The sequence below is a fragment of the Lactuca serriola genome, chromosome 7 (assembly GCF_051521515.1).
Source record: "Lactuca serriola cultivar US96UC23 chromosome 7, Lser_US96UC23_V15, whole genome shotgun sequence".
Taxonomy (NCBI): domain Eukaryota; kingdom Viridiplantae; phylum Streptophyta; class Magnoliopsida; order Asterales; family Asteraceae; genus Lactuca; species Lactuca serriola.
In genome coordinates, this window is record NC_136414.1 from 5,906,880 (window position 1) to 5,977,641 (window position 70,762).

General features: G+C 33.8%; 5 protein-coding genes and 1 non-coding gene across 10 annotated transcripts in view; 2 read left to right on the forward strand and 4 right to left on the reverse strand.

Annotated features, from left to right (window-relative positions):
- LOC145063693 (uncharacterized) overlaps positions 1 to 3,026 on the reverse strand; it is a 3,699-nt gene extending 673 nt beyond the window's left edge. Inside the window, exon 1 of the mRNA XM_079011287.1 lies at positions 2,490 to 3,026. Coding sequence (XP_078867413.1) covers positions 2,490 to 3,026 — 537 coding nt within the window. The remainder of the gene's footprint in view (positions 1 to 2,489) is intronic.
- Positions 3,027 to 15,398: 12,372 nt separating this feature from the next.
- BAM7 (beta-amylase 7) lies at positions 15,399 to 19,478 on the forward strand. 2 transcript variants are annotated; one of them, XM_079008430.1, is made up of 10 exons: positions 15,400 to 15,702; positions 16,234 to 17,045; positions 17,123 to 17,200; positions 17,285 to 17,488; positions 17,586 to 17,780; positions 17,855 to 18,019; positions 18,171 to 18,431; positions 18,551 to 18,772; positions 18,869 to 19,088; positions 19,186 to 19,478. In XM_079008430.1, the coding sequence occupies exons 2-10, from the start codon at positions 16,338 to 16,340 to the stop codon at positions 19,212 to 19,214; spliced, it is 2,082 nt and encodes a 693-aa protein (XP_078864556.1). In that variant the 5' UTR covers positions 15,400 to 15,702; positions 16,234 to 16,337; the 3' UTR covers positions 19,215 to 19,478. The 2 variants fall into 2 exon arrangements, with proteins under 2 accessions (XP_078864557.1, XP_078864556.1); XM_079008431.1 differs by lacking the exon at positions 19,186 to 19,478 and having other exon boundaries at positions 15,399 to 15,702; positions 18,900 to 19,027.
- A 687-nt stretch (positions 19,479 to 20,165) lies between these two features.
- Positions 20,166 to 23,448, reverse strand: LOC145062676 (uncharacterized). Of its 2 annotated transcripts, XM_079010263.1 has the most exons (6): positions 23,177 to 23,448; positions 22,298 to 23,046; positions 21,760 to 21,818; positions 21,486 to 21,614; positions 20,868 to 21,003; positions 20,166 to 20,779 (listed from the first exon to the last, which is right to left on the reverse strand). In XM_079010263.1, the coding sequence occupies exons 2-6, from the start codon at positions 23,000 to 23,002 to the stop codon at positions 20,495 to 20,497; spliced, it is 1,314 nt and encodes a 437-aa protein (XP_078866389.1). In that variant the 5' UTR covers positions 23,003 to 23,046; positions 23,177 to 23,448; the 3' UTR covers positions 20,166 to 20,494. The 2 variants fall into 2 exon arrangements, with proteins under 2 accessions (XP_078866389.1, XP_078866388.1); XM_079010262.1 differs by having other exon boundaries at positions 22,298 to 23,448.
- A 1,578-nt stretch (positions 23,449 to 25,026) lies between these two features.
- On the reverse strand, positions 25,027 to 26,991 carry LOC145064859 (uncharacterized). Of its 2 annotated transcripts, none has more exons than XM_079012229.1 (2): positions 26,572 to 26,991; positions 25,027 to 25,451 (listed from the first exon to the last, which is right to left on the reverse strand). In XM_079012229.1, the coding sequence occupies exons 1-2, from the start codon at positions 26,804 to 26,806 to the stop codon at positions 25,234 to 25,236; spliced, it is 453 nt and encodes a 150-aa protein (XP_078868355.1). In that variant the 5' UTR covers positions 26,807 to 26,991; the 3' UTR covers positions 25,027 to 25,233. The 2 variants fall into 2 exon arrangements, with proteins under 2 accessions (XP_078868355.1, XP_078868354.1); XM_079012228.1 differs by having other exon boundaries at positions 25,027 to 25,454; positions 26,572 to 26,989.
- A 111-nt stretch (positions 26,992 to 27,102) lies between these two features.
- On the forward strand, positions 27,103 to 27,174 carry TRNAC-GCA (transfer RNA cysteine (anticodon GCA)). Its single transcript has one exon. It is a non-coding gene; the product is annotated as a tRNA-Cys (tRNA).
- A 24,549-nt stretch (positions 27,175 to 51,723) lies between these two features.
- On the reverse strand, positions 51,724 to 55,901 carry LOC145063154 (acyl-CoA hydrolase 2-like). 2 transcript variants are annotated; one of them, XM_079010742.1, is made up of 18 exons: positions 55,780 to 55,901; positions 55,585 to 55,677; positions 55,044 to 55,114; positions 54,888 to 54,969; positions 54,755 to 54,792; positions 54,508 to 54,633; positions 54,313 to 54,390; positions 54,081 to 54,168; positions 53,818 to 53,856; positions 53,604 to 53,716; positions 53,449 to 53,511; positions 53,316 to 53,371; positions 53,117 to 53,212; positions 52,947 to 53,003; positions 52,537 to 52,638; positions 52,319 to 52,367; positions 52,114 to 52,182; positions 51,724 to 52,024 (listed from the first exon to the last, which is right to left on the reverse strand). In XM_079010742.1, exons 1-18 carry the CDS (start codon positions 55,799 to 55,801, stop codon positions 51,935 to 51,937), a joined length of 1,332 nt encoding a protein of 443 aa, XP_078866868.1. In that variant the 5' UTR covers positions 55,802 to 55,901; the 3' UTR covers positions 51,724 to 51,934. The 2 variants fall into 2 exon arrangements, with proteins under 2 accessions (XP_078866868.1, XP_078866869.1); XM_079010743.1 differs by lacking the exon at positions 53,818 to 53,856.
- Positions 55,902 to 70,762: the final 14,861 nt, after the last annotated feature.

Consider the following 70,762-nt stretch of genomic DNA (forward strand, 5'->3'; position numbering starts at 1 on the left):
AACACAATGTCAAAGAGAAGTGGTCCCAAGGGGTCTCCTTGTTGAACCCCAATAGAAGACCTGATATGTGTGTTGCCTAGTGTAACGCCCGTAGATCAGGGCTAGTTAATTTAGAGACGATAAGCATAAAAAAATGACTTTTTGATGGAAGATTATTTAGAAGGATTAATCTTAACTAAGTTATAGTATATGTTACAAGGATTCCGTACATATAAAGAACGCCGAAATCCGAGTTATAACGAGGAAGTCATGACTTGTCGAAGTTTCGCGACAGAACCGGCACGACACAGCGCGACGTAAATAGTGAATTTACATTGGAGCGATATTTATCCAAAACAATCTAAATGAGAATTGAAGATCTCATCAATAGTAGTGCAACGACGGAAATACGGACGAAAACGGACGTCAAACGAAGAAGTTATGAGTTTATAACGGAGTTTTCCTGTCCCGGCCTACTAAAAATAATATATAAGTAATATAATTATAATATATTGAAAATAAAGTCAAAATTAGCCAATGTAATCTAAACGAGAGTTGTAGAGAATAATCTCACCTTCGCTTCGATATAAAGAACGTCGAAAAAGGAGTTCGTATGCGAAAGTTATGAGTTTCTGAAGTTCGAGGCGCGAAACCCCAAAACTATCAGATACCACGACGTGGAAAGCAGTGTCACGACGTGGCCAGTCTTCTGACACCTCCGCGAGTCCCCCAGATGCAACTTGTGATGATGCATGCAGTGACGACCAAGCCCACGACGTGGAAAAAGGTACCACGACATGGCAAGGGCAGATTTTGCCCTATAAATAGTTTTGAAGGGCCAACAGTTTAGGGTTGCTATTTTCTCTTCTCTCTCCCGTTTTACCTCGATTTACGTGCAAGAAATACCCCCGAAGCCCCGGTATCAACCCCGAGACCCGAAGCAAGTCCTGAAGCCTCGAAGATCCCGAGAAGAAAAGAGTTTACGAGCCGAAGCTCTACCCGCGAGAAACCCGGTGTGTAAAGATATCCCGGTTTCACCGAAGAATACTACTCTTAGAGCTGTAGTGTTGTCCGATCATCTTCTGATCAAGTGAGTGTATAGTCCCTTTCATAACACGATTTTAATACCAGTATTGTGTCAATGTATTAAGTATATGTTTTGGGTGAGTATGTGATCACTTTCTTCTAACACTTAATATATATATATATATATATATATATATATATATATATATATATATATATATATTAAGTATTTGCTATGAAATACGTGCTATGTGTTTATATATTGTTGTTTATTTGAGATGAGTGTGGAATGAATGTTTTATATAGGTGTTAAAGGAGTTAATCTGTATATGTATTTTATATCTATAAATATGTTATGTTGGGTAGAACATGGGTAGATGAATTAGATGATGTGTGATGATAATTAGGTGACGAGAAATAAGTGATGATAATTAGGTGATGATAATTAGGTGATAAGAGATAGGTGACGATAGAAAGGTGATGATAGATAGGTGGTGATAAATAGGTGATGTGAGATGAGAGGAGATACCATAACCTTGACCGGCGATGTGGCAATTTGGTGATGTAGTCATCTACCAGAGTATAGATGGCGACCACGGACTATTCTAGATGACCCCGTGGAAACACCAGCAGGCTCATAACCTGTAGGTGATGAATTACGAGTTTAGACGATGTTGTAACTACGTATTCATGCGATGATACTCTAACTCTTACTATGAATTATGAGTCCAAGCGATGTTGTGGCTGCGTATTCATGCGATGATAGCCTAACCCTAACTATGAATTACTAGTCCAGGCGATGTTGTGACTACGTATTCATGTGATGATCCTTAGGAAAAAGTCCTTAGGAACAAACATATAAGGAAATGTGATGTAAAGAGATGAGAGGTAAATACGATGTAGGAGATGACCCTTAGGATAAATTCCTTAGGGAAGGTACTTAAGAAATAAATGGAGATAACGGGGATGGGTAATTGGGTTGATTGTTTGATGATTGAATATATATATATATATATATATATATATATATATATATATATATATATATATATTGTGGGTTGAAAACCCTATATGCTCACCAGGCTCCCAAGCCTGACCCACTCAGTTTAATTGTATCACAGGTATCGATACGAAGCTGCTTTGCACTGAGAGATTAAAGGAGATGTAAATCACTAGAGTAAATGAATGTATGTTCTGTTTATGCTTATGTGTCTCCATCGGATAATGACATCCCAAGGTTTTATTATTTAATGAAAATACATTCTCTTTGAGAAATGTTTTGATAAATTTTTATCATATCTTGTTTTGGGAACAAATTCCGCAACCGTTTTCTTTAAACGATTACTCTGATTTTAAAATAAAGCATAAACAAACCGGTCTTTTATGGCCGTGAAATTTGGGGATGTCACACCTAGATATAACCTTGCTGCTTGACCATATAGGAATTCTACCCACAAGGAAATAGAGGGACGCCTCAGTCTGACCTCATGAAGTAATGTGGATCTGTCAACAAGGTTAAAGGAATTAGAGAAGTCCACGGTAAGCATGGAGAGAGATTTGTCATTGTGGCGCTCACTCAACAACCTATTGGCGCTATGCAAAATGGCCTCAGCGCTACCCGACACCCCGACTCCGAACTGAAAATCATTGAGATATTTGGCCATTTCTTTACCAACCCCTTTCATGGCCAACTTGGAAACCAAACGTCTCCATATAGTACCTAATGCAATAAGTCGTATTCCCTTGTCAGGTTTTAAGAGCGGCGTGAGAGGAGCAGAGGCAACAAATTCTGCCAAGCTCGAAGGGCATCTTCCCCCTAGCCATAGATTAACCACAAAAGTAATAGCACACAGGAGGTCTTTGGCTATAGTCGAACCTTCTCTACAAAGGGCATCTAAAATGTGTTGAGCTCTCAACCCGTCCCTCCCACACGAGGTACCTTTAGGGAAGGATTTAATTCCCCCAAGGACATTGTCAACATCCACAACCAGGGGAGGTTCTGAAAATATGGTGTTGGGCATGGAAGGCGGTGGCTTGTATCGATGCTTATCCTCCAATGCCTTTGTGGTATCACCCCCCAAATGGAGCAACCCCCGAAGAACATAAAACTTTCACCGCTGCTGTAAAATGTCCATCGGCGGCGTTACGAAGACATTGTCTGACATTGGTGCTGCCCGGTGTTCTTTTCTCCTGAATGTACTCTTCGTTTTTATCTTGTTGCTCCAGTCTTGCATTGTCAACTAAGTTTTTAAATAGCTTGGCGATACCGTCTTCAGTCCCCCAAGTAGCTAAAGCGCTCAAGATATTACGATGTTGCAAAGACTTCCTGTTGCCAGACCTACTTTCTTGCCTATTCTTGGGCATGAACACCTGAAGAGTACACCTAGGAAGAATTAACAGAGCAACCCACGCTTCAACGGATCCGGGATGAGCAACCACTTAGGAAAGGGCTGCTTTCAAAGCCTGAGAAAAAGTCATACGACAATTATGAGGGATGCTTTTGACAGTGATGATAGGTAGCTTAATTAAATAAGTTTTAAGCTGATGTAGGATGATGCATGGTATTCTGAAAAAGTAAACCCATTTGGAATTTGACCAACTACCATCAAATGCAGTGTAAATATGTACATTATGTTGGTAATTAAAAAAGTTTTAAGCTGCTTTCAAACGGTAATTATTATTAATATTATTTTTTATAAACACATGATCACTTGGTACAAAATTCGTGTCTTTAGATTTAATATAAAATCATATATATGTATTCATAGTTTTCTTTCCTTAATATAAAATATAACTAGTTTATAACTATCACACTTATTCATCATATCCTAATTATAATTTAAGTCAACTAACATTTATATAGTTGTTGAATATTTTATGTAATGTGTTCAACATGTTTTGGATAAATCATAACATAATGTAAAATTGTATTAAAAATTAAGCAAGTAGACATTTTTAAATTGGATAAATGATGTATAAATAACAAGCTAGTTAACCCCAAGGTGTAAGGGTGTAGGTATTAATCCAAAAAGGGAAAAAAATGATGAAAGTTGTGATTTGTATGTTGTTGGTGACTTGTTTGGTGGTAGCTCATGGAGTAAGAGGACAATCATGTTTTGATTCCTTTGATACTATGACATGTGCCAATGGAGCTAATTCCAAGTGTTGTGATGTCCTCACGAAGTTTGTATATAGTGGTCCTCGTTTTGAAATGTTAAAGTGTGCGTGTAGTACTCTAAAATCTTTCAACATCCCTATCATCTATCTTGGCGATTGTGGTTTCTTTGACGCTTCAGATCCCTCTTTCTTTCCTTTTTTGTTTGTGAGATGTGTTTTATATGTTTCGTGAATAATTAAGCATGCATGATTTCAATTCCTATAAGGCTTGATGTTTGTTTGTTGTGACATGTCAATTTCGTTCCTATTTCAAATGGGATTAGCACGTCAGCACGTCATATGTTACACATAAATGTTTGTAATAGAAAAAAAATTGTAACAAAATAAAATATTGACGATGTGTGTGTAAACTCCTTATATTGTTACTTCCATAGGATTGTGATATGGGAAAATCCAACGCTTTTACCAAAATGACCATCATGTCGAAATGAAATATTTCAGGCTTATTGCAGACAAATTGCAAAAAGTAGATTTTGGATTTTTGACAAAGAAGAAGAAGAAGAAGAAGAAGAAGAGTATTTCGAAAATTCAAGAACACGTATGAACAAACCTGAATGTCGAGAAAATACTTTTCTTCTTACTAATACCTAGAAGAAAAGGTTAAAGAAACATAACAAAAGCTACGTAGATGACGATACAACACATAATGAGTACAACATGGAAGCGCATTTATAAGTTGGCGTTAATTCTAAAATACCCTCTTAACAAACTATAACAAACTGAGATGTGTTTTAATTAAAACTTGTATAGTATGTTTGCTACAAGTAGGATGTTATTTTATGTAGTTCATAACTCTATGCGAGTGTATCTATTTATGGAATTATAGAAGTAGGATGCCAATTTAAAAAATTAAGATGTTATATGTAACATCTCGATCCCCAGGTATGAGATTTCTTCTTTTAACATATTTTTCCTTGGAAACTCGACGAGTTGAGATGACTATTGGTCGCGGATATTAATGAACCAACACGGCGAGTTAAGGTGCCTCAACTCGGCGTGTTGGCAACTAAGAAGGAAACCTTAATTTTTAGGGTGTCGCACCCTATTTAAAGGCCTAAAGTCCGTTGGTAGGCCTCCTTACCAGCCTCCTCTATCCATAAACCCTAATTTCGTGTATCATCTTCCAAGGTTGAGTGTGTAAGCTTGTGGTGAGCTTTGAGAGTTGATTTTTGGTACTCTTTTGAAGGAGCCTTGAAGTTGGAGGTGTCTAGTTTGGAAGGAAGGCTATAGATCCAGAACGTCCCCACTTTTTGCAGTCCTTTTGAGGTATAAAGTCAATACCTTGCTTCATTATTTCTTAGATCTCTTCCTTGAAGTTTTATTGTGATTATTAGCTCATTGGCGAATTGTTCAAGGAGTTGAGCATTTCATGGGTTGTCACATTAGATTTGTCCATTTTGTGGCTTCATTTGGCTTAATGTTGCAAACTTTATTAGGTTCTAGGTCTCCTTCATGCATTAAGTCCTTTATTAAGCCTTTCTTGAGTTCTAGAGCTTCTTTTGGCATGCATGAACGTAAAGTTGGCAACTTTACATGGTTTTTCAGCTCCATGGTATCAGATCTACATTTTGAATCCTTAGATTCGATAAAAAGGGCTCAATGTATTAAGCTGCTAGAATTTGAACCAACACGACGAGTTGTTGGTCAAAATCGGCGTGTTGATTTAATTTGTCGCGATTCTGAATTTATGGAGAAACATGACGAGTTTATTGGTACACTCGACGAGTTGGGTCAACATGGATTGTTGGCCTTAACCGATGACTTGAATTTGACCTTGGTTGACCAAGTTTGACTTTTGAGGGCATTTTGGGTATTTCAGGGTTTTGATGGAATTGATCACATGGTGGTTGTAGGCATTTGATTCGGGAGCTGAGATTCAAAGTTAGACCTTATCAGTTCTGCACTACTTAAGAGGTGAGTGTTCCTCATTATACTTGTTGGGTCAAAGGCACCAAGGTCGGCCCTTTTGGAATGGGTATCTTGATTATTGCATGATTGAGTATTATAGTGATCTGATAGATCTGTATCCTGGTAGATAGGATAAATGGATAATGTTATGCTTATTGATCTGTAAGATATGTGCTTGTCTGTTGATTGATTATATGTTTATGAGTTATGTATATGTCGATATGTGTGTGGTTGGGTTGAGGCGGTCCTACTTTGTGCTGAAGGACAACAGACCTAGGGCGACACGGATAGACTGAAGGCCTGTGAGGCGGACCAGTCAGGCCGAAGGCCCGGAGAACGGTCTAGACAGGCTAAAGGCCCAGGTGCGGTGGTCCAAACATGCTGAAGGTTATGTATGCGTGATGTTGCTATGATATCTATGATTATGTGTTGTGGTGGTATTTTGGGGAAAACTCACTAATATTTGGGCTTATAGTTTTTGGATTATGTTTTAGGTACCTCAGAAGATCGTGGGAAGACGAAGGTGTGATTGTGCACCTCCTCATGATTTTGTTTTATGATTTTTAGATTTCTTTGATGTGAAACTTATTTTGAAAACAAATTGTAAACAATGATGGTTTTGGGTTGATTAAAAGTTTAAATTTTCAAGAATTTTTGTGAATGTTACATTATACCCATTTGACCAATTACCACCTAATAGATCACCATTCAATCATTTCATCACCATTCTACCACATGTTTCTCTATCTTTCCAGTTTCATTTGAATTATTTTGACATATTGCACAAATAAATAGCTTGAAATGTTAAAAAAACAAAATTAGTCAAACTTTCACAATCCGTTTGTTTGGATAAATGATAACTTTCTAAAAGTACTTGAGAAAACGACACAATATACTTGAGCCACTTCATTCATACATGAAAAATGATTAAAAATTATTGCATCATCGAACTGATCCACACATAAAAAGATAAGATGTCAACTTAATTTAATAACACAACTAATGACAAAATGTATACAAATGTATATGAGTAATGAATCCATTGGCTGAATGATCTTGTAAAAGAGTTAACTTATGCACGTTTATATGGTTAAAGAGTGTGTATGTGTGTATGTCAAGAAAGAAATTGCAAACTTTCAATTAGTAAAAGTTCTTAAAGTATCATAAGGTGGCAAAAGACAAAAGAGATTAATTGGAAAACAGTTTCAGAACTTTTGGAAAAATAAACTTGCATCCTTTTTATGACCAAAGAAGGGCACTATAACTATATAACATGCTTCTTATATCAACTTAATTAACAAATCAACAACGGCGTACTTACATAATTACTATTTGTAAATCGAAAAAAAAAAATATTATTCCATGTATAAACTACCTAAAATCCTAAATTTAAGATACATAGAATTTTGTGGTCTAACAAAACATTTGAAGTATAAAAAAACACTATAACTTCTCTTTGAATTGAAAAAAAAAAACTAATACTTTTGTAACACCCTGTTTCGAATCCTTTCATAATTCGGGGTCGTGACCTGAAGACCGGTTATCATAAGGCTTAGGGCCTTTTGGGAAAGAGACTTAGCCCTTTTGAGTGTGGATAATGTAGACTAGATGATCAGGGAGTTCGTTTTGTGTTTTGGAGTCCAAGGGTATATCGGTAAAGTATCAGTTTGGTCATTTATGAAATTTGGGTTTAAGTTTGGGAGGTTTTAAAGCAAGGGGGAGTTGATAGAAGTGTAGAGCTTCTCGTTACCTTTCCGTGGATATAAACAACGCCAAAATCAGACTTATAACGAAGAAGTCATGACCTTTGGAAGATTAGCGGTTCTTGACCCTAGCCGAGTGTGCTAGGCGTACGCTAGGAGTACGTCGGGCGTACTGGCTCGACATCCTAATCGCGGAGACTTCAGCGTACACTGGGCGTACGCATGGTTACACAAGGCGTACGGCCAGCAGGGGCAGGACCCTAAAATTTAGGGTTTGTGCCCTATTTAATCACCTTAATTCACTTGTGGATCTTCTTATGACTAGCCTCTACTTCTCTAAACCCTTAGAACGAAATCCTTGTGCCTTTTGTGATATTTGGAGTTTGGAAGTGGGTTTTGGTGGTATTTTTAATGATTTGAAGGAAGAAGAACTCTTGTAGGGTGCTTGGGATGTAGCACCTGGTTCCTGGTATGCATTCTTGGTTATTAACTCTCCTTATATATTGCATTTTAACCTTGGACTCGGCGAGTTGAAGGACTAACTCACCGAGTAGAAGCGGGACTAGACGCGGGATCTACTCTGTCTACTCGGCGAGTAGGCTCGTGGGACTCGGCGAGTAGACCCTGTCTGGACTAAAACCCTAAACCGGGTGTTTGCACCCTATTTAAACGATCTAACCCAACCTCCATTTCCCCTAGCACTCCCAGAGATCTGTAGAACGAAACCCTAGCCCCCTTTGTGTCCTTGTGGGTGATTTTTAGCTTTGTGAAGGTGGTTTGGAGCTTGGGAGAAGAAGGAGAAGGTTGAAGAGTGCAAGAAGGGAAGAAGATCCAGAATCTACTCTGTGAAGGGCTTCTATTCAGGTAGAAAAGTTCCTACCTTGATCTTTAGTTCATTAAATCCCCTTTTTGTCCCTAAAAAGTGGTTTTAAGCCCTAAGAACCTAAATCTCTATGTGTTTATGGTTAATGTCCTGCAAGGACTTCGAATTTGGACCTTTTGGACATCGTAGTAGCATAAAGTCTCTGTGGTTGAGGTGATTGAGGTCCATATTGAGTGTAGGACCTCTTAAAGAGCTTGGAATTGCATGTTTGAGCTCATAGGGCCATGCATGCACGTAAAGTTTGCAACTTTACGTGGTAAACATGCCCTAGGACCATAGATCTGTGCTTTTGAAGCGTTTCATGTCTCAGATCTGGCATACTTGGGAAATGGTCGAGGGACTCGGCGAGTCCCAAAGGGGAACTCGGCGAGTTCTATGAAGATGGTCCTAGACTCGGCGAGTTGGATGAACAACTCGGCGAGTCCTATGAAGATTGCCCGGAGCTCGCTGAGTTGTTCTTCAAACTCGGCGAGTCATATGAACTTTCACAGAGCAAGAGGGGTTTTAGAGTTGAAGGTTCAACCCTTCGTACCTGCATGCGGAATTAACCGTGTAACGTAGTCCCAAAACCCCAAACCCTCGTATGGGGTGTTCTGGTGTGGATTGGAAGCGAGTAGGGGATCCGCTCGAGGTACTCAGCGAGTTGCTCGCGGACTCGGCGAGTCGGGACTCGAGTCGGCCCCATAGTCCCGAGTGGTGAGTCAAGGGTGACTCACTGAGTGGGGAGAGGGACTTGGCGAGTAGGACCAGATTAGTAAGGGAAGGACTCGGCGAGTTGCTCGCGGACTCGGCGAGTCCAGTCAACCGGAAGTTGACTTTGACTTGGATTTCAACTTGGTCAAGGGTAAAAGGGTCATTTTACCCTAAGTACATCTAGCAGTGTTTGACTGATCGTTTTGTGGGAATTATAGCCGGAGGACGTCCGGAGCAGCAGCAGCAGCAGTAGACAGTCAGTTCCCGATCAGATCAACAGCTACTTTGAGGTGAGTTACCTTCCAGTAGCGGTGGGTCTACGACCACAATGCCGACCCACCAGTAGGAGTTGTACGTTAGATGAATGTCTTTGTGATATCATCTAGGTTTGCTACTACACTATATGTTATATGCTAGCATGATGTGTTATATGTGATAAAAGTAGAGTTCGGTTGTTAGGACCGAAGGGTAGTTCAGACACCCCAGATATGTCTGATAATTTGTTATGTTATGATATATGTGTAAGTAGCAGTAGGGAGTGAAATAGTCCCCGAGGATCGATTGTCAGGACCAACGGGTAGTCAGCACCCCAGAATAGCTTGACACGGGTAGACGACACCCTAGAATGGCCGCATGGGTAGTCGGCACCCCAGAATGGTCGTACCGGGTAGTCAGGCACCCCAGAATAGCCTGGCAGTATGTATGTTATGTGTATGTATGGTATGTGGTACGATGGGGGAACTCACTAAGCTTTGTGCTTACGTTTTTCAGTTGTTGTTTCAGGTACCTCTTCAGCTAGGGGAAAGGAGCCGACACGGTAGCGGCATAACACACACACACACTCTTATTTTCCGCACTATGGATTTCTGGGATGTACTCTGAATTATTACTATGATATTACCGGTTTTCAGACATGGATTATTGTTATGAATGTTTTGTAATGACGTTTCTATGTATTAACCTAAATCAAAAATGAAAATTTTAACCGGTATTTTTGGGATGTTACATGGGAATAGCTTGAGCTTGTAGATCCAGATTCATCATCATCTTTGCAATCTATTTGAGGTATAAATTTCCCTACTTGATGATTCATTGTTCTAGATCTAGTTTAGGGCCTTGTTTATGCATTTTTGGGTCTTTTGAGTTAAAGTTGAGCTTTTGATTTACTCCATAAGCCATGGATGTTAGATCTTATCTCCATTGAGGTCCCTTGTTCATAAAAATACAAACTTTATGAAAGATATTAATCCGTGCAAGTGTTGAGACTCTTATTAAGATTTTTTTTAGTGTTAGGCTCCATTAAGTCATGCATGGTTGTAGCCAACTTTACGTATTAAGTCACCATTTAGGATTAGATATGAGAGTTTGGCAAGTTGTCTTAACTGAATAAGTGCTTCATGGAGTGGAGTGGTAATCTGGGGAGTACGTTGGGCGTACCTAGCTAGAACACTGCGCGTACGCTTAGCGTACGAGCTGAGTACGCCCCGCGTACTCAGCAGATTGACTTTTGGGTTTGACCTTCACAGGTTTGGGCCATATTTTGGGCTTTTAGGGTTTGGGACTTGCTGGGCCATTGGACTTCTGACTTTGCGTCATGTATAGACTATGTAATTTCTTGAGATTAGGTCCATGATGACTTTGGGCAAAATTTGGAAGTTGGGCCTTATTGGGCCTTGAGATGCCAATTAATGAATTTTAGCCTTTTGAACAATGGGTTGGGCCAAGTAAGAAAAATGGTAAAATGGTCTTTTGCTCTGCATATGGGTCAAGTAGCTTAGATTCTTGATTATGGGTCGAGACTCAACTATTAATTGGATATTATTTTATACTGTTAGTGCGGAGATTTTCCGAACCAATAGACCAAGATTCATTTGAGTGTTTCGGTAGCTAGAGGTGAGTTTTCCTTCACTGTATTCATGGGTCAAAGGCACCAATGCCGACCTACTAGTTTATGATGTAGTGTGATGATTGTCTTTGAGACAATTGTCAGTTATGCCTCTATTTGCTTGATGACTATGTGATTCTTGTTATGATATTATGTGGTAGTAGTAGGGGGTGAAATAGACCCGATATTCAGTTAAAATAGACCAAAGGGGATTGCAAGCACCCATATATGCTTGACAGTATCCAGTTGAAATCGACCGAAGGGGATTGCAAGCACCAAAATATGCTTGATAGCATCCGATTGAAATAGATCGAAGGGGTAAGCAAGTACCCATATATGCTTGGTTGTATGTTTGTATGGTATATGGTATCTTGGGGAACTCCCTAAACTTTGTGCTTACAGTTTTCAGTTTATGTTTCAGGTACCTCGATTTAAAAACGAAAGAGTTCAGGATAACTGCATTGCACACGCCACATTGTTCCGCATATTATATAACTCTGATGTATTTGGATGTTTATTGACATACTCTAAGTTCATTATGGTTTTATGATATTGTTTTTTCTAATGATTTTATTAATTTAAAAATCAAAATTTTGGTCTTAATTTTTGGGACATTGCAACTTTAATGGTTTAGTATTGGTTATATACAGTTAATGCATAAATGGAGATCCTCTTATCATAATACATAGACTATCCATACACCATGTTCTTTTCAGCCCTTGGGTTAGATATCTATAATTAGACAATAAGCCATTAAACAAAAAACTAATATTATGAGACAAAAAACTTAATTATAACATGATCATTCATTAAACAAAAAACTATACTGCTGATTTTTTGCTTATAAGACATTGATTTGAGTTGTAATTATTCATTTTTTTTGTCGGCTTAAAAGAACATAAAAAGTGGGTTGTTGTAATAGGACACACTATTAAAAAATAAGAATTTAATGATATACGAACTACCACAAACTAATCTTGTGACATACAAAAATGTATGTCATAAAAATATCATCTTTTTAAAAAATTGAAGGATTTACGATATACATAACAATATGTTGTAAATCTGTTTCATCTTTTATAATATTTACAACATACACAATTTTTTTGTGTCGTGTTTTTGTGTCATAATAATAGAAAACACGTAGTATACTTCATCAAATATGTACCTATTTTAATCGTCGTCTTGTAATTCCCCTTTTCCGCTTCAAAGACTTTCCGACTCTATATTCAGAAAATCTGATGAAAGAATCAACAAAGGACTGGGGTTTTGCTCACAAAATTGTTCACAAAGCCTACGGTTGAGGGTTGTGCGACTCCTCACGCTCACATCGTCGGAGATTTAGAGTTCCTCTTCCCAACTCCACTTCTCATCTACCCTACTCCATCTACTTTTATCCCCAGAGTCTACTTTCCAACTAGTAATTTGAGCCGATGGTTTAGGGTATTATGACCCCTCACGCTTACAGAACCGACGATGTAAGGTTTCTTATGATTTTTTTAATGCTTACCAACCCTAACTAGGTACGATTCTTCTCTTCTAGTTGCACTAAGGTACGTTTTCCTTTTTTCCATCATGATTTTTTTTGTTTTCTTTATCCAGTCTTGAATTCAATTCACACATCTACATTTTCTCTATCATTTTTTTCTTTCCTATATAACACTACTAAATAGTTGACCGTATTGAATAAGGTTTAGGCTTCCAGCTATGTTTTCATTTTGTCCTTTGATTGTGGATTCAAAATGTCCGAATTCAAATCATGTTTATCTATACATAATAGATTCTCAAGCATATTGCAACAAGTGACTTTAAACCCCCAAACAGAATGCAAACTTGTGTCATTCATCGAGTTAAGTTGGACACGTAAAAAGGGTTATAGCATTGTAAATCACGTGCATTCTTGATTTCTCTAGGTTTGATGAAATGAAATAAACATTCCATCTGTTTGTGTAGCTAAAGAGATAAGAAATCAACAATATACCTACATCTAACAGCTTAAGCTATTTTTGTCAAACAAACCTTAACTATTGTTTTGAATTTTGATAGACAACTTAAAGAAAAAGAAAAATGAAAACAAAAGTGCCCTTGACGTCTTCAAAGGTGGTTATTTTGATCCAATCATAAGAAAATAAACAGATGGATTTTTGTTATGCATTATCAGATGAAAATCAGGTAAAATTAAATTTTTTAGCAATATTAAAACATTTTCACATATATGAAAAGCAATCAAGAATATATTTTGGCTACATAAAATGTAGAGGATGGGTATTTTGCTTGCTCTTTAGAAATATCATCAAATAAAAAAAATTAGAAAAAAGAAATACTGTGGTTTCTATGCGATTAATTGATTAAAAATTATCATTCAAACATAAAGTTAAAAGAGTAATCTTGGTCCCTATGGTTTTCAAAAGAGAAATTAAACATCCTCCTACATTTTGTTTCTACAAACCCTCATACCCAATTAAATAGTGACATGTGTAATATTTAATGTTCGCTTAGTGAAATTTTAACATACTAATATAACACATGTCATCATGTAATTGGGTAGGAGGATTTATAGGAACATAAGTAGGAGGATATTTAATTTCTCTTTCAAAAATATCAAGTGTGGTCCTTACCTTTTTTTGGTCTCATGAAAAGTCCTAATGGCTTTAAAACTTTTCATCGACAGTCTTTTTGGCTCATTCTGTCAATTTTGTTATGCTAAGTCACAACATGTGCAATACATGCCCCTCAATAGACCATCAAGCATCAATCCATCCAACCACAAACAATGTCGACTACCTCGTACTCTGTTCGGACCCTAATATGCTCTTAATTGATCTAATGCAACAAGTATAAAAGACAATAAGCCTACACAACTAATCCCGAAAGCATCTTGGGACAAGGTCTATTTTTGTTTTTTATTGTGTATATATCCCGGTTAAATTGAACAATCCATCACCGAAATTCAACTTTAACTTTAGTAGTCTAGGTGTTGTAATTTGATTATGAATAGGTGTTATTTGATCATCAACATCATCAAAATTACTAGTAGGAACCATTGTTTTGACTTGATCTTTCTTACTTCTTAGCCTTTTGTTCTTCAAGTTTGCTCTTAGGGATTACATAATAACAATCTAATGGTGGTTGGAATACCACAAAAGCCTTCAACAATTGGTGTAGAGAAAGAGGTTGAATTTGCCCATAATATGTGAGTTTGTTTGTTTGTTTGTTTGTTGGGGGGGGGGGGGGGAAACATCCAACATGGTGAAAAACCTTCAAACTTACAAGTAGTTTGACTCTAATTGAAGGATTCTGCAAATTGCTGACTACTTATGCTATTCTCATATGGTATGCCATTATTGCTTACAATCAGCTTCAAACATGCTTCGTGTAAGAAATATAATCATGATACGATGTCAACTATCATCATAATGTTCAATGTTGGAGCCTTTTTCCCAGAGAAAGATTGGTGGTTTAATTGTCTGAATGTCTGGAAGCATTATCATGTTGTATAAAGGAGCTGACATAAGTACCCTTACTTGTTTGTTAAATTGAATGATATATCTCTTGGTGGACCAATGAGTTCATCTACAAACTCATAAGATGGTGGTGTCATGGTGTGCAAGAAAACTACTCTAGTGGTCCATATGGTGCTCATAAGAAAACATCAGTGATGGTTGGTGGTTATAGTGGCTGATAGTGGTTGGCTAGATAAGAGAGCAAAAGAGAAAGATGTTGGGCTTATGAGTGGGTAGGGTTGAGGTAAAGTCTATTTATTTAAAACTTCATAAATGGTCCATGTCATATATAAAAGACGATTTTGCTCTCATATATCTCATATATGTTTAAATTTAAAAGAAGAAAATACATGGTATACAGATGATCCATTAAAAAATTTCAAACAAAAGGGACCATCCTTAATATTAAAAATTAACAGAAGCTAAGCTTGATATTTGAAAAACCAAAGTTAAAATTATAAAAATATAATAAAGATTATATTTATATCTAAAAAACGAGAACGAATAGCATGAACCACAAAATGTGAATTTTTGGGGTGAGGGTGTTAATTCACGTGATTCTGGGGGTATTCCGGTAACACATCCAATTCTCATGGCCCCACTCTTCCCGCACGCACAAATCGTGTGACCTCGCACGTTTGGTTTCATATGCTTCACGCACACCCAATCGCCACCCTCCCTCATCCGTGCCAATTCCTTCACACGAGTGCCGATAACCTAACCCTCGCCGGGAAATCTATTCCTCTCGTAATTTATCCCGCCGGCGCCACCGGCGTCATGTCTCAACGGTTCCGTTATGTTTCCGGCGGATGCTGAACTCCGGCGAGCTCACCTCACAAGATCTAACCAGTTGTTAACGTGTAATTTGTGAGTTGTGACGGAGGTGCGAAAACTTTTATTTTTTGTAGCTTTATGAAGAAGATGGAGGGTTTTGAAGCTTTGACGGTGAGGAAATTTTCAGTTTTTGAGAATTTTGTTGGTGTTTTAGTGAAAATGTTTCCGCTTGTTTGAAGTTGAGAAATTGTGAAATTCCTTCGTTTCTCGTTTGAATGTTACTGAATCTAGTTCGTTCTCTCTTTCGAAGTTTTGTTTTTGGTGGGAACTATGCGACTTGATGAAAGTCGTAATTTTTTGTTGATAAACACTTATACTAGACATGTTGGCATGAGAAATGGTGTCAAAAGTTCCAACCGTCGAATGTAGAGAATACAAATTCTCCGGTTATTGCGTGGTTGAATTTGTTGATCGTGACGATTGAATGAAAATTTGGTGGCATCAGGCAAAGTATTGTACATTGGAAAGGAAATATAAATTTTTACATGTTCTTGATTTCCATTAATATCTAATTCATCCATTTTTTGTTGTGCTTTTGGGTGTTCAAAATTGCAATCAGTGGTCGACGTTTTTTAACTGAGTTCTGTATGGATTTATAGAAAGCTTCTGACATTGTTTCATAATCTGTAACCTTGTGAACAGAGTCCGAGGGAGTTCAAAATTGTGTATGCTGCTGATCATGGAGGGATTCTTCTATGTCTAGCATGTTGAAGCTTTAATAGTATCCTCCCGGTCTGTGCAGTTTAATGGCAACTGAAATGCAGAGATTTGGGACAAGTGAAGAAGAGGATGAAGAAATGGGATTGGATGTGAAAGAAGAAGGTGAGAATGACGAAGATGATGACGATAAGAACTCAACACCTCCAACAATGGTAGGTGTTGATGGAGGACTAATGACATCAAGCAGAAGCAATAACAGGTTTCAACATCAGCAGCAGTTTCAAGATCAGATGACTCCACAAGGAGGTGGTAGAAGGTGTAGACCTATTGAAGAAAAGGAAAGAACAAAGCTTCGTGAGCGACAACGAAGGGCAATTACTGCAAAGATCTTGGCAGGCCTAAGAAGACATGGGAACTACAATCTTAGGGTTAGAGCCGATATTAATGATGTGATTGCAGCTCTGGCTAGGGAAGCTGGTTGGGTTGTTCTTCCTGATGGAACCACCTTTCCATCAAGATCACAAGGTGTGAGACCTGCTGCTGGTGTATCAACTTCATCCACCTCACTGCCATTGCAGCAGAACCAAGCTACTTCTCTAAGAGGCATCTCTTCTGCCTGCCCAATTGAGATGGATAATGAGGCATGCCAAATGAAAGGTTTATTTGTTCCTTCTTCTGCTTATGATGTGTCATCAAGTGGTCGATCTCAGTCTTCTCATATGCTGGGAGTTGAAGTTGATGGTCAAGATGATCCACTTATAGGGGTTTCTGTAGATACTGTTGCAGGCAGGCAGGTTAGAGAAGTATTTCCCTGTTTAATTTCTGATTTCTGTTTCCAAAAATCAACAATATCTTTTGCGTCTCTTTGTAGGTTGTTGACATGCCTTCAAAGTTACAAGAACGGGATTTTGCGGGTACTCCTTATGTTCCTGTTTATGTATTGCTTCCTGTAAGTTCCGTATTCTTGCCAAAAAGTTAACATATCTCCTCTTGCATTGCATAGTTAAAGGACTTATTGCAAATTGGTGTGCAGTTGGGAGCAGTTAATATGAAGTGTGAAGTTGTTGATCCTGATGGTCTACTGAACCAATTAAGGGTTTTGAAGTCTATGAATGTTGATGGTGTAATGGTTGATTGCTGGTGGGGTATAGTTGAAGCACATGTTCCACAGGAGTATAACTGGAAGGGATATAAACGATTATTTCAGATGGTGCGTGAGCTTAAGCTCAAGTTACAGGTTTGTCCTCTTGGAGACATTATTTTGTCACCTGTTTGTTGCATTTTTCATGTATTTTGAAAATAAAACAAGTGACCATAATGTAAGTTTGGCTCAGGTAGTAATGTCTTTCCATGAATGTGGAGGCAATGTTGGTGATGATGTTTGTATACCCTTACCACATTGGGTGGCTGAAATTGGTCGGAGCAATCCGGACATATTTTTCACGGATAGATCAGGAAGACGCAACCCGGAATGTCTCTCATTGGGGATTGACAAGGAACGTGTTCTAAGAGGTCGCACTGCTTCAGAGGTACCATTTCCAAATTCTAGAATATTATTTATCGGACATGTTATAACGTAGTGAAAAACGCAACCAATGTATAGGTCTACTTTGACTACATGAGAAGCTTTCGGGTTGAATTTGATGAGTTCTTTGTAGATGGAGTTATTTCAATGATTGAAATTGGATTGGGTCCATGTGGGGAGCTTCGGTATCCATCTAATCCTGTGAAACATGGTTGGAGATATCCAGGTGTGGGTGAATTTCAGGTAAAAATAATCACAGGGCATCACAATTACTTCTGAAGTTGTTGACTAGTATTTGAAAATTAGAATTTGATGCCTTGAGAGTTTTTGAAGGTCATCATTGTTATTATATTTCCAAGAAAAGAATAAGAAATTGAAAATGTTGATTTTTCAGTGTTACGATCGATATATGTTGAAGAGCCTGACAAAGGCGGCTGAAACAAGGGGACACTCGTTCTGGGGTAGAGGACCAGAAAATGCAGGCTCTTATAATTCAAGGCCTCATGAAACCGGATTCTTTTGCAATGCAGGGGATTATGATGGCTACTATGGTCGCTTCTTTCTTAATTGGTATTCTCAGCTATTGATCAACCATGCTGATCGCCTGCTTTCTTTGGCTAAATTTGCTTTTGAAGGGACTTTCATTACTGCAAAGGTACTCACTTTTTGGTTACTTTTTTTTTTTTTCTTTTCTTTTCTTTAAAGAAAGAAAGTTAGTAGCTTGGACATTGAAAAAGTTGATGTTATATTAATTCCTGAGACCTGAGGTAGCAGCTATCAGGTATTCATTGGTGGTACAAGACATCAAGTCATGCTGCTGAGTTAACTGCTGGCTTTTACAACCCGTCCAATCGTGATGGATATGCTCCGATTATGGAAGTCTTAAAGAAACACGGGGTTGCCTTAAACTTTACGTTGGCCCACATGAACATCAACATGGACATGGACATGGACTCCTCAGAAGCCCTTGAAGATCCTGATGCTTTAGCTTGGCAAGTAAGTATAAGTACCTTTTTTATTTATTTAATGGAAGTAGAATGTCTTAGTAAATAATAAGAATAAAATGAAAGTACATTAATTAATTATTTTCAGGTGATGAATGCTGCATGGGATTCTTGTATAGCTATGACTAGTGAGAACCCACTTCCATGTGTTGATAAAGTAAGCTACAATTATATATTGGAGAAGGCTAAGCCTATGAACGATCCAGATGGGAGGCATTACTCTGCTTTTACTTACCTTAGATTCGGTCAGCTTCTCATGGATCCTCACAATATCATGGAGTTTGAACGATTCGTCAAGAGAATGCATGGTAAATTTACTTCATCCTACTTTCATTTTCTACATTGTAAATTTACCATTTTACCCTTTGATGATAACACTTTTTTTTTTTTTTTTTTTTTTTACAGGGGAGGCGGTTCTTGAGATCCATGCCTAGGTGGATGGAAGCAGAGTGGAGATGTGTGCATTATTATTATTATTATAATATTAACATTTATATACTAACCAAATCCGAGAGGTGATATTTTTAGTATTACTGTAAATGTGAATACAAGTGTAGAGAAGAAATCCAGGGTCAGGCCATATGAAGAAGAAAAAAAGGTAAATTAATTAGTCTGTTTAGGGTTAATGGTATTTATTTGTGATCATATATTTGATACACTTCAAAATTTGGAGAAATTACATATCAGATTTTACCTAATTTCTCTTCTTTACTTGATGTCAAATATATATGACACCAAAGTAATATTATAATATGTTGGTAAAACGTAAATTGTAAAAAGAACATACTTTTGGTCATTTATATTTTAATAATTTTTTTTAAAGATCAACATTTAAAGGCATATGTTATAAGTTTATAATAAAATAAGGATCTGGTTACGACAAATTTCATTTCTGATTCTAAACTCGTACTATTAACCTATTGGCAATGCAACTTAAACGATTTTCAGTAATGAGTTTACATTTTCTCATTTACATACAGACTTTAAACTTTAACACAGACCCGATTTCAATACTTGCGTTTAGTTTATTAGTAATCCAAACCTTAACCAACGTTTAATTGAAAAAAATAGCATCTACGTTTATTGAGTGAAATTGCGGTTGAGACATTAGAAGGCATTTTTTAGTAGTTTGATGAAACAAAACATTCAATACCGGCTGTTTATACCAACAAACAAATGTTCACAAATGGATATATATACCCATTAGACCAAAATAAAAAATAAAAAATAAAAAACCTTTTCCATTGGCTATATGCAAAAACTGGTTTGAACTCAAACTGGGTTCGGGTTTGGCTTCAAACTACCTTTTTGCTTGTGCTAATCTGACACTTTAACTGTCTTAACATTTTAACCCAAGCCCAATCTTGGTTAGGCCTGGTCAGCAATAATCAAAAACAGGTTGTTATACCATTGGTTTCAAAAAATACATTTTCTTGAATAAAAAATGACTTGAAATACGCTATTTTACATGTTGGTAAATAGGTCTTAGACCCACCCCTTTCACCAACCCAACCATTTATGATTTAAGAAACAACAAATTGAGCAAGCTATAACAACTCGATAAGCTATACAAGTACATGAATCTTACAAAAGAATGGTGATTCTGAAATATATATATATATATATATATATATATATATATATATATATATATATATATATATATATATATATGATGGAGTATATCCCTCTAAAATCTATCTTTTAAAAATCTTCAATACCAATCACTCTTCAACACACTTTCACCTTTTTCATCTGTGTCAAGAATCCTGGCAGCTAATTCATCCCAGCTTGAGGACCCATGGGCTGAGTCATTCATGCTTTGAGCCTTCTGGAAGGTTCCATATTCACTAGGCAAGTAAGCTTCCGGAACGTCTAGTGCAACCGCTCTTGCTAGTGCCGCCTTGTGTTCCTCACTGTGCTCCATGGCTAAAGATGTACTCCTTTCCATCCTTTGTTGTGTTGGGATATCCATCACATGATCTTTCTCCTTCAATGTCTGACAACCCAGGGTTGAGATGAGAGAGATTAAATGTTGTTTTTAATTTTATAAAACCACACACAAAATGAGGAGGACTTAGACTTACATCAAGTGCACTTTGAAACTCACGCTCCATTAAAGCAATTGAATGATCACTAATTATATGGCATGAGATAACCATGTGCTCAAATCTCCCGTCCACTGGCACAGCTGTTTTCACAGTAGGTGAAATTCTTCCAACCCTGCAACAAATTCATTAATCTAAAATACATCTCATACCCTTCAACCGAAAACCAATACCCTCCCTCTATCACCAAGGGCAAATATCTACTTCATCAAGTCATGTATGGGTATGTTTCTATTATAGTCCGAATAAACCATCTGAATGAGACTAAATGACCATTTTAGCCTTACATTCCAAAAAACAGATTTCACAATATTCATTAATCTTAACAGTATTCAATCAATTTTGATGTGAAAGGGTTGGGAGGAAAACAAAGAATGACAAATAGGTAAAAAGGTTTGTGTCTTACTGTATTAAGCCACTATTTTTTTAGCTCAACTCATTAAGTCATTATGTTTGGATTAAGTCAAAACGAAACAGTCATGTATACATATCAAATGTTCAACCCATTAAAAAATTCATCAAATATTTTCCAAAACAATGCAACATGTTCTTAAATCATTGTGATATATGTGTATAAAAATATATTGTGCGACATACCCGAATGGTTTCCTGACAAGAACATGATAAAGGCGACCAGGTGCATATAAACGTCTTGGATCTTGAAGCATGTGCTCTTGCAGTGTGCATGTTTCCTTTAAACAAGTGGCACACAATATGCACGGGAAACTGTTAAAACAAATAACCATCATGATCCAAAACTTGTAAAAAAAACATATTCATCAAATGAGATGATGATCATATACCAAACTATTGAGGCATAAAGATTGATGCTTGATAATGAAATAATATGGAAATGTGACCAAGAACGTACCAAAATAGGCACTTGAAGAGTACTTCCAATGCTACACTTGTTCTAGGCATGAAATCATCCTGGTTCATTGGATTAAGATTTAAGAGTATTAGAAACAAACATTATCCTAAATCATATGAATCATAGGATTTGTCAAAAAAAAAAAAAACAAATCTACAATAAAGACTAAGGGCCATTTCTACAATAAAGACCGACCAAGACAAAACTGATGACAATGAGATAAAAATCGAGAAATCTACTTTTCTTCCTAATTATCTTCCTACCCATTTGAAATAATGACAAGTGTCCAAAAATATAATTATTTTTATTAAAATATGACACATGTCATCCTTTCATATGGATAGGAAGATATGTAGAAAGAACAGATAGGAGGATATTTAATTTCTCTAAAAATCACAATTTTTGTCCCACCTAAAAAGTTAGGACAATAAGTTACTCTCGTCTTCATTTATGCAAAAGACATGAATACCCTTCTCACCCTCATCATGGAAAAAATTTACCAATTTATAGCAATGTCATCCAGATACAAAATGTTTACCTGAAGAACAACAGAATTGATGACATCAGCATATCTGACAGCCAAATTCAGTGACACACATCTAGCAGGAGCAATTGCAAAACATCTGATCCTTTTTCGGTCAATATTTCCAATTTTGTCTCTGTTCTTCACCACCAACATAGTCAACAAAGTAACAACCCCTGCCCCTAAAGAATGTCCAGCAAAAGTCAAAGTATAATCCTCATATTTTTCAACCAATTCCTTCAAAACATCACATTCCGTGTCAAACACCCATTGAGCAGCTTTCAATAGCCCATTATGAACATACCCTCCATCAAACTTCGTCTGTCCCAATTTATCATCAAGTAAGAGTAAAAAATCACTTTCTTTCGCCATATTCAAACCACTAATAAGCAAAAGTATATCTTGATTGTCTTTATCGATGTAAATCATATAAGGCGACACCTTCCCTTGATTTTCGTCGTAATTTTTCTTCAAAACCACGGAATCGGGATTAATTCCATATCCTCCTGGTGGAGCCCAGAGTGGGTTACGGATGTCGAACTCGTAAACGCCTAAAATATATCTACAAATGCGTGGGACAGGTTCGAATTCAGTTGAAGTCGCGAAACCCCAGTTCTCGCTTTCTCGACCGGCGGTGTATAGACATTTCTTCCATGCCCAACGAGCACAACCTAAACAGTAGACGCATTCGAGAATAGGGCACGCACAAACAAGTGACATTTTTTTCTGGAATTAATCCAATAACAACTGATTCTGGAAGTAATCTGTTGGGAATTAATCGAGAAAAAAAACAGGTTGAAGCTTGATGCAGGACTAATGAACTTTCAACTGATTATAATCTCTATATGGGCAATGATATAATCAGTTGAGAGTAGAAATTTGAAGAAAAATCACCTGAAATTGCTGATTAAATCAGAAAATTAAAATAGAGTTGGGATTCGATGGAAGTTGGTGTAGAACATTGGGAGTTGATTCGAAGAGTGTATGGGAAACCCTAGATGAATTAGGGAAGAACAGTTGCTGTAGCAGGTAGTGATTCTTATGGGTTCTGGAAAAATCTTGGATTTGGTTTCAATCAGAGAAGAATCTTGACGGACAGATAGATTCCTCCGAGCATATGCTAACGTTGTGTTCTCTCGTTCAAGAAATAATTATTATTTTTGTAGGTGTTGTGGTGGACTATTACAAATATATATTTTTTTCGTTATTTTGAGTGAAGAAAAAGAAAATGATATGTTTTAGTTATTTTTTTCGTGTTTTGAGTGAAGCAAAAGAAAAATGAAAAAGAAAATAAAAGTTGACACTTTTACAAATACTTTCTATAAATTGAAGTTGTTTATTTAAATAAATGTTTTTTTTCTAGAAAAGCCTAGTGTTATATATAAAAATAAAAGTTATTAATCTAGAATAAAAGGTTGTTTGGTAGAAAAACATAGTGTTATATATAAAAATATAAGATATTAACCAATAAAAAAACTTTAAAAATCAAATAGGGTGTTTAAATGAAAAATTGGGGTGTCTCTTTAGCCAACCTCTATTTATTTGCTTGTGATTTCAACAATGTTCTAAATTGAATGAGGTGTCAGATGTGACGTGACGCCAATGTCAAGTTTTAAAGTCATGACATTTATCAAGACATGACAATATATATATTAAAAAAGATAAATTATATAATTATAAAATTGTATCAAGTTTTTAAGAATATAATATCAATATTTTATATGAAAAAATTGACAAAAACTCAATTATTTAACGTCAAATTAGAAAGAAAAAAAAACTATACTTTGGAAAAAACTCACATTATAACGTGATAAGACACATATAGCCACACTTTTGGAGCGGGCCTAACAAAGACTCATTTTATGTTTTCGGGACGGCTACCTCAAGCCTCGACGCCATAACACACCTAAATAGTGGATTTCAATAATGGTACTTTATCTTATATCTATATCTATATTTGATATTATTCTTACCCAACCAAAATAATACAAAGTAAATAACAATTTATGTTAATAGTCACCAATTATTTTCTAAAAAATAGCAAAAAATTAGCAAATTTACCCAAATAACCATAATTTTCGTAGGTCACAATCAGCAGAATCTAGATGACATGCATTTTTTGAAAAAAAAAATGTATTGTCATGTTTAGTGGAATATGTAAAAAATTAGTTTTTATTGTGAAAATATTTACAGTGTACTAACAAGATAAGTATACATAATTGAGGTTTTAGATCGAACCCTAAAAATTAAAATCATCTCCAACCAATATCAAAATTCAGCTTTTTACACCAAAATCTGGGGTTTTGAAACTTTATTTGTGTATGCAAACGCTCCAGTAAATCAATATCTTTTTTTTAAACAAGTTTGCAATTTACCAATTTGGCTCCTATATTTTATTCCTCAACTTGTCAAATTTTCATATTCATCCTCGTTGGGTAGTTTTTCAAATGAAGCCGTTTTTTTCTTCCCTTAAACCTTTTATATGTTACTAATTTAGTTCATATGCCATTTAACTTTTAACGGATGACTGTGACCTCCGATTTTTTATTTTGATATTGATTTGTTTTGCGTTAATTTTACTTTGGTTTTATCTTAATTTTATTTTTTGACTCTAAGGTTTACAGTTGCTTGAACATAAAGATAAAGGGACATTTTTGCAGTTTGTTGAACATAAAAGTTTCCATTTTCTTGAAATAATTCCTCCAAACTCTAGTCTCTAACAAATAATTCAAGAAGCAATACTATACACAATTCCACATTCTTAAATCTAATAGAGAAACAATATGTATTCACAAAATCCAAAATCAATGATAAAAGCCATACATAAGCATCAAGTGTTTAGATTAAATCATATCCAGCTACCCTAAATACCTAGAAGCCATGAATTTAGATTTGAAAAAAAAAAAAAAAAAAAAAACATATGTAGATTCTCATTCAAACATGAACAAACCTCATGTGAAGCGATCTTGTGAGATGATATTTCTTGTTTTGAAGGCAGGATGGATGATTCCTTTGTTGAAGGAGTCTAGCTTCTCAATCCTTGACATACAATCTTTCATTCTCTTTACAACTAACAACATTGCAGAATCATTGCTGGAAATTTTCTGTTTAATTGTTTCTATCTTTTCAGTGTGTGCCACGTCATCTTCTACTAATGCAACAACACCTTCTTCTGAATCAATCAAGGAGTTAGTTACATAACAAGTCAACACTTACTTCTTACAACTTATAAATAAAATATCAACATACTGATATAAAGGGGAACACCTGTATCTTGATAACATGGTTTTATTTAAATGATTTGGCCACTTTATTTGTTTATTCCTAACAATGTTTGCACTTCCATTATTGTATATTCAAGTTAGTAATAACTAATAACTAACAAAACGTCGATATGATTCTAATTTAACAGTTCACATAGATAGATATACAGTATACTCACTGGCATGAAAACTGATCTGAGTTTAGTTAAATAATAAAGGAATAACACTAATTTACAATCACAAAAACAACTGTTATAAAATTAGTATATGATTCCAATTTAGCAGTTCATATAGATATATGATTGACAGTAATGTTAATACTGTTCATACTGATTAAGGTCTTACTTAAAAAAATGAAGTTTTTATATCATAATCCAAAAAGTAGCAAACTAAGATAGAATCCTTTGTTTATGGAATCGACAACCCCTCTTATTCAATTAAAATATTTATGATAAATTTTAATTTGGTGCTTATGGGGTTTTAGCTTTTAACAAACACCCAAAAGTTGCTAATGTCCACACGGTTTTATCTCTTTAAAATTTTGAGTATGAATTAAAAATATAGTGGAAAAACATAGATTCTTGTTGGCCCAAAGATTCCAAACTTCTGGAACCATTACATCAAAATCCACTGTTCAATATTTACCCAAAAGAAAGTAAAAGATGTTACCATCATCACAGCTTGAAGATATTCTCATAATGTACTTGAGGTCTTGGGAGCTATGACAAAATATATCCATCTTAAATGTATACCGCAATTTAAGTTAGATATGAATTGAGTTTGCCATAAGGAACGTTCCCTAATGACTAATGAGCTTATTTCATTTACTTACAGAAATAGCATTACATAAGATGCAAACATCTGAAGAAACCCTAAAACTAACCGGATAATACAAAATACCTATCTTCAGATTCTACCAAAACTGCGCCAGTAACATACTAAGCAGCTAATTAACAGCCCTAAAATGTTAATTATTCGCATGTAAATCACAATTCGCAAGAAGAAAATGAAAGATTACATGTGTACCTTGATTGGCATTACTAGAGGGTCCAGGATCATTATCAGAAAGGTTAAAATTAACAGGTCTCTGAGCAGAAAGAACTGAGGCGAGAGTATTCTGAAGCTGAGCAGGCAATGTCTCTCTAAATTCGGCTATTTTCTGAGCCATAAGGTTCACATCTTCCTCTAATTTATCAAGCTCCTCAATTTCATCGGTGACCTGATGTAGGGCTTCTCCTTCGTGTTGATGCTGCTCCGTCATCTCCAGTTTTTTTCTTTTTGGATCTTCGGATTCCGTTGATGACTTGAGTAGCAGAGTGTAGATGAAATCGAATCAGGTCAGCATTGTGTTCAGTGAGGTGTGTGGAAAAGGGGGAATAGTGGTTAGGGTTTTGAAATTTTGAATTTTGAAAATTTTAAAACGAAATAAAAGGAAAGGCACGGAGCGTTGATTTTGGACTTTACTTAAAACGAAACCAGGGCAAGGATAAAAGGCAAGATTTTTTTTCGTTTTTTTCTTCATATTAATTGGATAAGATATCAATGTTTAACACAAATGGGTCCATAGCTCAGTGGTAGAGCAATTGACTGCAGATCAATAGGTCACCGGTTCGAACCCGGTTGGGCCCTATCCATCTTTTTTTTTTTTTTTTTTTAATTTATCCTTTCTCACCACGACAATGAGAAACAAACATGTTCTTTAAAACACCTTCATAATATCTTTAGATAACATTATATCAGAAATCGACCCTTGGACTAAAACTAGAAAGTACAATACACTATATACCACATAGACTTGTGTATCTATATACCACGACCACATGGATTATTTGTGTAATATATCAATAACATTAAAATAAAAAAAATAAAAATTATAAGAGCAAAACCGCTTTGACAATAACTATATATGTTTCTGTTTTTCTAATATTATATATGTTATTCACATTTTATTTTTCTAAAACAATATACGTTTTTGTTTTTCTAAAATTAGATATGTGCTCGTGCAAAACGGCGCCGACAATAACTCATTTGGTGAATTGTTTTTTTTTTTATGGGAAATAACTCTCTGGTATCGTAAATTTTACGGTTATATTTTAAAAATAAACAAATAAATTATTAAAGATATTTAGTCTAAAAAATAGAGTTTATATGATGGTCTTCACATATGACATCCCTCCTCCCACCCGGTGGTATAGACACGTATAATTATTTCAAGATTTACTTGTATGTGGGCTCATCCTTATAGTTATTTGGGTTTATGATTATAAATACTTTTAGAGTTTTAGTTAGGGACTCCAAAATTATTACTTTTGAAAACATTCAGTTAATAGAATAATTATCATATTCATATCGATCAAACCATATTAATTCATTGTGTCATTTTATTGTATTTTTTCTTTTTTATGTAACATCGTATCTTTAAGCATATAATATATAATTATATGATTTTATTAAAATAACATAAACAAAATGACTCTTAGATGTTATAATTAAATTTTAAGTAATATAAATAATTATCAATTTCAAATATAATATTTATGTTCATATCTTATATTTATATTTTTGATTCAGACTATTGATGTAAATTAATTAATAATAATGTCAAGACTAAGGTATCTAAATTAATTTCTACGCATAGATTTAGTTTAGTAATTAAAAATTGTCATTTTGCATTGAATTGTATAATAACCTTCATTAATTCATGTCTTCAAATTTTTGACAAGTATTAATGAGCTATTTATGCATAATTAATTTGTACAAAATGATTTACCTTTTAAAATTCAAGATATGACTAATATATATTACATATTTGAGAAAGAGTAACTGAATTGTTACATTGATCAACTAAAATGGCATAGACTTATACAAAGAAGTATTATAGAAACAAGTTGCGTATTACCTAACACTAACAATCTTCTAACAAACTGTTAACTAATTAATTACAATTTAAATTAATAATATGCCCCTGTAACTAACATAACAGTCAAGAGTGAAATAAGCTTCAATATTCCCCCTTCAAGATGGAGAGGAAGAATATATGTTCTTCAATCCCATCTTGACCATAAATGGTTGTAATTATGTAGCATGTAAAGGTTTTGTGAACATATCTGCTAGTTGATTTGCAGACTTGATAGACATTAATCTGACTGTTTTATCAACTACTTTATCCCTCACAAAATGGCAGTCAACTTCAATGTGTTTAGTACGATCATGAAATGTAGGATTGGTGGTAATTTGTATTGTTGTATAATTATCACAAAATAGCAACACAAAATCAGTATGAACAACACCAAAATCGTTTAGAATTTGTTTTAACCAGACCAATTCAGATGTGGTTATAGCTATGGCACGATATTCTGCTTCAACATATGACCAAGGAGTAGTGGATTGCTTCTTAGATTTCCATGAGATCAAAGAATCTCCTAAGAATACACTAAACCTAGTTACAGATCTTCTAGAATCTATGCACTTAGCCCAATCATAATCACAAAAGCCTTTAAGTTTGAGGGAGGAAGAAGAAGATAAGAAGTTACCTTGACTAGGGGATCCTTTCAAGTATCTTATGAGATTAATAACAACATTGTAAAGATGAACTCTGGGTTGTGACAAAATGTAACATCCCAAAATTCAAGGCTAAAGATTTCATTTTTAATATACTAATGATGAAACCATTTGTCTGAAAACCATCCTATTACAAAATCAAAGTATCAATAGTCAAAACATGTCATGATAAAACAACATCAGAGTGTAAATCCCAAAGATCTCATGTGCGGAAATCTTGGTGTGATGCGCTGCAATCATGTCGACTCATTTCCCTTCGAAGAGAAAGTACCTGAAACCAAAATTGAAAATTGTAAGCACAAAGCTTAGTGAGTTCCCCCATCATACAACATAATCACATACTGCTAGGTATATCTAGGTACCCGGCCTACCCTGTCAGGCATATCTGGCTGTCCGACCTACCATGTCAAGGATATCTGGGTGCTCGACATACCCTATCAAGCATATCTGGGTGATCGACCTATCCTGCCAAGCATATCTGGGTGTCCGACCTACCTTCCGGTTTATCTCAACCGACTACGGGGACTATTTCACGCATACCACTAACACATAATACATAGCATAAACATACCGCCAGGCATATCTGAATGCCCGACCTACCCTCCGGTTTATCTCAGCCGGCTACAGGGGTCTAACCTACCCCTCCTACCACTATCACATAATAGCATAGCATACTAGCACATAAAGCATAACAGATAGTGACATACCAGAAAATTATCACAAAGACAATCATCTCAACTATAATCAACTACTAGTGGGCCGACATTGATGCCTTCGACCCACTTCTACTGGAAGGTAACTCACCTCAAATGTCGTGAAGTAGCTGAATTGTCTTCGGCTCTGAAATCAACCCCACTCAAACTCCCAAGTCCACTCCGAGCCCTTGCAGTGCTGCCATTGCACATTCACCAACTCTACCCTCTTGTTCCTCAGATTCTTCTTCTTCCTATCGAGGATGGCTATTGGTCGCTCAATGTAGTTCAGGCTGTCATCCACCTGAATATACTCTAAAGGCACCACCGCAGAGTCATATACCAAGCACTTCCGCAGTTGGGATACACAAACCGACCCAATACCCTGAACGAACCAATGTCTCTGGGGCCCAACTTACCCCGCTTCCTGAACTGGATGACACCTTCAGAAGGGCCATATCTTCTACCTGAAACTCTAGGTTTGATCGTCGGCTATTGGTGTAGCTCTTCTGCCGACTCTGGGTCGTCTGGAGTCTACTTCGGGCCTATTGGATCCTCTTTGTCGTCTTGAGTACCACTTTGGTACTCCCTATGACCCTCTGCACAACCTCATCCCAACATATTGGGGTTCTACACTTCCTCCCATAAAGCATCTTGAAGGGAGGACGGTCGATGTTGGCGTGGTAGCTATTATTGTAGGAAAACTTTGTCAAGGGAAGGTAGGTATCCCAGCTACCACCGAAATCTAAAACACAGGCCCGTAACATCTCCTCCAAAGTCTGGATGGTCCGCTCACTCTGACCATCCGTCTGCGGGTGAAAAGCCGTGCTAAAGTGCAGACGAGTACCCAACTCGTCATGAATTTTCTTCCATAATCTAGAAGTGAACCGTACATCTCGGTCAGAAATCATGGAACTTGCACCCCGTGCCGAGCTACTACCTCTTTGATGTAGATGTTAGCCAGCTTCTCAGCCGAAATGCTCTCCTAGATCGGAATGAAATGGGCACTCTTGGTCAACCGATCCATGATGACCGAAATCGAATCCACTCCTTGTGCGGTCCTGCGAAGCTTTGTGATGAAATCCATAGTAATATCCTCCCATTTCCACACATGGATATCCAATGGTTGCGTCTTGCCGTGAGGTCTCTGGTGCTTGGGCTTGACCTTCCTGCAGGTCAAGCACCTCTCAACGTACCAGGCTACATCTTACTTCATGCAGGGCCACTGGTAATTAGGATGAAGATCTCTATACATCTTCATTGCCCCGGGATGGATGGAAAATATGGACTTGTGCGCCTCTTCCATCAGGATCTGGCGCACACCACCTACAAATGGAACCCACACTCTGCGGTGCAGTGTCAACAGCCCGCGGCTATCATAGTCAAAGGAGGAAATCTGGCTCACGATACGCTCACTCTTCCGGTGTTCCTCCTTCATAGCCTCCTGTTAGGCCTCCCGAATCTGCTCCAGAAACGGAGTCACTACTGTCATCCTCAGACAGATGTCTCTGATCGGGGTTGCGAATGACTTGCGGCTAAGTGCATCGGCCACAACATTGGCCTTCCTCGGGTGGTAGAGGATCTCATAGTCATAATCCTTCACCAAGTCCAACCATCGTTTCTAGCTCGTGTTCAGATTTTGCTGGTCCATCAGATACCTCAGGCTCTTGTGGTCCGTGTAAATGGTACAACAGACCCCATACAGGTAGTGTCACCAAATCTTAAGGGAAAAAACAACCACCCCCAACTCCAGGTCGTGTGTTGGGTGGTGAGGCTTCAGCTGCCTCGAGGCGTAGGCAATAACGTGCCCTCTCTGCATCAATATTGCGCCCAAACCCAAGATGGACACATTACAGTATACAACAAAATCCTTAATTCCCTCTGGCAGTACTAAGATAGGCGCCTCGTATAACCTCTGCCTCAATGTCTCGAACGCGGCCTGCTGATTAGGCCCCCAGCGAAATACAACGACCTTCTGTGACATCCCCAATTTCACGGCCAGAAAAGACCGATTTGTTTATGTTTTGTTTTATAAAATCAGAGTAATCCTTTGATTAAAAGAGTTGCGGAATTTGTTCCCAAAACAAAAATATGATAAGAATCTATCAAAGCATTTCGTTAAAGAAATGTATTTTCATTAAGTAACAAAATCTCGGGATGTCATGTTCCGATACAGACCAAAAGCATAAACAATATAAAATAGACCTTACAACAATTATTTATAACTACTGATCTATAATCCAAAATATCTCGTCAAGTCCACCAACTTATACTCTTGTGTCATTACCTATAATGCAAAGAAAACTGAGTGGGTCGTGCTTGGGAGCCTGGTGAGAATATAGGGTTTTCAACCCATAATAATATAATTATTATATTCAATCATCAAACAATCAACCCAATTACCCAATTACCCAATTACCGCGTCTTGGAGTAAACCAAGATGTCATCAATAAAGACTATCAGAGACCGATCCAACATCGCTCTACATACGCGGTTCATGAGATCCATGAACGCGGCAGGGGAATTGGTGAGCCCAAAGGGCATCACCATGAACTCATAGTGGCCTTAGAGAGTCCGGAAAGCAGTCTTCTGTACATCTTCATCTCTGACTCGCATCTGGTGATAGCCTGAACGCAAATCTATCTTGAAAAACCAAGATGCCCCCTGAAGCTGGTCGAAGAGATTGTCAATCCTTGGGAGTGGGTAACGGTTCTTCACTGTTACCTTGTTCAGCTCCTGGTAATCTATACACATTCGATGTGACACGTCCTTCTTCTTCACAAACAAGATCGGGGTAGGGGTGGCAAATCGTGCTATCGTTTTGTGTTTCTGTCTGACACAACACGACACGACAAGGTTTTTGGTAACACGAACACGACACGACACGATGTCGTGTTTTTTTAACTAACACGAAAACAAACGAATTAAAAAACGACAAACATGACACGACACGAAAAACATAACATATACTAAAAACTAGTTTATTTAATGAATACTTTATGAAATATAACACGATAAACACAACAAACATGAAAAACACGATAAAGAACTGCTAAATCGTGTCAATTTCGTGTCGAATGTTGAACACGAAACGACATCATGTTTTTTATAGCTAACACGAACACGACACGAACATGAATTCAAATTTTAGTTTCGTCCCATTTTTGTTTCGTGTCGTGTATTTTTGTCGTGTCGTGTCATAAATTGCCACCCCTAGATCAGGGATCCCCAAGGCGAACTGCTCAGCCTGACAAATCCCTTGTCTAACAGATCCTACAGCTGTGTAGAAAACTCCTACATCTCGGGAGGATCCAACCAGTATGGTGCCTTGGCTTTCGGAGTCGCACCAGGGACTAGGTCAATCCTAAACTCCGCCTGTCTCTCTGGAGGTATCCCAAGCAACTCCTCTAGGAACACATCCGAAAACTCCCTCACAACTGGAACATCCCTCACGATTGCCTTACCCGCCTCCCGGGTATCCATAACGTAGGCGACATAACCTGCGCAACCCTGCTGAAGGTAGAGCCTAGCCCTCGCTGCTGAACACAAAGTCGGCCCGCGCTGCGACCCTTCACCTTAAATCACCAACTCCCCCCCCCCCCCCGCTTGGGGTCCTGACACGAACCAGCTGTTTCTCACAGTCGATCATCGCCCTATTAGGGCTCAACCAATCCATGCCTATGATGACCTTGTTCCAACGCAAAGGAATGGGAACCAAATCCACGAGGTAACGCTCGTCATACATCCTCAAGACACAATCTCTGTAGACCTCAGATGCCCGGATGGACCGGTCGTCAACAATCTCAACCTCTAAAGGACAATCCAACACGCCTTAAGACTCAGCAAACCTCTTGCTAAGTGCAAGAGATACAAATGATTGGGTAGCCCCCAAGTCAAATAACACTTGAACTGGGATACCGTTCACATGGAACAATCCTAAACAAAACACATAAAACATAAAATATCATAACCGACATGTAACAAGAGTTAGGGAGAAGAAAACATACCCGTCACCAGATCCGGTGCACTACACGCCTCCTCCACAGTCAGCATGAAGGCTTGGATCCTCACCACTGGAGAATATGTCTTGCCATGTCGGCCATCCGTGATCTGCAGGGTCGTTGGAGTTGGCGCCGCCACTGACACCCCTGATGTCAATCTCAGACAGTTGGCCTTTTTATGGCCCCTCTGATTGCAATGAAAGAAAATCAGGTCTAATGTCTGAATGGTGGGGGTGAGGGCTGTACAATCCTTGCTAAAGTGCCCAGTCTTGTCGCACTTGTAGCAGCCCGATCCCCCAGCTCTGCAAACTCCCTCGTGTGGCCTGCCTCATTTCCCATAGTGGCTCCGACCTTGCTGGCCCTTCGACCTAGAGTCGAATGCCTTGGGTTTCTTCTATGAAACCCCAGTCTCCTGCCCAGTCTCCGCCTTCCTCTTCCTGATGTGCTCTATATTAATATCCCTCTCCCCCGCCCTCTTATCATGTCATCCAAATTCGGACATGATAGGTAGCTGACATATTTCTGAATGTCAGCTCTCAACATATCATGGTACCGGGTCTTCTTCATCTCCTCATTACTTGCATACTAAGGCACCAGTAAGTCCATCTCCCTGAACTTGGCGGTAATCTCTGCCACTGACTCAGTTGTATGACGCATATCCAAGAACTCCCTGACCAACTTCTGAATCTCCAAAGCTTGCGCAAACTCGACTTGAAATCTGGTCACAAAGTCTGACCAGGTCATAGCCTCAATAGTCGGGGCTCGCACATTATCGTTGACTGCCTCCCACCAGTATCTAGCCCTCTTTATCAAACAACCAACCGCAAACCTGACCTTCGACCCCTCATGGCAGAAGCTCATCATCTACGCAGACTCAATGTCTGCGATCCATCGTCTCGCCACAATGGGGTCCTTTACCCCGCTGAAGTCTGGCGCTCCGCATCCCCTGAAATCCTTGAAGGAGAGCGTGCGAGTCCCTGACTGTCCAGGTGCCATGTCACTCCCTAATGCCCTAAGGCGATCCTCCATCAGCTCAATGATACCCTCCGTGATCGACCCAAAAATCATCGGGGTCGCCTCAAGGATGCCTCTCGTAATCTCGGATGCAATGAACTCGCGCAATCCATAATCAACTGGCTCAGAACCTGTGCACGAACCTGACCTAGACCATGAACCTCCTGCTCCATGATGTGTCATCACCATTCTGAAACAAACCACACAATCATCAGAGTCATACATAATATCTAGAGACTTCATACTCACTACAAGTTCCCTAGTTTAATCTCAGCTCTCCTTGACTCAAGTACAGATCCTCTGCTTTCAGTAGTATGGGCCCATACTACCTTCCACATCTATCCTTACTTTCCTCAAGGATTGCTTTGACCTCACCAAGCCCCTTTCACTACTACTGCTCTCCATGTTGATCTCATCCTAGGCTTACCCTAGGGTAATCTTCGACCCACTCTCCGCCATCAGCTGCATAAGAAGTCCCTGCTACCCTTCCCTAACTAGCTCGCAAATACCATTACATAGTACTAAGACCAGATAATTCTTCGAATGAGAGGTCTCTCCCTACAACGGTTAGACTCAAACGAGAGTTGCGAAATAGGGCTAAACCTAACCTTCTGAAATTATTTAGTCCTCATAATATGTAACTTAACATATTCGTTTACTAGTTAGTGAAAGGTAACTATAACTCCTAAGAGCACAAAGAAAGCAACATTCGTGCATTGAGTAACCAAAACCAAGCATATCCTAATCATGCTATCATATCACTGACTAGTCAGTACTATCATGCATTTCAATAAGCACATATGGCATCTTCCAAGATCCTTAACCATATTCTAGCACGCAGTTCTCATACACATACAGTAGGCATATAAGGCATCCTTCCTAGATCCTTAGCCATAATATAGCATGCAGTTCTTGTAATCATATCATATATCATAGCAAACATGTATGAGTATCTTGGGGAAAACTTACTTGAGTTCGGCCGATTGCACGCATCACACACCTTGTTCTTTTCTCAAAACTCTAGATTTTAAATTTTTTGAAAAATTGTTTTCTTTGTTAAATTTTTCCAAACCCTTGATTTGAGTCAAGACACCCTCGAAGGCGTGTCCGAATCCCTCAAACCAAGACTCTGATACCAACTTATAACATCCTAAAATTCAAGGCCAAAAATTTCATTTTTAATATACTAATGATGAAACCATTTGTCTGAAAATGATCCTATTACAAAATCAAAGTATCAATAGTCAAAACATGTCATGATAAAACAACATCATAGTGTAAATCCCAAAGATCTCATGTGCAGAAATCCTGGTGTAATGTGCTGCAATCATGCTGACTCCTTTCCCTTCGAAGAGGAAGTACCTGAAACCAAAACTGAAAATTGTAAGCATAAATCTTAGTGAGTTCCCCCATCATACCATATAATCACATACTGCCAGGCATATGTGGGTGCCCAACTTACCCTGTCAGGTATATCTAGGTGTCCGACCTACCATGTTAACCATATCTGGGTGCTCGACCTACCCTGCCAGGCATATTGGGTGCCCAACCTATCCTCCGATTTATCTCAACCGGATACGAGGACTATTTCACCCCTATCACTACCACATAATACATAGCATAAACATACTGTCAGGCATATTTGAGTGCCCAACCCACCCTTCGGTTTATCTCAACCGGCTACGGGGTCTAACCTACCCCTCCTACCACTATCACATAATATCATAACATACTAGTACATAACGCATAACATATAATGGCATACCAAACACTTATCACAAAGACAATCATCTCAACTATAATCAATTACTAGTGGGCCGACGTTGGTGCCTTCGATCCACTTCTATTGGAAGGTAACTCACCTCAAATGTCGTGAAGTAGCTGAACTGTCCTCGGCTCTGAAATCAACTCCACTCAAACTCCTACACATAAAATATCTCCTTTAATTACCCTTTCACACTCATAACCCCTTAAGAGTCAACTTTGGTCAAAGTCAAAGTCAAAGTCAATGCCCTAGTCAAAGTCGGCCTTCTGGTCAAAGTCAACATCCTGGGTTGACTCAACTCGCCGAGTTGGTCCATCAACTCGTCGAGTTCCATGAATCATAAACCCTGAAATCACGATCCAACTCGTGAGTTCCTCCTATCCACAGAATCAAGACTTCTCCAATCAATTCGTCGAGTCACCCTTGAACTCATCGAGTTTTTCCCTTTACAGACTCGGGACACTTCGACCCAACTCATCGAGTTCCTCTATGGACTTGATGAGTTCTTCAGTCTGTTAAGCCATCTTAATAGATTAAGCTCATATCCTTCAGATCTAAGGTCCAAACTTCATGTACATAGAGAAAGTGTCCTTTTAAGGGTAAATAAAGTTTCCAACTTTACCCGTTAATAGCCTTCCTTAATGGGTTTAGCTCAAACCCTCACTCTTTAAGACCTAGATCTTGATCCAAAAGCCATAATACTTCAAGCTAAGGCATAAAAACTGAAATCTAGACCCTAGACACTATAGGAACATGTAAAGTCTCTGAATTTCTCTCAATGCATGGCCTTTTAGAGCTTAAAAGGCCAAAATGACATCCTAAAGCTTGTATGTAGCTTCAATGGCCATAAAGTTTGCACCTTTATGCCATGAAAGCCCTTCTAGACCTTAGATCTGAAAAGGTATTTACTCAGGATGTCCAAGTACCGAAAGCTAACATTCTTGGACCAAAATGTGGAGAAAATTCCCTAAAACTATATCTAATCATACAATAGACAAGATAAGGGCTTTATACCTCTGATGAACCAGAAATGAAGCTAGACTTCTGGATATATTCTTCTCCAACACTTCCTTGCTCCTTCTTTAAGTCTCTTCTTCTTCAAAACCATAAGAATGCACCAAAAATGGCTCAAAAATCTCAAAAGGTTATTAGGGTTTCGTGGGTAGGGTTTGGGACGATGGAGGCTATAAATGAGGCGAGCCTTTGTTGGTTAAGGTGTTTAAATAGGGTGCTAAACCCTGAAAATTAGGGTTTCACTCTTGTAGTCATACTCGTCGAGTTGAGGCTCTCAACTCGTCGAGTAGACTTTACATCCCGCGTCCAAATTCCATTCCTACTCGGTGAGTTTGGAGCCTCCAACTCGTCGAGTTTTTATACAAAAGTGAATAAATTTGATTTAAAATACATACCAGGAACCGGACGTTACACATAAACTGGGACAATTGTTGTACAACATGTGTAATGTCTAGTCTTGTTATATTTAGGCATAACAACATTGTACAACAAGCCTTCTATATTTAGAAGGATCTGAATAAATTGTCCATGTAAGTGTGTAACATACAAACTTGTTCTTGGTTCCATTGGAGTGGATTTTGTTTGTTGTCCACTTTTTCCTTCTTTCTTGTCACCAGTCTTCCCCTCCAAATTCTTCCCCTCTACACCTAAAATATAATTAAAAAAATTATTAATCATATATGATTAAAAAATAAATTACACAAAGATATTATATTTATATGTGAATATAATCATATGTTATTATAAGGTATGTAATAGCATGTGTTTATTACATGTTTAATCATATGTGATTATTAAATTTATGTAATCATATATTATTAACAAATTATATTGTACAAATATATTATTTATGTGAATATAATCACATACGATTATTACATATTTAATCATATAATCTTATAGCCATATGTAACTTAGAAATATATTCTTATATTTACCTTCTCTAACACTATTTTGTTCTTCACCAATAATTCCTTTTCCTTTGTCAGCATTCATTCGTTCTAGATTCTTCCCCTCCACACCTGAATATAATTAAAAAAAGTTACTAATATTATAATTAGATGTGATTGTAACATATGTAATCACATACGATTACAATGTATGTAATCACATATGATTATAGCGTATATCTGTATGTAATCACATGTGATTATACATTAAGTAATCAAATCTGATTATTATATATGTAATCATATGTGATTAAAAAAATATTCAGAGATATTATATTTTTATGGGAATATAATGACATGTGATTATTATGACATATGATTACAACATTTGTGATAATAATCACATGTGATTACAACACATGTAATCATATGTGATTATTATATATGTACAATATATTATATTGTTATTTTGAATATAATCATATTTGATTATAATCACATGTGATTACAACACATGTAATCATATGTGATTATTACATATGTAATCATATGTGATTAACAAAATATTATTTTATAGTCATATCTATTTTACAAATATATACTCATATTTACCTTCTCCAACTCTCCGTGGTTCTTCACTGGTTCTTCTTTCTCCTTTCTTAGCATTATTCCCTTCTATATTTTTCCCTTCCACACCTGAATACAATTAAAAAAAATTATTAATAATTTGTGAATGTAATCACATGTGATTACATACATTATAATTACATATGATAACATACCTTTATAATCTTATGTGATTATAATATATGTAATCACATTTGATTATAATATATGTAATCATATCTACTTTATTAATCTATATTGTTGTTTACCTCCTCCTTCAACATTTTGTTCTTCTTCAATATCACCACCTTTATCATTTTCAATAGCTTCATCATGTAAATTCATGTCATCTAAACCTTGATCATTATTATCAGTTTCATCTTCCTCACCACCGGCATATAATAAAAATTTGTAGTTAATCACATGTGATTGTAAAAATTTATTTTTAACAATCATATATGATTTAGTAAATTATTACTTACCTGCTCCTTCAATATCTTCACATCCCTCATCTTTATTTTTTCCTTATTGTTCCTCTACTCCTTTAACATTCTCATTTTCTTCTCCTATACCTACATATAATTTAAGATACGTATTTAATCATATGTGATTTTATAGAGATTTTTTAAATACACTTACCTCCTTCAATATTTTTCCTTCCTACATTCTTTTTCTTTTCTTCATTATTATCATCTCCATTTCCATCTTCTTCATCATCATTATTTTCGTCTTGAACATCATCATTCCCATTTTTTTCTTGATAATCTTCATTCTCATCATCAAAAATTGCACAAAAACTAATTTGCAAATTATTCAAGGTTATATTTTTGGGAATTTATTTATTCCATCTTCAGTCAACATATCTAACTTCCTATACTTAATCATAGCCTTTTCCTCATAAGCCTACATAATAAATGAATTAATATATATATATATATATATATATATATATATATATATATATATATATATAATTAAACATTTAATATATTAGTAAATAATGATAAGTTTTTATATAATTGTTGCAATTAAATTTACATTCTCATTCGATTCTTCCTCAACAAACTCATCGATAAAATCCCCTGTTCCAAAATCGACAACTTCATCCTTTTCAAAAGTTTCTCTCATGTTTATCTTCTCTGAAATCCAGTGGCAGATCACTGGACGTGTTCTTTCAACCTTAAGTACATCAGATTTGATTATGTCTAGATAAAGCAACTCCAATATATATATATATATATATATATATATATATATATATATATATATATATATATATATATATATATATCACATGTAATTTAATAATTTATTATATATCATGTGTGATTTAAAAAAATATACTTTTAAATCACATGTGATTATAGTTATACATGTTTTAATATTTGTAACAAACATTAATAATCACATATAATTTTACAATTATATGTGATTTAATGAGATTGCTTTTAAAATCATATGTGATTATATGTATTCACGTTTAAACTTATTTTAAAATATACTTTTAAATCATATGTGATTATAGTTATACATGTTTTAATTTTGTAACAAATTCTATTAATCATATGTGATTTAAGAATCTGACATTTAAATCACATGTGATTATAGGTGCTCATGTTAAAACAGATGTTATAAATAAATAAAAATCATATGTGATTTTTAAGATATTTAAATAGAATAAAAGATATTAAACGTACCACCAAATAAGCACATGGTCCATTAAAATTGCTTGTTGGATTAGATGGATCAAAAGACGGTTTGTTTTTAATCAAATAGTCTATTAGATAAGAACACCAGTCGATGTTTCTTATTTTCGTCTTGCTTGTTATGTAGTTCAATGGGTTGGTGTTTGCTTTTCTTAAAGAGTTTGATTTTATCAGCGAGTTGATCAACAAAGCTATGAAATTCATCCAGAAATTCATATCTGCCTTGTTGGTGGAAAAAATCTTCATCTTTATATCTTGAAGTCGAATCATTTTCTTTTCTTCAAACTGGTTTGTCCATTCTTTATAACATTTATCTTCTTTTGTTCTGAATGGAAGTTTTGAAAGCTGTTTTCTTCCCAAAGGAAATCCAAGAATTTCTTTCACCGATTCTTTGGTGACATCAATCACTCCTCTTTAAAGAACTATCTTCTTTATCTCTAAGTCAAAATTCTTAAGAACAAAGCAGCGTAATGCCCCTGGCACCTCTGTCATCTTCATCTTTAATATCCCCCTAAAACCCATCTGTTTCACACAATCTTTTTGTACTTCATTGAAGCCTTGTATAACTGATAGAAAAGCTCCAGGTGTGCACCTATCATCAAATATATCAATTAATGAATTTCATTTATATATGAAGTTATTATACATATTTGATAATTTAATCACATGTGTGTTAACTGAAAAAGACATGAAATATGTTTTGAATGATCACAAGTGATTGGTTTTTGAATCATATATGATTTAATAAATTTTTGTATAATCACATGCGATTGATTTTTTTCGTATATAAAAGATATTATTCACATGGTGATTGATTTTTGAATCATATATGATTAATAAAATCATTTAAGAATCATAAGTGATTGATTTTTGAATCATATATGATCTAACAAAATATATTTTTTGTATAATCACATGTGATTGATTTTTTCGTATATAAAGGATATTAGTCATATGTGATTTAATAAAATTATTATAAAATCATATATGATTTAGTAAAATTATTTTTTTTTGTATAAATTTGTTAATCACAAAGTTATACATATTTCTAATTGTATCAAAATGCTTCTTTACTATCTTCTACTTTCTTCTCTTTATATCTTTTGTTTCAGAATCCGAATCTTCTTCATTTTCATCAACTAGTTGATCTTTTGTTTTTAAAAGCTATGGCTTTTCTCTTCCTTGACTCATTTTTTTTAGGCAGTACGACAGCTGTTATGAAAATAATAATCGTATATTAATACATTTATAATTGACCAACAAGTTTTAATAATGAAGTAATAATTAATAATTATTTAATTTTAAACATATATTATAATCATATGTGATTGAATTATACATTTGTCGTGTTTAAACTTAGACCTTCGTTCTGTTGTGTCTTTTTCATTTGCTCTTTTTCCTTTTCCTTTAGAGAGACGCATGATAAAAAAGATTAAATTATTATGAATATAAAATTAATCACATGTGATTGAACATATTGTTATTAATATATGTAAATCACATTTAATTGAATATCTTTTTTGTAATATAAATAATGGTAATCACATTTAATTATGTAATATTTGTGTTTGTATGTGTATAATCATATGTGATTGACTTTATAAACCATGTTTAGGAGCCTAATCATATGTGATTTAAATATACTTTTTTTTATGCATTGTTGTTTCCTTTTCTTCTGTAAATAGTACGATAGTTGTAATCAAAATCACATGTGTAAACAAATCAAGAATAAATAAATATAAATATAGATATAAATCACAATCGATAAAACGATGTTATTATACTTTTGTCGTGTTTTTGTTTGGACTTCTTTTTTGTTGTGTCTTCTTCACCCACTCCTTTTTGTTTTCTTTTAGTTTTTCCTGAAACATATAAATATAGATATAAATCACAATCGATAAAACAATGTTATTATAATAAAGTTTGAAGTGTTATTCATTGATGTTAATCACATGTGATTGCATATGTTTTTCTACATATAAAAGCAGGTAATCACATTTGATTAAAAACATAGTGTGTTATGTTTATGTGTATAATCATATTTGATTTAATTATACCTTTCTGGCTTTCTCATTCTTTTATTCTGTTGTTCTCTGTGTTTCTTCTATTACACTCCCTTTTTTTTCCCTTTTTGTCATTTTGTTTTAGATTTTTTGAGATATAAAAATACATATATAATCAGAAAATCACAAAGTCAATTTTAATCACATGTGATTAAATATACCTTTTTCAACTTTCTTTCGTGGTGATTTTTTTGTTGTTTTTGTTTCGATGAATTGTTTCTTTGTTGGTTTTTCCTTGTTTTGTTATGAATATATATATATATATATATATATATATAAAATTAGAAAATCATATTTGATTATACACAAGAAAATATATGAATCACAATTGGTTATTGAATGATTTAAGTGTTACCATTTTGATTTGGTCTTCTGGCTGGTGCTTTTGTAAATTTTTGAGTACTTGAGATGTACAAATACATGTATCATAAGAAAATCATATATGATTATTTAAAGTCATGACAAATAAATAATAAACCGTTTATATAGATTGTGATCACATGTGATTAAATCTTTGTTATATGTATAAATTCATTATAAGTTCAATTTCATTAGAAAATCATATATGATTGAACACAGTCATTGCCATGTAAGATTGTTCATAACATATTATAATCACATGCGATTGAACATGTTTTTGATATATATGTAAGATGATAATCACATGTGATTAAACCATAATATGCTTTTTTATGACAATAATAAAATGTGATTAATGAATAAAACTTGTTTTTCTAATCATATGTGATTTTAATCATATATGATTAAAACTATTATGAGTATAAAAGGCGTAAATGGCATATGAATTCAATCATAATTGAATGTTAATCATATGTGATTAATACAGATATTAGTAATCATAAAAAAATCATATATAAGTAAACATCAAAAAATCATATATGATTAAAGACCGTCAAATATATTAATATAACACAATGTTAATCATATGTGATTTAGAACATAATATTACATGTATCGAGTTTTTTTATCACTTTTTTTCCTTTTGTATGTTTTTTCATATGTTTTTGGTTTTTCTGCATGTATAAATATCGTCGTAATCAGTAGTATAAACAAAATAAACAATCATTAATAAAAACAGAGCATAACAATAAAAAACCCCTAGATAAAAGATAAAATCCACTATGAGTATAAAAGGTGTAAATGACATATGAATTCAATCATAATTGAATGTTAATCATATGTGATTAATACATATATTAGTAAACATAAAAAATCATATATAAGTAAACATCAAAAAATCATATATGATTAAAGACCGTCAAATATATTAATATAACACAATGTTAATCATATGTGATTTAGAACATAATATTACCTGTATTGAGTTTTTTTATCACTTTTTTTTTTCTTTTGTATGTTTTTTCATATGTTTCTGGTTTTTCTGCATGCATAAATATCGTCGTAATCAGTAGTATAAACAAAATAAACAGTCATTAATCAAAAACTGAGCATAACAATAAAAAAAACCCCTACATAACAGATAAAATCCACTATTATTCAAATTTATTAGGTCGATAGTTAGTAGATAATCACAAATGATCAATCGATATCGTCATAATCAATAGATAACACTCGTAAATAAAAAGATTATAAAATTCAAAAAAACCTACATAAAACACTCGATAACATTTAAAATCGAGTGCTATCAACTAAAATCTTTCGGTAACTGTTTATATTTTGAAATAAAAAATCATTAATCAAAAACATAGCATAACAATAAAAAAAACCCTAGATAACGGATAAAATCCACTATTATTCAACTTTATTAGGTCAATAGTTAGTAGATAATCACAAATGATCAATCGATATCGTCATAGTCCATAGATAACGCTCGTAAATGAAAAAAAGAGTATAAAATTAAAAAAAAATCTATATAAAACACTCGATAACGTTTAAAATTGAGTGCTATCAACTAAAATCTTCCAGTTTTTGTTTAAATTTTGGAAACAGATAATGACATTTCAAATACTAGTGTAAAGTTCATTTTCCGATTGTTGTAAGTTCAAAACAAAATCAAGGAATGCGTCAACTTTTACCTTGATCTGAAGCATTTGTTCTCGGGAAATCAGTCGTTGACGACATTTTTGATTTTATCAAGCTTTTGTTGTTCGATTTTGATGATTATCGGCGAAGAATTAGGGTTTTTTCGAGTGTTTTTGCGAGGGTTTTCTTTCCAGAAAAGTAAAGTAGAGAGAGAAGTTATGGGGAACGAAATAAGGGGGAACGAGTAGTTATATGACAAAGGATTTAGTTTCGTTTTGCATTAACAATATTGCCCCCGCATTTTTAAATTTTTATTTGCTTTGCATCTAGTTTTTGAATTAATTACAAAATTGTCACCTTGTTAAATTAAAAGGTAATTTTTGTTCTCAAATGTTCTCGCGAAAAAAATGTTCTCGACTGCTCCTCTCTCTCTCTCTCTCTCTTTCTCTCTCTATCTCTATGTGTGTGTGTGTGTGTATATATATATATATATATATATATATATATAAGATTAGGTTATTGTGTTCTAACTATCTATTGTGTGCATGTAGGATTGATTGTGGATCAATCATTTTAGTTATTTTAAGAAAGTAATTAATACATATTACATGTTGAAGATATAATAGGAATTAATTAAATCTTCAGCATTTAATATGCATTAATTACTTTCTTAAAATAACAAAAATGATTGGTGCATAATCAATTCTACATACACACAATAGATAGTAGAAACATTTAAACCTAACTCTACACACACTAATAATTTTAAACTTAAACTATTGGTATTTTATGAACTATGATTTTGGTATTTTATTATAATTTTAAAGTTACTTTTTTTTTTCTTACATATCTTCATTTTATAGATTTTGTTTTTATTAGTATTATTTTTATTCGACATCCAGTGTTTCTAATTTGTTTAAACACTATAATTTTTTACGGTTTTTATTGTTGTATTAACTCACAAAATTTATATTTATTGCACCAAACAAGATACACTTTCAAATGTTATTTTCTGAATACTAAAAGTTTCATATTTAGAATACCATTGGGTAAGCTATGTAAAATGACTTATGGAAAGTTGTGACAAATGATAGTATATTTAAAGGATATTTTCAGCTTCAACATATTTATTTATTTACAACATTGGTCGCTCGACAATGCACGTAACATGTAGATGAACCTAAACTTTGTGAATTGTGATTTGTATCACGGATTCCAATAGAGAACAAATAATCATGATTGATACAACAACTTGTTTAGAGGAATTAATTATAGCTTGGATGCAGTAAATAGAGCTTTGTTTGTTTATTATTTTCTAACAACTCTCACCTGCATTGCAGACAATACAAGCTGCAAGCAACACCATAAATTAAAATTACCATAATTAATAACAACTTGGTAGCATTATTTACAAGAGTAAAGTATGTTGCTATTGCTATCGTTACCTCTCCCTTTCTATTGATGATAATTAATTAATTAATAATGTGTACATTAATTAAGTAGCACCTTTATTCTACAAAAAAAATATTGATACTTACCACGTATAGTAACCACTCATTAGTTCTAAAATCCCTATGAAACCACATCCTAGAAAAAGTAAAAGTTATTTTACTTGAAATAGGGACCAAAAAGACAACAAAAAACTCAAATAAGGACCAAAAATTGCAAGAGAAAACTTTTTGGGACCAAAACTAGAAGAAAAAAAATCAGTTATACTGAGGGTCCAAAAGTTTACATGATGTATTATTGACTTACGAATGATCGAGACTAATAGAAGATGGAAGTATGCCCCTACACACCTGTTTATTTGTAAGCTTTCTTGTTTTTACCAAAAATAATTTTTTTTTCAATGTGGGCCCTTGTGTGAAACTTTCATATCGATTTGAAAAAAGATTCCAATTTGGGACAAAATACGGTGAAATTCAAGCACATGGGCCCTTATGTAATTTACATTAAAAATAATTAGAAGATGCCTATAAATCTCCTTTTTCATGATATGAAATGACATAACATAACACGTGAATTTCTCATATTTGAAAAAACCTAAATGCCCTCTACACCATCATATTATAAAAAAAAGTGAAGTAGTGAAAGAGTCTCTTACCTATGCAAAGCCTGGTCATCTGGAAGTCTACCTTTTGCTCTCAGCCAGTAACTCACACTTCAATATATTTTAGTCTTAAATACAATACAACTAAGAATGAGTCATCTTTTAAAATTAAAAAAATTAAAAATTAATGTAATAAATATAAGTAGAAACAACCTTGCAGGGCGTGTAGTGTGGCGAGTATAAATGCTAGGATCCAAAGGTCTGATTTCTGTAGGTCATGGGACAAAAGTTGGAGTGGAAACTTTGCTCTGGTTGATCAATTTCTCCATGATTAACAAGTAAGAAAAGGGAACATAATAAATTAATTGTGAAAAAGTCGTGAATACCCTCGTCATCAAAAAACAATCTCAATTATGGTATTACATATGAATCCTATTCCGCTAGTACCAATAGGCAGGAGCAGAGGGGAATAAACACTACATCTAGGAATAAATAAGAGTTGGAAGACTCAACAAGTTCCTGGTGTGGTAGTAGTAGTACCTCAACGGTAAATCAATGGTTTCTTGGGGAACAAGCTACTCTTCCTGTTACGTAGGGAACTCAGACTCCGCCCTATGACCCAAAGGAAGTGATAAGAGGAGATTCAGTCCGCTCGATAGAGGGTCGTCTCCAGTCAGGTGGGTGATGTTAGGCTTGAATAAATAACGTAGCCCATTTAATTTCATTAAGGCTTAAATTGGAGTTGTTTATGCCCGAGGGTAGGCCGGTATGCGACAATCACTTTCTCAATGAATAGTCTAAGGCTAGTTAGAAAGCCATCTATCGGAAGCAAGGGGAGGGTTTGATAAAGGGAGTTAATTAATAGGTTATGACGGATACCCAACGGGTAAAGGCTCCGAAAAAATGAGAACCGGCGGTTCCGAAAATGGGTACATTATTTTACTGCTCACCCCTAGTGAGCATTGTTGATAGCTGAGATGTTGTCGCATTGTAGTCTTGTATATATTCCTATTGTTAATCTTTATGTTTTCCTAACCTCCCAACTAGCTAATGTTTTTACAAAAAGATTATCTATTCCTCGGTTTCAAACACTATGCAACAAGTTTCCTGTTGCTCCATTGTTTCACTTGCAAGAGATAATAGAATGTATTATGATCAATAATCGTTGGAGTTTGTTTAGAACTCCTTTAGTTAGTCATAAACAGTCATCAAGTTTATAAAGGAGTTCTTATAATAGAGTTGGAAATAATGAAATATATAAGAATTAATTACTATTATATAGTTTTTTTTTATAAACATATCATCATGTACTTAGTTATAAACTTAAAACTGAGAGTAATTAAAAGTCAATGCACTTTTATTAGCTTCATACCATCATTATCTGGTAACTTATCAAATAATAAGATCCCAAAATAGTTTACAAGCAATGACTGTTAACTTGTGTATCTAAAAGCTTTTTAAGATACTATTAAACCCTTTAAATTACAAATGAGCATTAAAAATTAATCGGTTGATCATGACAACAACACATAGACGAAGGGAGTGACATGCAAGCACCCGTAACAAAACCCCGATTTTGGCAAACTTTTTGGCAACCTTTCTTAATCGATGCACAAGGTCCAATGCATGTTGGATTAAGAGCTGAATACAATACATATACAATCAATCAATATGTTTTATTATTATATATAATTACACAATAAATGAGAAATGAACGAAAGTTGTCATACCTAAACTTGGAACAAATGCCATGCAAAGAACTGCCAACACCAAAATAGTCATGGCCAGATTTTTTTTTTGATGCCAAAGCCATGAGTCTGATGTTTGATATAATAGCTTGATTTGGTTGTATTTAGAGAATTTGTTGTTTCAAACTCCTTAAATAGACATTTAAAGGCACCATATAAAGATCAATTTAGATCAAGGATTATTCTTTCATTAATTACACTTTTTATGTGTGTCCTTATGCAATTAATTAGCATATATAATATAATATTGGTTTTGTAACCATTTAAAGGTATCATTACGACGCCGAATCACCTGGAAAATGAATGGTTGTTCGTTGAAAAATGGTATTTTTTGGTTATTATAACATTTGGCAATTTCTCTTATTCTTTCATCAATGCACTTTTAATGAATTAAATTAATGCTTTTTAATGCACTTTTAGTGAGCGTTTTTTACTATTTTTTCTATATTAAAAATTATAAGTAAAACATTTTTTCTTTGATCATATCTATTTTAAACATTTAACCATTTAATTTTTTGCTATGCATACTAAATTTATTAATTTTAATATGTTATTAATTATAAATATTTTCATATTACTTATAAATTTTTTTGAACTATAATATAATATATTTATTTGTTAATTTATATATGACATTAAATTCAAAACCTAAATCAAAATATCAAATAAAATTAAAAAATAGTTAAAGGCTTTTTAACATGGCTTAAATATTTAAATATAAATATGAAATTATAATTATTTGAATCGCAAATTTACAACAATTGTTAATATTTTAAATAATCATTATGATTAAAGTTAAAAAAACTGATCAAATAAGTAATTTTCAAATTAATTGCTTATAAGAATAAATAAAAGTAACATAAAATTAACACTTATATTTAATTTTATTAATGTACATGCCATAAATAGATGTTATTCAATATTTTGATCATCAATTTTGTGTAACAATTATTATTTCATACTTTGCCAATAATGTAACAAATTGAATTTTCTACATCTAATTATCCAGGGATTACAGAGTTATTTCTAAAAAATTGCGAAATTCTATTTAACTAAGAAAATAAAATCATTTTACATCCAAGGGTTAATCATAAGTTTACAATAAAACATAAACATAATTTAAAGTAACAGGAAACAAAATCTATTATAGGTCCTTGTGCTCCTATCTTCAGTCTCATACACCAACTATTGTTACATGAATCTGTAAAACTTGAAACTTATATATATATATATATATATATATATATATATATATATATATATGTGTGTGTGTGTGTGTGTGTGTATACATACACACACTAATAATTTTAAACTTAAATTATTGGTATTTTATAAATTATGATTTTGGTCTTTTATTAAAAGTTATGTTTTTTCCTTTACATAATTTCTTTTTATAGATTTTGTTTTTATTAGTGTTACTTTTTATTCGATATCCAATGTTTCTAATTTATTTAAACACTATAAATTTTTACGGTTTTTATTGTGGTATTAACTCACAAAATTAATGTGTATTGTACCAAGCAAGATACACTTTAAAACGTCATTTTCGTCCGTCTACTCCATACATAACTATTTGGATCGAAACTTTATTTTGATACTTTTATGGTCCAGTTGATACAGTATATTCATCATCGTTCTATATGTAGATTGTTGTCATATCAAAATCATAGTCTATATACAAATTGCAAAGAAATTCCATGTAGCAATGTGTGGGGTGATTTCTACTTGTTTGTTTTTAATTTTAATACACTTTTGGAAAACCCAATATCTTCTAGTTGATCGTTGTAAATGAAAAGTAAAACCTACGAATCAGAATCATAATTAAAAAGAATATGTTTAAGTCTTTTTTTTTTTGTGGTAGGTTCCACACGATATCATACTTTATTTTGAAAAACAAACAATCGTAAGAATTCATCACTCCTCCCTCCATTTACATATATAGATCACCGATTAGCTTTGTTGGAATGATTCTGACTTGATATAAAGCATTGTAAGTGTTTGATTTAGTGTTGAGTTATCCGATCAATAAAAAAAGAATCTTTTACTATGTTTTTTTATTGAGGTTTATCATATTACAATTTTTGATGTTTAATTTTCAGTATATATTCTTCCCCTAATCTCCTTACATTATATGTCTCCAAATTTGTGTGGTAGGATCTTGGATGTTGTAAACTTGTCATGAACAAACACCTTGTTTTGGAGAGTAAATTTGAAGTCTTATCTTTTTCTAAGGTTGCGTTTAGTTAAGGAAAAACAATTTTCATTTTTTGTTTTTCGTTTACCCTTTTCAGTTTTTGTTTTTCGTTTTCAGTTTTCATTGGAGGGCGTGTTTGTGGTGGGTGTGTGGGGAGGGGGTGTTTGTGGGGGTGTGGGTGGAGGTAGGTGTGTGTGTGTGTGTGTTTGTAGGGGTGAGCTTGGGAGTAGATGGGTGTGGGTAGATAGGGGTGTTAAGGTGGAGGTAGTTAGAGGTGGGAGTGAGTGTGTTTATATTTTAGAAAAATTTTGGAATTAGAAAAATGTGAAAAACAATGATTATTGATTTTTCAAAAATTTCCAACTTCTCTGTAATTTTAGAAAACGGAAATTTTTTATTTTCCATGAAAAATTTAGAAAAATAGACGAAATAAACGCACTTTCAAAATTCTCATTTTTCTTGAAATTTTTTTCCGGAAAACGACCCATTTTTCCGCAACTAAACGCACCCTAAGGGTGCGTTTGGTTGTGAAAAACTGTTTGCATTTTCTATGAAATTTTTTTAGAAAATAAGGTTGTGTTTTCATTTTCAATTTTCAATGAAAACGCGTTTGGTTGGAACTGGTGGAGTTTTCATTTTCCATCTTAGAAATTTGGAAAACTATAAAAATCACTTTTCTAATTTGCATACAATTTGGAAAACTGAAAATTTTCATTTTCTTAGAAAACTTTGAAAAACTGAACGAACCAAACTCATTTTCAAAATTTCCGTTTTTCTTGGAAAATTTTCTACAACCAAACGCACTCTAAAAGTTTCATATTTAGAAAACCATTGTGTATGCAAGCTATGTAAAATGCTTTGAATGAAGACTTATTGAAAGTTGTGACAAATGATAGTATATTTAAACAATATTTTCAGCTTCAACATATTTATTAACGTATGCTTATTTACAACATTGATCCCTCGACAATGCACGTAACATGTAGATGAGCCTAAACTTTGTGAATTGTGATTTTTATCACGGATTCCAATAGAGAAAAAATAATCATGATTGATACAACAGCTTGTTTAGAGGACTTAATTATAGCTTGGATGCAGCAGTAGCAGAAATAGAGCTTTGTGTGTTTATTATTTTCCTAACAACTCCCACCTGCATTGCGGACAATACAAGCTGCAAGCAACACCATAGATTAAAATTACCATAATTAATAACAATTTGGTAGCATTATTTACAAGAGTAAAGTACGTTGCTATTGTTACCTCTCCCTTTCTATTGAACATTTGACCACGTGAAAAGCCTCTTGCATTGTAAGCAGTAGGACTATCAATCTGTGTAGTGGTGAATTCAAAAAACAATACCATTTTCCAAATGTGTAAATGATGATAAATAATTAATTAATAATGTGCACATTAATTAAGTAGCACCTTTATTCTACAAAAAAAAAAAAAAAATAGTGATATTTACCACGTATAGTAACCACTCATCAGCTCTAAAATCCCTATGAAACCACATCCTGAAAAAAAAAAAAAAGTAGAAGTTATTTTACTTGAAATAGGGGACCAAAAAGATAACAAAAAACTCAAATAAGGACCAAAATTTGCAAGAGAAAACTTTTTGGAAGAAAAAAAAATAATCAGCTATACTGAGGGATCAAAAGTGTAAATGATGTATTATTGACTTACGAATGGTCGAGACTAATAGAAGATGGAAGCATGCCCTCTCTGCGGTGTGGATTTAGACTGATTTGAATGAATAGCAGATCCGAGTAGTATGCCCCTACACACCTGTTTATTTGCAAGCTTTCTTATTTTTACCAAAAATAGAAACTTTTTTCAATGTGGGCCCTTGTGTGAAACTTTCATATCGATTTGAAAAAAGGTTCCAATTTGGGACTAAATACGGTGAAAGTCAGAAAGCACATGGGCCATTATGTAATTTACATTAAAGATAATTCGAAGATGCCTACAAAACTCCTATGTTCATTTTCAGGAACATAACATAACACGTCAATCTCTCATATGTGGAAAAGACGTAAATGCCCTCTGCACCATCATATTATCAAAAAAGTGATTGGAGTGAAAGAGTCTCTCACCTATGCAAAGCCTGGTCATCTGGAAGTCTACCTTTTGCTCTCAACCAGTAACTCACACTGCAATACATTTTAGTTTTACATACAATACAACTAAAGAATTAGTCATTTTTTAAAATTAAAAAAATAATAATTATAAAATAATTAGTGTAATAAATATAAGTAGAAACAACCTTGCAGGGCGTGTAGTGTGGCGGGTATAAATGTTAGGATCCAAAGGCCTGATTTCTGTAGGCCATGGGACAAAAGTTGGAGTGGAAACTTGGCTCCTGTTGTTGATCCATTTCTCCATTATTAACAAGTAAGAAAAGGGAACATTAAATTATGTGTGAAAAAGACGTCAATGCCCTCATCATCAAAAAACAATCTCACCTGAGATGATGACGTGAAAGCTTAACACCCTCTTCTAATCCATTCTTTGGCAAAAGCTGCAACCATATGATTTTTTATTATTATTAAAAAAAACAAAAAAATAATCCAAAAAAAAAAAAGAGTATTTGGTTACCTCTTCAGGGTCAGGCACAGAAGGCATTGTTGGTTCTTGGTGATCAAAACCTTCTTCTCCCCTCTGTCATAAAAAGAACAACAATCAATACATACATACATACATACATGAAAGAAAAGTGAGAAATGATGAGTTATTAATATTATGTTTCATACATGAAAGGAAGCAATCAAAAAGAAGACAATTCGCTCTTTCTGTACTGCATTCACCCTCCTTGTAGCAAGATTATGCACATCATGTACCCGATCAACTTCATATATAATTGGAACTGCAAATCATCAAGGTAGCATATTTGTCTCATAAATATTATGAAAATAAAAGGGTTAAATGCAATGTACTTCCATTGATTTGTTTAGTATAACATCCTACTTTCATTTCTTCCTTTTCCAGCATTATACTTTAGAAACTCTGCACCCAGTTATAGCAATATCATTCATATACAAAGAAAACTGCACTGTCATAAATCGGTAGAATTTTCAAAGTACAATGCCTCAATAAGAAATTTTTTGGAAGAACGATACTGTAAAGGTACAAAGAAATTAAAATAGAATGCGATAATACACAAATATATAAAGGTACATTGCTATTTCTTGCTGTTGTTTATGTATTAAGTTACATAGAAACCGACTTACCATTTACATCCCCTGGAAGAAGGAAGTGAGCATGAAAGCTATGTAAAATCTTAAGAAAATGAACCGTTTTTGATGCTGCAGCCAATGCCTGAATATTATTGATCATAAGAACATGAGAAAACATATATAGAAGAATATTAAAGAAGCTGTATAATCAATCATATTTATCATAATCACCAAAAACTGTGTGTAATGCTAGCAGACCCAAATAGAAACACAGAGATATTCATACCTGTCCCATAAACTGGCCTCCATACACTTTAGCAGATTTTGGAGCTCCTTTTAAGGTGACTCCTCTGAATGTGTTCACCTTCACAAATAAATAAACAAATAAACTTCATAAAGACTTGATAACTTGAACATAACGCCAAAAGAAATTGTTCAGAAAACAAAGAAATCATGCAAGTTTTCTAAATACGTTACATACATCCAGTGGGTCCAAGGACAATATGTGTTCCACAGGTGCCCATGTCTCAAGGTTCATATCTGCACTCCAAATTGATTTTGGATTCATCAAGTCACTATATTTGTAGGGTAGCATTAAGTAGGTCAGCTGTAAATAACCATAGTGAAAGTGTTAAGCTTCTTGTAGATGTGAGAATGTTCCATGCCAGATTAGCATGTCATATACAAAATTACTTACAAGTTACAATGAAGTAAAGCATATCACTTACCTTAGTCAAAGCAATCACATCTTGACCACCACATTCACCTGCAAAATAGCCGCCCTATGCTTTAAATATGCCAAAAAAAAGTCATTAATCTATACACAATCAAGAAAATAGACTATATTAAATAGTCTCTCACTTTGGGTGAAGTAATCAAACTTTTTCCACTCGAAAACTTGAGAATCATGGTTACTTTCAGGAAATTGACTGGAGACTTCCACCTGCAAAAGTAATGTGTGATCATCAATTGACTAACCTTTAAATTAATTGTCCAGGATTTAAAAAAAAAAATTACCACGCCCTCCCAAATAAAGTAAGTTCCACCCCCAGATTCCCCTTCTTCTTTGAACACATAGTCTCCAGAATCTTCAAAATAAAGCATCCATGGAATCATACATTGTGTCAAAACGTGATAACTAGTGGAAAAGTAGTCTACAGTCTACTCCATTCTCAAAAGTCAAAGTGAACCTTATTGTGGAAGTAGTGGATTAAATCTTCAACATATAGTAAAAAGGGCACTTAAACCTTCCATTATTTCAACACTAACTGAAACACATTCAAAAAAATCCATTGTTCTAAGAAAACCTACAAGTTTGACTTTTCATACCAAACCTAGAAAGCCCGGTTTCGAATTAATTGCAAGTTCTATACAAACACCTATTAGAGATTTTAATCTAGCTACCAATTTTTCTCACAAACTTCAAATTTATATCGAATGTACAGCTTTGAATTACTCATAACATCCAAATCAAAGCTTAATATAACAAAATTTACACTAGAATCAAACAATAAAAACAAAATCTGCTAAATTCGAAATTATAGATTGAGAAAATTACTATGATGTTTAACGATAACGTGTTGAGCAATTTTCCTAATAGACGAGCTCGGAAGTCTCTGAAGCGCGGGCACGTCCCCTAGAAACTCGATCACTTGATTCAGAAACGCAAATTAGCAGACACAAAGTCAAATTTCAGGATATAGATACATATATTGGTAAATATGAGGAATTTGGGTTTACTCATTGGATATACCTGCTTCTGCTTCAGAATCCATTTTTGAGATGTCAAAGAAGCTCGGAGTAGCAGGCTTTGTGCTTGTCGTATAATATATAGTTATATACGATGAGTGAAAGGTGAACCAGTGGGAGAGTGGGGTAGGTGTACAGTAACGATTACTATTTTGGTTTATATATATATATATATATATATATATATATATATATATATATATATATATATATATATATATATATTTTCATTTAAATATCTTTATAACTTTTATATTTAATAGTATGGTCAAAATCATATTCATTATCACGTCATTCTTTACAACACATTAACCTGATGGGAGTGGGCTCGGTATTAGGGTTGGCAACCTTGGTGAACACCGGGCCGAGACCGAGGCATGCCGAGCTCGGCTCGGCAACTCAGCGGGGTTTTACCGATGAGAGAGTAACATTCGATTAACATTTTCCTTTTTCTTTTATCATTTACTCAAATTCTTTTTTTTTTCAAAAAATATCATCTTTTCAAAAAAAAAAAAAAAACTCATTTTCAAAAGTATACCTTTTTTTTTCAAAATTTTAAATTTTAAACCATCAATCTTTAACTAAAAATATCATCATCCTTATTTATTCTTTACTCCATTCAAATCTTTTTAATTCAATTCTCCTAACTTTTTTTATTTTTCATCTTCTTCAAAACCTCATCGCTAATGACTCATGTGGTTTGTGTTTGGTCCCTAAAGAAGAAATGTTATTAGTTCGTTCATGTGTTGATATAACTGAAGACTCAATTCACATTAACCTCCCGACGACAACCTTTTGGAAGAGAGTCACCGTAAAATACAACCACAAAGCTCTGATGCCTCAAGGTAAAGAAGAAATCTACTCCAAATGGAGGCATGCAAACGCACTTGCAACTCAGTTTAAGAATGTGTTTCGTAGGATGATGCATGAAGCTGAAAATGGTGAAAATGAAAATATTTTGCTAAAGAATGCTTTTGAGGTTTACTGTGTTAAAACTAACAAACATTTCCACCTTGTTGAGTTTTGGCAAATTGTGAGTCAGTCCCTAAATTTTGCTCAAATTTTAACTCGTTGGTTTTTAATTTAAGTTTTTATTTCAAGTGTGATATGTTTTTTTTTTAAATATAAGTGTCTATTAGTTTAATTTCAAGTGTGTTTTGTTTTTTAAATGTAAGTGTGTGATGATTTTGAAGACAATGAAATTTAAGTTTTTATTAAAATACTTTATTTATATTTGATTTCTTTATATAAAATAAATATTAAAAAAAAAAGTAACATGGCAAGCATGACAAACCGTGTCATGTAAGTGTCAAGTTTTTATTGTTGTGTGACACATCTGACGTAACGTCTACGTTGACCGTGATAAATATGGCATTACTCTCTCTAATCTTATAACAAATACATATTTATATGCAGAGCATAGAGCATATATCTGTCACATAAAGTGAGTGAGACTATAGAATCATCACTTCAAAAAATACCAATATATTCATAGGTAGAGCCTATATCAAGTGTGAAATATGGAATAAAAATTTCAAAAAATACAAATAAGTTTTATAATTTCACACTTTAAACCATTTTTATATAAAATAATCTATAACTCCCTAATGTTTTGTCATTTTATTTGATTTGGTTTGTAAATTAACTTTCGTTAAAAGGGTAATATATAAATTTTGAAAAAGCTGTAGGTTTTTTTTAACAATTTTTGTTTGTTTAAATCAAAAAACCATCAAACTTATGAAACTTTTATGAAATTAACCCAGAAAAAAACCTATGGCCTTTCCAACTTTCCTGAATAACCAATGTCGTTAGTGGTATCGTTATTTCAATATGTGTGTGTGTGTGTGTATATATATATATATATATATATATATATATATATATATATAGGAAAAGTGAATATACCCTTAAGGATATATAAGCTTAGGTACCCAAACTCATCATATTACGTCATTTTGTTTGATATATTCATTATAATGTTCTTAAACTTCAACCTCTAACTTTATTTACTTTCAAGATTTTCGAAATTTCACTATTATCTTCCTCTTACATCACATCTTTTTGCTGAATACCTACTAGGCTATATATATATATATATATATATATATATATATATATATATATATATATATATATATATATATATATATATATATTATAGTTGAAAATAAAAATTATGTAAAAGGAAGATAAATGTGAAATTTATAAAAATCTTGAAAGTAAATCTAATTAGAAGTTGAATTATAAGAACATTGGACAATTATAATGTATATATATGATACAAAACGACGTCGCATGAGAGTTTGAGTACCTAAGCTTATATATATATATATATATATATATATATATATATATATATATATATATATATATATATATATATATATATAACATCAAAAACGATTTATAGGATGTTTGGTATGTGAGGATATTTCGATTTTGAGATGGTAAAGGCCATTGATGATATGCAAATGATAATCTTAGATAAAAGATAAAACATATGGTTTATATGAGGTTAGGCATTGGAGGTTTTAATCACCCACTTCTGGTCAACCTTATTGCCCCGCCTGATTATCTCCTAAAGGAATGTCGAGAAACTAAAATGAAAATGGTAATGGTTACATGTGAAAAGATCGAGATACATAAAATAAAAAGGTAATGGTTGTATCTGCGATTAGATAAGGAGGAGCGATAATGATCAGGGTCGGTCCAAGGATATGTGGGGCCTTGGGCAAAAAAAGCAAAAAGGGCCCCTTAGGTCACCGGTCCAAGCATATATGTTGTCGTGTCGTGTCGTGTTTGTGTTTGTGTTTGTGTTAGAAATTCGACACGATAATAGCATGTAATGTCGTATTCGTGTTGTGTTCGTGTCGTGTTCATATTCAAAAGTCATGTATATTTAGTAACATTTTATGTTGTTTTATGGTTATTTTCATCGTGTTCTTCGTGTTAAATTAACTTTTTTACAAAACTTATGCATGACATTATGCAAATAGTTACTTTTTGTTATTTTTGTCGTTCCATCTCTACCGGTTAAACAACATATTGTAAAAATCTCATTGAAATAAATCTCCTATTAAATTCTTAACTATTAAAAATCTTTCATTTTTTGATTACGTTGCAGGGTTACGAGGAAGGATAAATCGGGCATGTCACTTGACTCCGGATGGAGCTTTCACGTGGAGTAAATGGATTCCCAACAAGGTGAATTACTTTGTATGGTGAGCAAGGATTGATCGAATCCCGTCAGCGTGTGCTCTTATACGGCGGGGAGTTAAGATTCAAGACGAAACATGTAGTGTATGTATTTCAGGAAGTGAAACAGCAGATCATATGTTGGTCACTTGTCCTTTTGCAATTGCAATTTGGAACGGGATATGGAATTGGTGTGAAATCATACCCCCTCAACTATCTAATGTCAAGGAGATTTTAAATTTCGTAGCCATGTGTGGGAAACCCCAAACAAAGAAGAGAACAATAAATTCAATCATCTTCGGAACATTATGGGGAATGTGGAAAGCAAGGAATGATAGAGTTTTCAACTCAAAGTTTATACCTCCGGAATTGGTGTTTGAATGTGTTAGATCCATGGTCTATACTTGGATTAAATTTAGGCATGGAAAATGAAATTTTGTATGGGAGATCTGAAAAAATTTGCCGATCTCTTCTATGTAATTTAGATTGTAATTCGGATCTCACTAGTTCCTTTCTAGTGAGTGTTTTTTTAATAAAAATTGCCGGTTCCAAAAAAAAACATATATTTTTATTGATTAGTATACTAAATTTAACATATATGAAATCATTGATTAGGTTGTTGTTTAAAATAATAAAAGAAGATGAAGACTTCAAATGAGACTCTTAAAAAAAAAGCAAGGTTTATTTTTTAACAGTAAAGTGTAAAACAAATATAAACGATTTGCATATAAAAATAATAATTAGAAAAAAAAAAGTCTCACATTTGTGAATTCAACGAACTATAATGTTTATGAACTTTATTAGTTTGTCAACTGCAGTAGCATTTTAGTGGTATTATTTTTATATAATTAATATATTAAATGAAAACCTTTTGTTACTATTATACAGGATCATTATATTTTATTAATTATTATATTAATAAGAATGTCCATTAATTACGCCTAAAATAAAATTTTAAAGTATTTTAAAAAGTTGCCCATAAGAAGGATCCAAGTCAAACTACTTGTTTACATAAATGGAACGTTTCCATCTCATCAAAATGGAAGTTTCTTTACCATTTTAAAATACAATAAACATATATTAAAATACCCGGCAGAATTAATTTCATGGCCCTAATCGTCGTGAGGTTCGGGGTGGTCACTCCACCCTATTGGGTCAGACCTTGATAATGATGCAGTTTTAATAATCTGAAGATGGTGTTGTACCAAGTTAGGGAATTGTAGTTGGGTTCTTTTTTGTGGTTGAAAAAAGGCATAGGTTAACCAATACCCCTTTAACTTCTACCAAGGCTATACGGTGTGGTGCAGTTTGAGACCGCACCTGGGTGCCACCTCAGCAGGGAACACCGCTTCCAGGGTGCGGTTTCCTGTCATTGAGACCGCAGTGTGGCCTTTGAAGACCGTGAAATGTGATTGGTTGGTCAAAAATCTGACCGTTGAATGCAATTTCGTTTATTTATTTATTTTATTTTTTTTCTCTTTTGCTTTTTCTTTCCTTCCTATATATATACACATATCAAACTTAATTTTTTTTTTTTCACAACACAATCTTCTCTCTCAATTTTTTTTTTTTTAAAATCACCACTCTCCAAAAAATGTCATCTTCTTCATCTTCTGAACATTAACCTTAATTTGGATCCACCGGATGACCCCGAAGACGAGTTCTCGGAGAACGACTTTATGTAGTTTCCTTTAGTTATTTTATTTATGTTTTTTAAGTTTCTAGGGTTATTTAAATGTCATGTGTGTGGTTTTTTTTTTTTTTGGTAACGCAATGTACTATTTTTTTTTTTTTTTATTATTTTCAAGTAATGAAGAATTATGTTTTTTTTATTAAAATAGAAGGTATATTAAATTAAATTAGTTAAAAAAAAAAGAAGTTTTATTAAATTAAAATACTTAAAAAAAAACAAAAAAAATAAAAGAAATGAAAAGTGTGGCACCACACCTTTGGTGTGGCAAGAAACCACACTTGAGTGGTAAAAAGTGACATGGCGCTGATGTGGCGGGGGAAGGAGTGCGGTTTCGGTGACACCACTCCCTCCAGCCTAATACCCCTAATCATTATATTAACTTTTAATCATTATATTAACTTTTTCTTTAATTGATTAAAATGATTATGTAATAATTTATCTTTTTCTGACTATAATGATTAAGTGATTATTTGACTTTAATACTAATAAATAGTTTTTCTTAAGGGTAATTTTAAATACACAAATAATCGTGGGATATTGATTGATTAATTATTTTTATTTGTTATTGTTTATTTTAAGATTAAATAACGTCCGTTTCCGATTAAAAGCTATAAGATTAATAGAATTTTCAATTTAGCCCTTTTAATTTCCAATGAGTTTTCACTTGACAGATTTTACTTATTAAGTTTTTAATATACAATGAATTTATTTTATTATAGTTTTAGATAACTTATATAAGATAATAATACTTATTAAGTTTTTAATATCCAGTGAATTTATTTTATTATAGTTTTAGATAACTTATATAAGATAATGATACTTATTAAGTTTTTAATATCCAGTGAATTTATTTTATTATAGTTTTAGATAACTTATATAAGATAATGCTCAATGTTAATGAAAATTAAATATAACTATAGCGTTTTCTGGTTTATGAAAAATAATACCAATTTATTGCATGTGTCAATAAAAACTTAAATCAATAAAATATTTTCATATTTTAAATTTATAAAACAAAAAGCGTTTGTTATATATTATTTACAAGCATCTAATAAAATTATTTTATATAAAAGAATTATATTTAACACACGACAATAATAAAATAATATTTCAACTCAACGGATAATAAAAAAGTTCAAATACATTCTTACTTAATCGATATGTATCCAAAAATATTTTTATATTTTAAATTTATAAAACAAAAAACGTTTGTTATATATTATTTACATGCATCTAATAAAATTATTTTATATAAAAGAATTATATTTAACACACGGCAATAATAAAATAATATTTCAACCCAACGGATAATAAAAAAGTTCAAATACATTCCCACTTAATCGATATGTATCCAAGGTGCTACAGAACTACGAGGCCTAAGTTGATTGTAAAGTTGATTGTATAATTCAAAACGAGGCCAATACATAGTTTCCCATGTAGATGCTGACGAGCTTCTATGGGCATTCCAATATATTGTGGTAGGAGGCATTGGGTAATTTCCTTTCAAAAACACCGACATATAATGGATGCCATTTACAAATGCCAATGTAATGGCTCAGTGGGGTTGAAACTCTTCGGGACCTCTCCAAAGAGGGAAGCATGTTGTAGATTGTTCGTGGCTTAAACAATGAACGATCACACCAAACTTGTTGGAAATCAGGTAACCAGTCAAAGGCATATGTAACCAATATCGAGAAGGTGCAGGTGTTTCAAACCAACGTAATGAATCGTATACCTCGTTGAACCCAATGTCAGTTTTTTGCGGATCATATATCTCTTGTAGCTTTATCATATAAGCTTGTTTCCCAACTTTTGATTGCTTCTTGAAGCTTTCTTTAATTTTTGCAACTATATCATCACACAAAAAATTGTCGTCTACTACAGGTGTCGTATCTGAAATATCAAGCTTCCTCCAAAAGATATCTATTGAATCCAAGGGTATATCTTCACCTGCATTGAAATATAAAATAATTATTTACATAACATTTTAAAAAATATCTACATGTGGTAGTTGAACGTACGAACCTGAATTCGAGTAGCCAGAAAGTATGCAAGCACATGGTAACCCACAACTGTTACGAAGTTTGCAACCACAATTCGAGGAGTCTGAATTTAGATCATTCAACCTTTGAAACTCTCCTAATATTATATCTAAAGCTTCGTTTGAAACAAAACCACACAGTAACTGGAAACACTTCAAATTATGGTGATTGTAGCGATAACATCTGCTATTTTCAAAACTTTCGTTGATCGAAGTTACCTGTGACTGCACAATTTCAGTAATATTTTGCACAAATATATCTAGATTACAATTTGGGGAGTCCAAAAATTTCTTTAACTTGGAATGTGCACTCTCAACTCTATTGGATGTGCGGTTTCCAAAATTTAGATGTTGATCAACCCAAACCGACACAAACATTTCTTTGTACTTATTTAACCATGTATCCTCTACGTATTTCAAAGCACCTGCGAAATAAAATAAGTTAACAAATAAGTACATACATAGTAATATGAAGGTTTTGATTTAAAACATAGTAAACAAACAAGCTTACGTGGATAATCTATGATCATTGATTGAAGTCGTTCATAGTTTTATGTATACGCCATCAATGTTGGAGACTCAACTAGTAACATCCATTGTATTCTAAAGGACTCCCGATCATTTTTCAACTTGATAATTTTGTTGCAATGTTTCAAAATGTTTTGCTTAATATGCCATCTACACAGTAATCGGGCAGCATCCGGAAAAACTGTTTCACACGCATTGATGAGTGCTAACTCTCTATCTGTGATTATTACACGTGGGAGCATGCAATTCTCAAGTGTTGAACTTAGACAATTTAACACCCAAGTATAGTTGGCCTGATTTTCTCTATGTATGAAGGCAAAACCTTTAGAGAATGTCTTTTGAGTTGAGGTCATACCAACTATTTGAACAAGCGGCTTATTATATTTGTTCGTTTTAGATGTGGCATCTATTATCAATACATGTGGAAATGCACGCCATATCTTCCAAGATGTTGGATGAACAAAAAATAAATTCTCCAACTCATTTGAAGCACCTGTAGTAAGCTCATAGATATAATTATTGTTGTGCAAAATGGACATAAGAACCTGCATTGGAGTTTTTCCAGCTTTCTCGTGCATGCGAATCTTTTGTTGTGCATTATATATTGTTTTAATTAGCGACACATTGTTTTCGTTTTGCTCCTTCAATGTTGACAAGATATGGCGTGGCGCCACATGCTTTCTTGTTAAATTTGCGACCAAACGATTCTCATCAACAGATAACCGTCGTACAAATGGATGACCCTCTATATGTTGTGCAGGTGCATGATTATGTTGATCACATTTTACCCTTAGCGTCCATCGATCCAATACTTTTGAATACTTTCCTTGCAATTCAAATTTACAATTAGTCTTTCTGCTTCCAGATGCTCTATTTGTGTTAATAGCTTTATACTCTCCACTACGATCACATGCAAGTATGACTTTATACACAAATCCGTTCACATATGCTTTTGATCTTTTTGTGATAATGACATATCCTAGAGATCGTGCTGTGTTTTGTGTCCATTCAAACAATTCATCACGAAACCTGAACATCTGAAATTGAATTTTATATATATATATATATATATATATATATATATATATATATATATTTGTATTTCAAAACATCACAATCTAGTATAATTATATAACCTGATCGGTGGAAAATTACGATTTTTTAGTAGAAACATCTTCATCGCGAGCAGACAAGTTGATTCCGAACAAATTAAACATATCTATATACAAAAATCACAATAGATATATTTAATATAATGTTGCACAAATACAAAAACCATAAGCTTTTATATAAAATAATTCAATATTTTTTAGACTGAAAAATAGTGTATTAACATAAATAAATATTTGCAATTATTTTAATAAAAAAATAAAAAAATGCACTACTTAGATAATACGTCCGATTATAGTTTGTCGATAGAAGCTTCCACGTGAAGCCATTATTTAATTGGAACAAAATATATGCATTTATGTAAACTTGGAACCAGGGGCGGACGCAGGATTTTACAGTAGGGGTTGCACGGGAGAGTTAGGGGTTGCACGGTAGTAGAAAAAATAAAATTTTCGAAAATTTTCGGAAAATTTTCCATTGCGGCCGAAAAAGTTAGGGGTTGTCGGTGCCACTGTGGACCACCCTAGGTCCGCCTCTGCTTGGAACAAAGGGTTGAATTTTTTTAATCTAACGGGCTATAAATATAAAATTTTAAGATATAAAAATGTTACTTTCTCGAAACCCTAACATATTAAATCAGCCGCCAAGAAGGGAGTAACATACCAAGAAGCGATTTCTGGCGACAAAATTCGAATTCCGACGGCTTCTAAATGCAATTTCCGGCAACAAGAGGCGAATTCCGATGGCGGTCTTTCTCGCGATATTCTAGTCGTGTTTCTCACAATCTCTTTTACTCTTGTTCTGTCTTTTCCGGATATATCGTTATGTCTCCGGCGTAAATTATGAGGGGCTCGTTTTTCTCAATCCGGCCACGGTGGTTCAAGGTGGTTTAAGATATTAAGAAGGTGTTGAATGGTGGTTAATGATGGTTGAAATGGTAAAAGGTGTTTGACGATGGTAAATGGTGGTTCCGGTGATCTTTGTTTCGATTTCTCTTTCTCCCTTTCTATCTCCGGCGTGGTTTGGAAGAAGGGGTAGTGATAGTAGAAGAGAAAATACAAAAAAAAAAAAAAAAAATGGGGGGTGTTTTCAAAAAATAGACATAAAAATGGACTTTTCCGGATATAGACATGCATTCCGGGGAGGTAGCTCCGCGGAATCTACTATAGCTCGGCGGAATAGCAAAATCGTAAATTAAAAAAAAAAAAAAAACACTACAGATCCATTTTGCGGAGCTACCTCCGAGGAATGGATCTCTAGTTTTGTTTTTTTTTTTTTTTTTTTTTTCAGATCGATTCTTCGTGGTTTATATTTATTTCCCAAACTAATTATTTTTAAGAAAAGATTATCATACTATTATAATCTTTACTTGAAAATAATTAATTGGGGAATTAATATAAACCCCGAAGAATCGATGTGAAAAACAAAAAAAAAAACCCCTCAAGATCCATTCCGCGGAGATGACGTCATTCTGCGGAGGTCCGCGGAGGGTTCTCCGCGGAATGTATGTCTATAGCTGGAAAAGTCCATTTTTATGTCTATTTTTTGAAAACACCCCCCATTTTTTGACTATTTACGGTATTTTCTCATAATAGAACCCTTGAAAAAAATCGTGAGTGATATAGGAGAGACACTATTATGGTGTAGGCTTTGATTACGTGTTTTTTTTTTTTTTTTTTATAAAGGTGTAGTCTTGGCCCTTGGGTCTGTGAGTTCAAGTGATAGGTAGGTGTCTAGGTGAGAGTGAGAGAAATTATATGATGAGGTTGCATGTAACTTCAAATAATTAAATATTGAATGGTTCGTTAGTTGATGTTATGAACAAGATTTTCATGGGATCTGTATATGCATGTGTAAAGATGGATAGGTTCCAGCAAGTGTCTCACATTTTGCTTCCCTCTATTAGAACTGTAATGCTGCAAATCCATAGATACCTTTCTATTCCGAGTTGTTTGGCCTCCTCTCCCTATGATTTGGATCTCTAAAACATAAACAACCATAATTAAAAAAAAAAAAAAAAAAAAAAAAAAAAAAAAAAAAAAAAAAAAAAAAACCTCAGGTGATCATGTTGGATATTTTGGGACCACTAATAAATGTATATAAATAATGTTATCATTAATTTTATATTATTATGAAAATTATATAAAATTGTTGATGGACCGATTTTATTAATAAATAAAGATATACACTTACCATGTTTATCTTGTGGGTTGAGTTCCCGGTTTGACTCAATATCTCCTAAATCCCTAATATCTCTCACGTTCGGTTATATTATTATGAAAAAAAAAAAAAACCTCAGGTGATCATGTTGGATATTTTGGGACCACTAATAAATGTATATAAATAATGTTATCATTAATTTTATATTATTATGAAAATTATATAAAATTGTTGATGGACCGATTTTATTAATAAATAAAGATATACACTTACCATGTTTATCTTGTGGGTTGAGTTCCCGGTTTGACTCAATATCTCCTAAATCCCTAATATCTCTCACGTTCGGTTATATCTTCATCTATATAAATACGTGATGAGAAGCAGATTTACAATATACGAAAATACATACAAGAAATTGTTTTAGGGTTTGCTGTGGGATTTAGAGATGGTTGTTGAGATCAACTGGAAAACCAAACCCTAGTTCTTCAGATCTGAATATCATAATGAAATCAGGTATGTAATCGTTTTTTCATGTCTGAGATTTCTTTTAATCAGATTCGAGATTAAAGATCTTCATATTATGCTTCCGTGTTTTATGTTTTGGTTATGAAAATAACCAACAATTGGTATCAGAGACTACTCGAATCTATTACTAGAATATACTTTAATTTTTTTAAGATCTGTTTTGGGTTGGTTTCAAATCTAACCTTCGATCTAAAACATACATGTATATGTGTGTGTTTAGTCTTCTTGTTCTTGTCCGTGTTATTTTGCTTGAATGTGCATGCATAAAGCTGGATATGAGTAAACGTCCAATATATTGTTTGTTTTTAACATAAGGAATTTCGATTATGTATTTATATGATTCAAGATTACAATTATGATAAATTTTGGATATAATTAATCGTTATTAAGGTGATTTGACTATACATACACGATTTTTCTTTGGGAATGATATTTTGAAAAGCAAAGTCATATCACGTGGCTGTAAAACTGTTTCTTCATGTCATTTTCGCTAATACATGATGTTTAATTTAATCATCTATTATTTTTATGTATTTTTTTTATTTTATTAATTTAACGAGGAGGATTCGGACATTCCCCATGATGTTATTTATATTTAGGATACTTATTATCTCTTTACCTGTCCAGATATAATTATGTCAAAATGGTTTATTTATTTTAAGGCTATGCATATCTTCCAAATTTGAAAGTTATCATGTTTTAAGAAATCGAGAGAATAAATATTTTAATGTTCGTTAGTGTTCATAATTGATTTTCAAGTACTTAATTTTGATAAAGTTGTCAAATTTTCATAGTAATCAGTTTGCTGGATAATAGATTTACAAAATATAGTATTTGTGAAAATTAATTTATAAAGAAATTAAATGTTATGTGTATCGTCATCATGTGTTTGTATGTTATTGATCCATCTGGTTGCCTATCCTTTACTTATCCATCATTCTTTTGTTTTGATTTTTTTTATCAAAGCAAATTTATTTGTGTTAAGGACATACATATATTATTTTCTTGTGATTCCCACAACGACTTAAGAGTCTATATGAATATTATGTTTGACTTGACATGAATATTGGAATTTTTTTTTAATTTAATTTAATTTAATTTTATAATATGGGCTTATGTCAACATATCTTGACATTTTGTGTAAAGTTTGCCTACATCTAAATTTTAATCTCCTGATTTTGGAAATTGATTTAGATCATCATTTTTAAAGAGACGTACTCAACTTGTCGCCTACTTAAGTCGTTTTTTAAGGTTGTCAATAAATTCAATTATGAAAAATTTATATTTTGGTTTATGTGTTTATTAATGCGGATATTAATCGACCCAAAGGTAGGTTAATATTTGGGCGGATAAACACATGTTTGATGATAAATATGTGACAATTTTTAGGTTACATGTTATTAATAAGTCAATCCAAAGAGGGGCTTATTAATTGACATGATATTTTGTGAATTCTTATTATCAAAATTTATAGTTTATGTGTTTATTAATGCGGATATTAGCCGACCCAAAGGTAGACTGATATTTTGCCGAATAAACATATATGTGATGATAAACATGTGATGATTTATTTGGGTTCCATGTGACTAATAAGTCAATCCAAAGAGGGGCTTGTTAATTGACATGATTTATTGTCAAAGTTTATCTTTAAAACAAGGTTATCTCTTGCAAGTTAGTATTACTGTCCAAAGACTTGATATTAATGTTGTGTCGATACCTTGTCAAGATGTCATAAATTGAATTTATTGATTACAGTTTATGGATTAATGAGCATAAAAATAGATTTGTCTATGTTTGAATTATGGTTTTATATCTGCTAACATTGATCACATTTATGATTCATGTACTCAATGAAATTAACTTTAAGGAATGGAATGAGGGCATAATGTTAGTTCTCAATTGCATGGATATTGACCTTGCACTTTGAATAGAGCAACATTCTTTGAGGATGTTGCGTTTGGGGGAGAAACAAGGTTAAAACATTGTCCTTAAGGAGGAATCAATTTTGATTCCTATTATTGCTTTCGATAGTATGCAAATTATGAATCAGTTTTCGACAATGTTTTTCAATCTCCTATTTTGAATACACAAACTCAACTTTGGATATCCTATGCGCGGTACCACTTTTTTTTTTTATCAATTTATTATCTCTTTTGGTTTTGGGGTAAATACAGTAAATGATAGTAAATTTGTATTTATGGTTTTGGGTTGATATCTATGCAACCCAAGTTTGGGTCATAAGAAAGTAGCCAAATGAATTTTGAGATATCTATATATAACAAAAGGCTATATGCTCAACTATAGGAAATCAGATGTTTTGGAGATTATTTTTATTAAAAATCTGATTTTATTAGATGCCAAAATGGTTACCTGTCCATATCGGGATACTTTACATTTTAGCATGATGAGCCACTTCATGGAATAGACTTCGGTAGCATCTTCCATAATGGCATCATAATTTATAGCGTGGAATATGGTTGCGGAAATTTGTCACGAGGCTACACATTATTGGTATTGAAAGACCATTAAAGTTGTGATAATAAATCAGCAATGTTATATTCCAATAACAGAAGTTCTATTAAGTCAAAGCATATTGACATCAAGTTTCCTTCTGTTAACACAATAGTGCAAAATGGAAATATATATAGCACATATGAACAAACTCCATGAAAGCGGATCCGCTCATAAAGGAATTACCTCCCTAGATCTTTCATGAGCATACTACACACGTTGGTGTGATATTTGGTTTTAGTGGGAGTTTTATGGTGCGTTATGTCTTGTTTAAGAATATGTTTTTCTGTACAGAATTAAGAATTCGGTTAACTCCATTATTAGTTGCACTTATTTGAAGTTTGATCTTACTTCAATCTCAAGAGGAACTCGTTGTAAATCTATTTAGATTTTAAAACCACACATCATGTTTAATCTATGTCGTTAGTTATATATGTATATGTGACCATTGATAGGTTTAGTTACGTAAATTGTAACGAAGGCCGCTTTGATCCTATACTTGTATGATTAGCGGACGAGATTGTTTAAGGGTACCAATATTATGATAACATTCATTAAAGCGCTTATACAGTTATATATACATTTATGCATTCGTGGTCCAGTGGGAGATTGTTGGATATTTTGGGACCACTAATAAATATATATAAATAATGTTATCATTAATTTTATATTATTATGGAAATTATATAAAATTGTTGATGGACCGATTTTATTAATAAATAAAGATATACACTTACCATGTTTATCTTGTGGGTTGAGTTCCTGGTTTGACTCAAGATCTCCTAAATCCCTAATATCTCTCACATTCGGTTATATCTCCATCTATATAAATACGTGATGAGAAGCAAAATTTACAATATACGAAAATACATACAAGAAATTGTTTTAGGGTTTGTTGTGGGATTTAGAGAGGGTTGTTGAGATCAACTGGAAAACCAAACCCTAGTTCTTCAGATTTGAATATCATAATGAAATCAGGTATGTAATTGTTTTTTCATGTCTAAAATTTCTTTTAATCAGATTCGAGATTAAAGATCTTCATATTATGCTTCCATGTTTTATGTTTTGGTTATGAAAATAACCAACAGATCAAGCATGTACCTTAATCTTATCTCTCTAATAACAATCACAAACCTCCATAATCCTATGCAATACCATCACCCTATTATAAAAATTACATCATTACCGCACATCCCCATCTAATCTCATATACAACCATCACTT

Excerpts from the sequence above, each read along its gene's own strand:
- BAM7 (XM_079008430.1), top strand. The coding sequence starts at position 16,338 with ATGGCAACTGAAATGCAGAGATTTGGGACAAGTGAAGAAGAGGATGAA. Across the intron at positions 17,781-17,854 it reads GAGGTCGCACTGCTTCAGAG|GTCTACTTTGACTACATGAG; the intron begins GTACCATTTCCA and ends ACCAATGTATAG. Across the intron at positions 19,089-19,185 it reads ATTCGTCAAGAGAATGCATG|GGGAGGCGGTTCTTGAGATC; the intron begins GTAAATTTACTT and ends TTTTTTTTACAG.
- LOC145063154 (XM_079010742.1), bottom strand. The coding sequence starts at position 55,801 with ATGGATTCTGAAGCAGAAGCAG. Across the intron at positions 54,391-54,507 it reads TGTCCTTGGACCCACTGGAT|GTGAACACATTCAGAGGAGT; the intron begins GTATGTAACGTA and ends TTATTTGTGAAG. Across the intron at positions 53,213-53,315 it reads CTTTCACGTCATCATCTCAG|GAGCCAAGTTTCCACTCCAA; the intron begins GTGAGATTGTTT and ends GATCAACAACAG.
- LOC145064859 (XM_079012228.1), bottom strand. The coding sequence starts at position 26,806 with ATGACGGAGCAGCATCAACACGAAGGAGAAGCCCTACATCAGGTCACC. Across the intron at positions 25,455-26,571 it reads CTCTAGTAATGCCAATCAAG|AAGAAGGTGTTGTTGCATTA; the intron begins GTACACATGTAA and ends TGATTGATTCAG.
- LOC145062676 (XM_079010263.1), bottom strand. The coding sequence starts at position 23,002 with ATGTCACTTGTTTGTGCGTGCCCTATTCTCGAATGCGTCTACTGTTTA. Across the intron at positions 21,819-22,297 it reads TCAATTCTGTTGTTCTTCAG|GATGATTTCATGCCTAGAAC; the intron begins GTAAACATTTTG and ends CCAATGAACCAG. Across the intron at positions 21,615-21,759 it reads CTCTTCAAGTGCCTATTTTG|TTTCCCGTGCATATTGTGTG; the intron begins GTACGTTCTTGG and ends TTGTTTTAACAG.